Genomic DNA, 57,500 nt, shown 5'->3' on the forward strand with positions numbered 1-57,500 from the left:
CCACCCCCCGCCTCAAGAGTGTTTCTTTGGAGGAGGGGGTAGAGAGAGTTCCATATTTCCACTACCCTTTGTGTGACAAAGTGCTTCCTGACTTCACCCCTGGTTGGCTTAGCAACCACAATCTGTTACCCATTCGACATCAAGCTAGCCGTTACCTTGGGCTGCATTTTTCCGTCCTTCGTGCTCCGGGTTTCGCCCCCGGAGCGGCCTGAAACGGGGCGGCTGTTACACACATCGTAAATGGCGAGACCGAGTACTGTGCGTGATGAGCAAGTGTGACCTTAGCTCCTTTATTAAGGTTTTGCAGAGTGCAGGCACCTCGTGGGTGGCCTGCTCATATTCTGTGCTCCCAAAGGATGCTGGGATCCCTTGGGACTCCAACAGGTAGGCCCCCTGGTGGTCAGGTGTGATGAGGACGGTGACGTGCTGTAATGGTAAGTGCGGGGATTGGTTCTTTTACAGTTTTTTTTTAGCGACTTGTGTTGTGGCGTCGTGGGACAACGTTTGGAGAATGTTTTTGTGGGGTTTTTTTTTTCAAGGTTTTTACCCTGCCCCCCACCCCACTCCCACAGGCCTCTCTTGGAGTGCTCACAGCCCGACAGTTTGGTTCACGAGTTTCCCATTCTTGCGTCTCCCAAGGGCCCAGATGGCAAAAATTCCTTACAAAGGCGCAGAGTATTCCCGGCCGCTAACTTTCCCGCCCCGCCTCCGTTTTCGCCCCGCAGGCGGAAAATCCAGCCCCTTATCCCTGCACCCGGAGTTACCTCACCCCTCTCGTTAATCCAACCGTGACGGTGTATAACACACTCTGTCTACCCCGTCACCTAGGTTACACAATTGAGAAAGAAAACGGCAGCGCGACTTTGCGGATTGGAAACAGTTTTACTTTCACGGGTGTGAAATATCACTGTCAATACCAGCCCTGCCCTGAGAATATATAAATATATATATATTGGAAACCTGGAAACCAAAAATGCATTTATGTTGAAAATTGCTTCCTCTTAGCTTCTGGGCTTGTCAGATAAAATGGCCAATAAAATTAAAATGCAAATCAATGCGTGGCCTCCCCCTCCCCCTCTCCCAATCCCAGAAGGCGAGTCAAATATATCGCAAGTGTCACAGGAGCGGGGCTGTCCCCACAAAATGACAAGTGTCTTTTCACAGTTCTTCTCGGCTTTCTGATTTACCGCCGCCTTTGGAACCTTGCGGTACGTCCCACACAATAGGCCTGAGGGTTTCTTCTGGTCTTTTAATTTAGAAGATTTAAACGTGCGTGTGTCTGTCAGTGTACATGAGTGAGTGCGTGTGTGTGTGTGTATATGAGTGTGTCTGTGTGTGTGTATATATGTGTGTGTATGTATGCGTGTATGTGTATGGATATGTGTGTGTGTATATGAGTATGTGTATATGAGTATGTGTATGTGTATATGAGTGTGTGTGTGTGTCTGTGTATGTGTCTGTGTATGTGTGTGTATGTGTGTATATGTGTGTTTGTGTATGTGTGTGTGTGTCTGTGTATATGTATGTGTGTGTGTGTCTGTGTATTTGTGTGTATGTGTGTGTGTCTGTGCATGTGTGTATATTTGAGTGTGTGTGTGTGTATGAGTGTGTGTGTGTATTTGAGTGTGTGTGTCTGTGTATATGAGTGTGTGTGTCTGTGTATTTGTGTGTATATGAGTGTGAGTGTCTGTGTATATGTGTGTATATGAGTGTGTGTGTGTCTGTGTGTATGTGTGTGTGTCTGTGTATATGTGTATATGTGTGTATGTGTATGTGTGTGTGTATGTGTGTGTCTGTGTATATGTGTGTGTCTGTGTATATGTGTGTGTGTATGTATATGTGTGTCTGTGTGTGTGTATATGAGTGTGTGTGTATCTGTGTATATGTATGTATATGAGTGTGAGTGTGAGTGTGTTGGGGGGGCCGGGGGAGATGTAGGTGAGGGGTGGAGGGGGTGGGAGGAATCCCGAAATTGCAAAGAAAGTTGTACATGCACAAGGACAATGGGAAAGTAAGTAGAAATTGCAGTTATTTCTCAGCTGTGTATGAGGCTGCAGTTGTCTGATAGATGGGCCACGTTATTGAACGTTAACACTCTCCATTGATTTTTTAAAAACACAATTTCAGCCCTTTGTCTCTGGAATAGACCTGACTGCAGTATCATGCCTTTTATCTATTTCACACTGAAGGAAGTATTGATTGCGAATGGCTGCCAGTGAGCCAGAGTTTTTTTTCCCAAGTTTCATTTACTCTCAAGTAGCTAACAGTGCATTTCTGCACCATTCCATTAACCGTTTGGTGCCTGGAGTTGTTGGTTCTGGGTAGACCTCTGCCAATCACCCACCCCCGCCTCCCCACGCCCGTCTTGTCCTGCCGTAGCATCATCATCATCATAGGCGGTCCCTCGTATCGAGGGGGACTTGCTTCCACGCCAAAAAGGGATGAGTTCACAGGAGTTTCAATGAAGGAGCTAATATTCCAGAAGATGCCTGTGCGTGGATTTTTTTTAACGTGGGGTGGCCGTTGCACACCAGCCACCACACGGGCTCGACAGAGCTAGGTCTTGGTCCAGTGGCAAGGGTTAACCAGGACGACTGGAGACCAGCTCTGCTGCACGGGCCTGGTGTGCGCACATATCGCACAGTGTGGGCTGGGCCCGTGCTGCCCCCTGGGCCCTCGCCTCTTCTGCGCCCCGAACTCTCGCCTCTCCCGGGCCCCGGTCACATCCCTCAACAGTCTCTCGCCGCTCCTTCGCCCCGACCTCGCCGCTCCTGCTGTACCTGCCCCGCACTGCAGTCAGCCGTCGCCCTCCTGCAGCAGCACGCGCTGCTCCCTGCAGTGGTATGTCGCCGTACGCTGCTCCCTCTAACGGCCCCGGCCTGCTGATGGTCTCGCAGGCCGGGACCGCGCCGATTTCCGGGCGAATGTGGCGTTGTGCATTAGCATTGTCATGTCGCAGTTGCATTGCGTTGCTGGATGGGCAGAGCCTATTTCGTCCACAGTGCCACCCTTCCTCACCATGGACAGGTCTTGTCCTTGGATGGTAAGCTGTTGGCAGCAAAAAAAATAAAATGAATGGAAATTGAAGAGCTGGATCAAAGAATGGCTTTCATTTCTATCGCGCCTTTCTCAACCTCAGGACAATCCAAAGCGCTTTACAGCCAATGAAGCACTTTGGAAGTAAACGAGAGGTGATCCAAAACTCGGTTGCCCCGTGCCCTAACTCGCACCGAGTCCCGCTCACCCATCGCCCCCTGTGCTCGCTGACCTACATTGGCTCCCGGTTAAGCAACGCCTCGATTTCAAAATTCTCATCCTTGTTTTCAAATCCCTCTATGGCCTCGCCCCTCCCTCTCTCTGTAATCCACTCCAGCCCCACAAGCCCCCTGAGATATCTGCGCTCCTCTAATTCTTGACCATCCCTGATTATAATCGCTCAACCATCGGCGGCCGTGCCTTCAGTTGCCTGGGCCCCAAGCTCTGGAACTCCCTCCCTAAACCTCTCTGCCTCTCTTTCCTCCTTTTTAAAACCTACCTCTTTGGCCAAGCTTTTGGTCATCTGCCATAATTTATCCTTATGTGTTTCGGTGTCAAATTTTTTGTCTCATATTAGTCCTGTGAAACGCCTTGGGACATTTCACTACGTTAAAGGTGCTATATAAATTCTGAATCCCAGGGACAGTAGGAGTATATGTGTGTACTAGGCCCGTGCAGCGGAGCCTGGTCGCCAGTTGTCTTGGATCCCATCGCCATTGTACCAAGAACTTGCTCTGCCAAGCCCGTGTGATGGCTGGTGTGCAGCGGCCAACCCATTGTAAATGAATTCACGCACGGGCATCTTCCACCCTTCAGAATGAAGTTCAGAACCTGGAACATCGGGTCCCTCGTGGAAACACCTGAGAACTCATTTTTTGAGTGTGGAAGCAGGTCATCCTTGACCCTGAGGGACTGCCTAATGCTATATAAATACACGTTGTTGTTAGTAGTCACTGTAGGTACAATTACAGTGGAGAGATTGGGGCAGAGGAGCGGCGAGAGATCATGGCGGAGGTGCGGCAAATGGGAGTATGGAGCCCAGAAGAGGCGAGGGCCTAGGGGCAGCACGGGCCCAGCCCACACTGTGCGATATGTGCGCTCACTAGGTCCGTGCAGCAGAGCTGGTCTCCAGTCATCCTGGTTAATCCTTGCCACTGGACCAAGACCTAGCTCTGTCAAGCCCGTGTGGTGGCTGGTGTGCAACAGTCACCCCACGTTAAAAAAATCCACGCACAGGCATCTTCCACCCTTTTGATTGGAGTTCAGGACTGGAACATTGGGTCCTTCATTGAAACATCTGCAAACTCATCCTTTTTGGTGTGGAAGCAAGTCATCCTTGTTCGAGGGACCGCCTATGATGATGATGAATTACAGGGGAGTATTAAAGGATCAGAGAAGGGAGGAAAAAGTCAATGATTAGGATCACACCCACAGTGCCTTGGCTGGGCATTTCTAACGCTAGAAATGTCATTGGCCAAGTAGCTACTCCGGTATCTCTCAGATTGGCTTTGCGTGCAGATGCACAGAAAGGAAGGGAGGAGAATTAAGAGGAGCAACATTAACTGCCTCGGTGTCACGGTTGGTAAATTTGCCGGCAAAAAATAAAGACTTGCATGTATTATCGTGTCTTTCACAATCTCAGGACTTCCCAAAGCACGTTGCAATCGATGTCCCTAGACACTGATTGAAGAAGAGCAGGGGAGTTCTCCCGCTATCCTGGCCAATAGTTACCAACATCCCAACAGAACAGCTGATTGATGGTAAGTACTGCAGGGAATCGAATATGGCCAGGGTGATCGCTTGGACTAGTTTCCATCGCCTGGATGGGTCAGAGAGGAATTTTCTCAGATTTCTTTCCCCTAAATTGGCCTGGATTTTTATCTGGTTTTTACCTCTCCCAGGAGATCACATGGCTCCGGTTGGGGTGGAGTGTAGAATGTTTCAGTGTAAGGGGTGTCGCAGTTGTGTGGGGCGGACTGGTTGGGCTGGGTGCTCTTTACCTGTCCGCCATTGTTCATTGTTCATAGGTTTATATGTAACCTTCAGGGCTGCTGACCGAGGGCCATGCAGGATGTGGTCGGCCGGCGCGGACACGATGGACCAAAATAGCCTCCTTCTGCGCAGTAAATGGCTTTGTTTCTATCTAGTCATTATCACATTGCTGTTTGCGGGAGCTTGCTGTGCACAAATTGGTTGCCGCGTGTCCTCCATTACAAAAGTGACTACGCTCCAAAACTGTGATGGAGAAATCGCCCTACTTTTATCAAGAGAAGCTGCTGCAGTTTTAGTCATGAATTCTGTTGTCTTCTGGTTGGTGGGGACTTCAAAAAAAAAAATAGATCCTGTAGACTGTTTGCTGCAGTGAGCTGTTTAACTAGACTCTGTTTGCTGAGCAAATATACTTTGTTTGCTGCAAGGTATACTGTGTCCTGTGAGTCCTACCAAAAGTTCCACCCCGCCTCCAGCTCATTGGCTGATGCAGTGCAACTCATACATTTGTATTTTGTATAGAGCCTTCAACGTAGCAGTCGCCTCCAAAGCGTTTGACAAGAGGGAGAAGGGGGAGTGAATTTGGGCCCCAAAGAGAAATTAGGAAAAGAGAAAAAAAAGAAAAGAAAGACTTGCATTTATATAGCACCTTTCACAACCACCGGTCATTTCAAATTGGTTGACAGCCAATGAAGTACCTTTGGAATGTAGTCACTGTTGTAATGTGGGAAACGCGGCGGCCAATTTGCGCACAGTAAGCTCCCACACACAGCAATGTGATAATTACCAGATAATCTGTTTGTGATGTTGATTGAGGGATAAATATTGGCCAGGACACTGGGGATAACTCCCCTGCTCTTCCTTGAAATAGTGCCATGGGATCTTTTATGTCCACCTGAGAGAACAGACAGGGCCTCGGTTTAAAGTCTCATCTGAAAGATGGCACCTCCGACAGTGCAGTGCTCCCTCAGCACTGCACTGGGAGTGTCAGCCTAGATTTATGTGCTCAAGTTCCTGGAGTGGGACTTGAACCCACAACCTTCTCGACTCAGAGGCAAGGGTGCTGCCCACTGAGCCACGGCTGACACTGATTGAGATGATGAGTGAGGATGAGCTCACAGAGGTAAGTTGAGAAGGCTGTTGGGGTCAGGAGACGTGAGGTAGAGCAGTTTTTGGGAGAGTTACAGAGTGCGAGGCCTTGAAGGTTCTGCCACTGCTAATAGAGTGGAGGGGTGGGGCGCACACATGTCCAGACTTCGAAGAGCGGATGTAGGGTCAGTGGGGGGGTGCAGGGGTGGAGCGGAGGGATTTGTAAACGAGGTCAAAGAGAACAAGTCAGTCCCGAGTGTCAACTCCGCAATGCTCCCGCTGACTCTGAACCGACGAGGGGGTTGACTTATGAGGAAAGGTTGAGGAGGTCGGGCCTATACACATTGGAATTCAGAAGAATGAGAGGTGATCTTATCGAAACGTATAAGATTATGAGGGGGCTTGGCAAGGTGGATGCAGAGAGGATGTTTCCACTGATGGAGAAGACAAGAACTAGGGGGCATAATCTTAGAATAAGGGGCCGCTCATTTAAAACTGAGATGAGGAGGAATTTCTTCTCTCAGAGGGTTGTAAATCTGTGGAATTCACTACCTCAGAGAGCTGTGGAAGCTGGGACATTGAATAAATTTAAGACAGAGATAGACAGTTTCTTAACCGATAAGGGAATAAGGGGTTATGGGGAGCGGGCGGGGAAGTGGACCTGAGTCCATGATCAGATCAGCCATGATCGTATTAAATGGCGGAGCAGGCTCGAGGGGCCGTATGGCCTACTCCTGCTCCTATTTGTTGTGTTCATATGATTTCACTCTTTTTTCACTTGCAAGTCTATACATGAAGTAAAAGAACGCAATATAAAAATAAATTACATGTTTGACCGGGAATCACGGCAGGCAATCAGGACTATCTACAAACAACAGTTTGACAAAACTACTGGGTACAGCAGACAGGATGAGAGGAAGAATCACGATGCCCATTACTTGCTGCTTTAATCTCGGGGAAGATTGGTTTGGAAAGGGCAGTTTTGCAGACAGCTTAGATCAGTAGATGGACTATCTGAAAACTCTCCTCTCCTGTTACTGAAATAGCCCCCATTCCATTGTGTTGCACCCGTCAGTAATATTAAAAAAAAACACTTTTTGTTACCCAGATATTTTCGAACCGGGAACATATTTCTTGCTAGCTACAAAAACACGAGCGTTCTGCTGTCTGCTGCTTAACTACCCAAGCAAATTACTTGAGATTTTCTGAAAATCCTTTCAGCTGATTTGCATCCTTTGTCGAGGCTCGCGACACACCGCAGGGATCTAGATTTTGTGATCGATTGAGGCCAATGGATTCCAATCACTTACTGATCATTAATCTTTGCGATTCTCTGTGTTACCTCTCTCTTGTTTCCCCTGGCTCGAGAGCCTAGAACTAGGCCGCACAGTCTCAGGCTAAGGGGCCGGCCAATTTGGACTGAGATGAGGAGAAATTTCTTCACTCAGAGGGTTGTGAATCTTTGGAATTCTCTACCCCAGAAGGCTGTGGATGCTGAGTCTCTGAATATATTCAAGGCTGAGATCGATAGATTTTTTTTGGGGGGGGCCCGAAATTCAGCCCGGCCGGAAAACCATTTTTGACGTTTTTTTCACCCTTCTTTCGCGAGCTTCAGCTCTTTGTCTTTTTTTCAATCAGCCAGGAAGTGTGGGGGGGGGGGGGGGCGGAAGTGAGGCGGTAAGTGTCGGTGAAGGGTGGAGGTGGAGGCGGTAAGTGTCGGTGAGGGGCGGAGGTGGAGGCGGTAAGTGTCGGTGAGGGGCGGAGGTGGAGGCGGTAAGTGTCGGTGAGGGGCGGAGGTGGAGGCGGTAAGTGTCGGTGAGGGGCGGAGGTGGAGGCGGTAAGTGTCGGTGAGGGGCGGAGGTGGAGGCGGTAAGTGTCGGTGAGGGGCGGAGGTGGAGGCGGTAAGTGTCGGTGAAGGGTGGAGGTGGAGGCGGTAAGTGTTGGTGAGGGGTGGAGGTGGAGGCGGTAAGTGTTGGTGAGGGGCGGAGGTGGAGGCGGTAAGTGTTGGTGAGGGGCGGAGGTGGAGGCGGTAAGTGTCGGTGAGGGGCGGAGGTGGAGGCGGTAAGTGTCGGTGAGGGGTGGAGGCGGTAAGTGTTGGTGAGGGGTGGAGGTGGAGGCGGTAAGTGTTGGTGAGGGGCGGAGGTGGAGGCGGTAAGTGTTGGTGAGGGGCGGAGGTGGAGGCGGTAAGTGTCGGTGAGGGGCGGAGGTGGAGGCGGTAAGTGTCGGTGAGGGGCGGAGGTGGAGGCGGTAAGTGTCGGTGAGGGAGGCGGTAAGTGTCGGTGAGGGGTGGAGGTGGAGGCGGTAAGTGTCGGTGAGGGAGGCGGTAAGTGTCGGTGAGGGGTGGAGGTGGAGGCGGTAAGTGTCGGTGAGGGAGGCGGTAAGTGTCGGTGAGGGGTGGAGGTGGAGGCGGTAAGTGTCGGTGAGGGAGGCGGTAAGTGTCGGTGAGGGGTGGAGGTGGAGGCGGTAAGTGTCGGTGAGGGGCGGAGGTGGAGGCGGTAAGTGTCGGTGAGGGGCGGAGGTGGAGGCGGTAAGTGTCGGTGAGGGAGGCGGTAAGTGTCGGTGAGGGGTGGAGGTGGAGGCGGTAAGTGTCGGTGAGGGGCGGAGGTGGAGGCGGTAAGTGTCGGTGAGGGAGGCGGTAAGTGTCGGTGAGGGGTGGAGGTGGAGGCGGTAAGTGTCGGTGAGGGGCGGAGGTGGAGGCGGTAAGTGTCGGTGAGGGGCGGAGGTGGAGGCGGTAAGTGTCGGTGAGGGGCGGAGGTGGAGGCGGTAAGTGTCGGTGAGGGGCGGAGGTGGAGGCGGTAAGTGTCGGTGAGGGGCGGAGGTGGAGGCGGTAAGTGTCGGTGAGGGGCGGAGGTGGAGGCGGTAAGTGTCGGTGAGGGGCGGAGGTGGAGGCGGTAAGTGTCGGTGAGGGGCGGAGGTGGAGGCGGGATGGATTCTCCACCGCTGTCACTCAGTGGCAGGGCGGCGGTGATGTCGTTGCGCGTCTGCGTCGCCGCGTCTCGCGCCTCCGTTAAAGGGGAGAGATTCGGCCGTCGGCTGCGATCGCACACTGGGCCACCAGCGAGGGTTTCGGCCGGACCAGCGGCCCGGTACCCAAGAGCGGGGGGGGGGGGGGGGGTGGGGCGAGGGCTGTCTGTTGGCGGCCCGGCCGAACCCCGGGGGCACGACAGCCCGGCCGACCATGGAAGTCGGCCGGCAAAATAAATAATAAAATGGCGGCCGCGGCAGTGCGCGCCCTCGCCTTTAATGGCCGCCGCGCAGCCAGGGCAGAGAGAGAGAGAGCAGTCAAGGTGCACCGACAGAGACAATAATCAGCGGCGATAAGATTTCGCTCGCTAAATTCCGCGGGAGGTGGGGGGGGGGGCTCCTGGCAGTGCGCGCACTGATGGCGCACGCACGGACGCTCGGCAGCAGCAGGGCAGAAGTGGGGGCTGCCAGAAACCCCCCCCCCCCCCGCCCCCCGAGCTGAATTTAGCTCACGGCGGCCATTTGACCAGAAATCGGCGGCCGCTCGACTCTGCCGCATGGCCGCCACAAACAGGCGGTAACGGGCCTTGTTGGGGAGCTGAATCTCAGCCCCTTGGACTTTAGAGGAATTGAGGGATATGGAGATGGGGCGGGAAAGTGGAGTTCAGGTCGATGATCAGCCATGATCTTATTGAATGGCGGGGCAGGGCTCGAGGGGCCGTGTGGCTTACTCCTGCTCCTATCTCTTACGTTCTTTATACATTTTGCACTGGGCCAGGATGAGTTTAAAGAGCAATATCAAAGCGCTGGGTAACGCTTAACTTCATGAGAGCCAACTATTAAATACCCTTTGTACTTTTCAGCAAAGGCAGTGTAGGGTCATCAGACCGATATAGAATGCCAAGAAATACTCCCATTGATATAGTATCTTATCAGGCGCCTTTGAATTGCCTCAAGGCATCTACTGTTTTTTGGAGTGATTGTTATGGAGGTAGGAATTTTGCCCCAGCAACATCCCATAAACAGCAATGAAATGAATGACTTTATTTATTTGTGTGGTGTCCGTTGAGGGTGGAACGTTGCCGAAGACATCTCCCTTTCTCGTCCGGTAACTCCACCGGATCCTTTATGCCCGCCGAAACAATCGGCCTCGGTTCGATGCCTCACCTGAAAGACAACACCTCCCACAGTGCAGCACTCCTCCATTACTGCACCAAGGTTTCAGCCTATCCTATGCACTCAAGGCCTTGGGGGGCGCGGGGGTAATTCCTTTGGGTGGGATCGGCTCGGCCTCCCGTTATAGGCCTCCCTTGGGAGAGATGTATAACAGAAGGCTGATCCGATATTGCACAATAAACTTGCAAAAGAAAGACTTGCATTTATATAGCTCCTTTCACGACCACCGGACGTCGCAAAGCGCTTTACAGCCAATTAAGTACTTTTTGGAGTGTAGTCACTGTTGTAATGTGGGAAATGCGGCAGCCAATTTGCGCACAGCAAGATCCCACAAACAGCAATGTGATAACAACCAGATAATCCGTTTTTTATTAATGTTGATTGAGGGCTAAATATTGGCCCCAGGACACCGGGGAGAACTCTCCCTGCTCTTCTTCGAAATAGTGCCATTGGGATCTTTTATCTTTTGAGAAAATCTGTTTTCTTGGTGATGCTGATTGAGGGTTAAATATCAGCCACGACACCGGGGATCACTCCCTTGCCCTTCTCCGAAATAGTCTCGGAAACACAGCAGCCTATTTGCGCACAGCAAGCTCCCACAAACAGCTACGAGATAATGACTCAGATAATCTGTTTAATTGATGTTCATGGAAGGATAAGTATCGGGCAGGACACCAGGGATAACTCCCCTGCTCTTCTTCACAATAGTGCCACGGGATCTTTTACGTCCACCTGAGAGAGCAGACGGGGCCTCGGTTTAACGTCTCATCCGAAAGGCGGCACCTCTGACAGTGCAGCACTCCCTCAGCACTGCACTGGGAGTGTCAGCCTAGATTATGTGCTCAAGTCAAGTTAGGAGCGATTCCTTCACACACACACACACACACAGCGTGGTTGGCACCTTAATTCTTCGCCACAAACCACTGTTGATGTAGATTCTCTTCAACAGGGAAACAAAGGATATTGAAGGATACGGGGCCATGAGCAGGAGAGTGGAATCAGTCTTAAGTGGCACCGTTGCAAGCAACATCATCATTAAAGTCAGCAAATGCTGGGAAATACTGAGCAGGCCAGGCAGCGTCCGTGGAGAGAGAGAAACCAAGTTAATGCTTCTGGTCGATGAAGCAAAGTTAACTCTGTTTCTCTCGCTCCACACTTGCTGCTGAGCCGTCCAGCATGTTCTGCAGTAATATCAGATTCCCAGCCTCCACAGTCTTTACCTTGGTGATAAACGACAGTATGTTTCCGATGATTCAATGATTTTGAAATGTTAATTTTGTAAATAATTCTCTCGAGCGCTCACAAGTTTGAAACGAAGATCCCCCTCGACTTGTCGCTATTAACTTGCCAGTTAGTCCGAATTTTCTGAAGCACCTCCCCTACTGTGCTGTGCTGTGGCTCAGTGAGCAGCACCCTCGCCTCTAAGTCAGGCTCGAGCACAAAAATCTATACTGACGCTCCCAGTGCCGTGCTGAGGGAGTGCCGCACTGTTGGAGGTGCCGTCTGTCAGATGAGGCGTTAAACCGAGGCCCCGTCTGCCCTCTCAGGTGGCCGTAAAAGATCCCGTGGCACTGTTTTGGAGAAGAATTCAGGTGAATTTATAATGGGGAACAAAGAAATGGCAGAGCAATTGAACCAATACTTCGGTTCTGTCTTCACAAAGGAAGATACAAATAACCTTCCAAATGTACGAGGGGACAGTGGGTCTAGTGAGAATGAGGAACTGAAAGAGGCTGCAGGGTGACTTGGACAGATTAGGTGAGTAGGCAAATACATGGCAGATGCAGTATAATGTGGATAAATGTGAGGTTATCCATTTTGGGGGCAAAAACACGAAGGCAGAATATTATCTGAATGGCGGCAGATTAGGAAAAGGGGATGTGCAACGAGACCTGAGTGTCATGGTTCATCAGTCACTGAAAGTGGGCACGCAGGTACAGCAGGCAGTAAAGAAGGCAAATGGTATGTTGGCCTTCATAGCTGGGGGATTTGAGTATAGGAGCAGGGAGGTCTTACTGCAGTTGTACAGGCCTTAGTGAGGCCTCACCTGGAATATTGTGTTCAGTTTTCGTCTCCTAGTCTGAGGAAGGACGTTCTTGCTATTGAGGGAGTGCAGCGAAGGTTCACCAGACTGATTCCAGGAATGGCTGGGCTGTCATATGAGGAGAAACTGGATCAACATTGAAGTTTAGAAGGATGAGAGGGGATCTCATAGAAACGTGTAAGATTCTGACGGGACTTGACAGGTTAGATGTGGGAAGAATGTTCTCGATGTTGGGGCAGTCCAGAACCAGGGGACATAGTCTTAGGATATGGGATAGGCCATTTAGGACTGAGATGAGGAGAAACTTCTTCACTCAGAGAGTTGTTAACCTGTGGAATTCCCTGCCGCAGAGAGTTGTTGATGCCAGTTCATTGGATATATTCAAGAGGGAGTTAGGTTAAGGGGATCAAGGGGTATGGAGAGAAAGCAGGAAAGGGTACTGAAGGAATGATCAGCCATGATCTTATTGAATGGCGGTGCAGGCTCGAAGGGCTGAATGGCCTACCCCTGCACTTATTTTCTATGTTTCTATGTTTCTCAGAGCAGGTGGAGTTCTCCCCGGTGTCCCGGGGCCAATATTTATCCCTCAATCAACAGAACAAACAAACAGAATATCTGGGTCATTATCGCATTGCTGTTTGTGGGAGCTTGCTGTGCACAAATTGGCTGCCGCATTTCCAAGAGTGACTACACTCCATTGACGTCATTGGCTGTGAAGTGCTTTGAGACGCCCGGTGGTCGTGAAAGGCGCTATATAAATTCAAGTCCGTTTTTCACTTCCATTTTTCCCGCACTAAACAATCCTTCTCACTTTTTCTTTGGCCAGATGAGCGCGGCAATCTACATTAAATTACTGGGACCGTTTTCAGCTGCGCGCTCTCTGTCACTGGGTCTTGGCTGTGAACCCCCCCTCCACTCCCGAGATTCAGCATCCACTTTTAATCTACTGTCCTGACGCTGTGATTCTCTGAATCTAATCAAGAGGTTAGCTGATGGGCACACAGGCTGCTCCAGTTAATGGGCAATTCGGATTTAGAAAGTACTGAGTCAATCCCTGTGTATTCTAATGGAAAAACGGCTGTTTGACAGGAATAGATTAGAGTTATTGCCTCTTGGGCAAGGCTCCAAGTCATTGTAACCACATCCATTGCTGGATTAACTGATATGCATTTGGAAAAGCGTAGAAAGAGAAAAGGTTATCCAGCCCACTAAGGCTGCTTTTCCGACAGTGTACAATCTGGAAAGAACTTGCATTTATATAGCACCTTTCACGACCTCAAGATGTTCCAAGGTCCAATCACTGCCTTAATGTAGGAAAGGCAGCCGTCAATTTGCAAGGTGGCACCAATAGTAATGAGATACGTGTTTTGGTGACTTTGGTTGAGGGATGAATATTGGCCAGGATACCAGGGATTATTCCCCTGCTCTTCTTCGAATCATGTCACAGGATTTTTTTACATCCACCTGAGAGAGCAGGCGGGGCCTCGGTTTAACGTCTCGTCTGAAAGGCAGCACTTCTGACAGTGCGGCGCTCCCTCAGCACTGCACTGGGAGCGTCAGTCTGGATTATGTGCTCAAGGAATGTGATGGAATACTCTCCACTTGCCAGGACAAAGCAGCCGGCTTGATTGGCACCCCATCCACCACCTTCAACATTAATTCCCCCCACCACCGGCGCCCCCTGGCTGCAGTGTGCACCATCTACAAGATGCACTGCAGCAACTCGCCAAGGCTTCTTCGGCAGCACCTCCCAAACCCACGACCTCTACCCCCTGGAAGGACAAGGGCAGCAGGCGCATGGGAACACCACCACCTCCACGTTCCCCTCCCAGTCACACACCATCCTGACTTGGAAATATATCGGCCGTTCCTTCATCGTCGCTGGGTCACAATCCTGGAACTCCCTCTACTAACAGCACTGTGGGAGCAACTTCACCACACGGGACTGCAGCGGTTCAAGAAGGCGGCTCACCACCACCTTCTCAAGGGGCAATTAGGGATGGCCAATAAATGCTGGCCTTGCCAGCGACGCCCACATCCCAGGAACGAATAAAAAAAGTCTCTGCAGAGGGACCTGAACCCAGAACCTTCTGATGCAAAGGCGACACCTAATGATCTACCCGACTATTCGATTGTCAGCTGTGCCTCAGTGGGTAGCACACTCACCTCCGAATCCTGGCCAATATTTATCCCTCTGTGAATATCACCAAAACAGGTTCTCTGGTCATCATCCCATTGCTGCTTGTGGGAGCTTGCTGTGCGCAAATTTGGCTGCCGCGTTTCCCACATTTAGGGCCCAAGTTTCGGGCCGCGCCCACAACAGCACAGCCCCGACCTGGACGCCCGTTTTTCACGCCACAAAGTGCGCCTAAAAAATACTTACCAATTCTCCGGCTCCCTGCAGGTCCTCTGGAGCTGGGCGTGGCGCAGCACGAGCTGTGGGGGGTGGAGCCAGGTCCCTGCGCTGAAAACAGTGCCGGGACCTCTGCACATGCGCGGTACAGTGGGCGCGCATGTGCAGTAGCTCCAGGCGCCCAAACCTGTGTGGGAGGGGCCCGAAGCACGCAGCCCCTAGCCCTGGCCGAATGAGCTCACTGGGGCTGCGTGGATAAGGCTGCCTCTCACGCCCGGCTCCTGCTTCCTCCCGACCGGACCCGACTTCCCCACCGCGGACCCGATCCCCGCTTACCTCCCCCCCCCCCCACTGCCCCGGACCCGACCCGACTCGACTCCCGCTCCCCTCCCCGGACCCCGGACCCGACTTGACTCGCGCTTCCCCCCCCCCCCCCCCCCCGCCGGACCCCGGACCCGACCCGACCCCCGGCCACCTACCTGTAAATCCGGTGCTGGGGCGGACCCCGCCCGAAGTCTTGGGCCCGGCCGGGCCGGGCCCGTTCAGCCTCCCTTTTCTTTCTCCCCTCCCTCCTGCCCTCTCCCCCTCCCTCCCTCCCTCCCATCTCCCCCTCCCCTCTCTCTCCCGCTGCCCCCCCTCTCTCTCACCCACCTCCACCCCCCCTCCCGCTCCCTCCCCTCGCTGTCAGAAACACAGACACTGACAGACAGAGAGTGAGACACACGGGGGGGGGGGGGGGGAGGGGGACCGTCCCAGCTCGCTGTTGGAGGACTCCCGGTGCTGCAGTCAGTAAGTAGAAAATGTTTTATTTATTGATTTTTTTATTTTTTTAATTTTTTATTAATTTTTTTTGGTTGATCTATTGATGTATTTATCATTTATTATTGATGATGGCTCTTTATTTGTAAAACTGAAGTGTTTAATGTTTGTAAACTTTCCTTTAAACCCGCCCCCCCCCCCCAATTCCCAACGCCTGATTTGTAACCTACGCCTGATTTTCTAAGTGTAGGCAAGGTTTTTCTGAGCGTACAAAAATCTACACTTACTCCATTCTAAGTTAGTTTGGAGTATGTTTTCACAACCTAAACTTTCAAAACGGGCGTAAGTGGCCGGACACGCCCCCTTTTGAAAAATAAAATCTGTTCCAAAACTGAAACTGTTCTAACCAACTAGAACTGGAGCAAACTAAATGCCGAGAATTGCAATTTCTAAGGGCCCAAGTTTCGAGCCGCGCCTAGAACGGCGCAGTCCCGAGCTGGACGCCCGTTTTTCGCGCCACAAAGTGCGCCGAAAAAAAACCTCCAGATTCTCCACCTCCCTGCAGGTCCTCTGGCCCTCGGCGCGGCGCAGCAGGAGCTGTAGGGGGCGGAGCCAGGTCCCTGCGCTGAAAACAGTGCCGGGACCTCTGCACATGCACACTACAGTGGGCGCGCATGTGCAGTAGCTCCAGGCTCCGAACTGTGTGGGAGGGGCCGAAGCACGCAGCCCCTAGCCCTGGCCCAATGGCCTCACTGGGGCTGCGTGAATAAGGCTCCTCCCACGGCCAACTTCTGCTTCACCCGACCCGACTCGACTCCCGCTTCCCGCCTCCGGACCGGACCCGACACCGACCCGACTCCCGCTTCCCCACCCCCCCCCCCCCCCGCCCCTGGACCGGACCAGACACCGACCCGACTCCCGCTTCCCCACCCCCCCCCCCGCCCCCGGACCGGACCTGACACCGACCCAACTCCCGCTTCCTCACCCCCCCCCCCGCCCCCGGACCGGACCTGACACCGACCCGACTCCCGCTTCCCCACCCCCCCCCCCGCCCCCGGACCGGACCTGACACCGACCCGACTCCCGCTTCCCCACCCCCCCCCCCGCCCCCGGACCGGACCAGACACCGACCCGACTCCTGCTCCCCCCCCGCCCCCTCCCCGGACCGGACCAGACACCGACCCGACTCCTGCTCCCCCCCCGCCCCCTCCCCGGACCGGACCTGACACCGACCTGACTCCCGCTTCCCCCCCCTCCGGACTCGACCCGACTCCCGCTCCCCCCACCCCCGCCCCCGCCTCCGGACCGGACCCGACACCGACCCGACTCCTGCTCCCCCCCCGCCCCCACCCCCGGACTGGACCAGACACCGACCCGACTCCTGCTCCCCCCCCGCCCCCTCCCCGGACCGGACCTGACACCGACCTGACTCCCGCTTCCCCCCCCCTCCGGACTCGACCCGACTCCCGCTCCCCCCACCCCCGCCCCCGCCTCCGGACCGGACCCGACACCGACCCGACTCCCGCTCCCCCCCCCCCCCCCCCCCCCCGTCCCCGGACTGGATCCAATCTGACCTCCCTCCCCCCGACCCGACCTCCCTCTCCCTCCCTCCCCCCGACCCGAACCGACCCGAAGTCCTGGGCCCGGCCCATTCAGCCTTCCTCCCCCTTCTCCTTCCCCCCCCCAATCTCCTTCCCCCCCAAATCTCCTTCCCCCCCAATCTCCTCCCCCCATCTCCTTCCCCACATCTCCTTTCTCCCCCTTCTCTCCTTTATCTCCTTCTCCCCCCTCCCCCCTTCTCTCCCCCTCCCCCCTTCTCCCCCCCCTTCTCCCCCATTCTGATTGACAAAGGTAATAAATTAAATCTTGGGAATATTTACCTTATCTCTGCACCATTCAACCTTTCCTTGTGGTACAGAAGCATGGAGCTATCATACCCTGCGGAGTGCTTGATCATCTTGGTCCGTGCCTGTAACAAAACGTTCATCTCAACAGCACCCCTCATATAGTAGAACATCTCCAAACATTTTCCAATGGAGACAGGAGGACACTAAGCAGGGTATAAACCTAAAAGGTGGAATGATTAAGACATAACTAACACTGCCTATTTTCACCTCTGTAACATCGCCCATCTCTGTCCCTACCTCAACTCACCTGCTACTGAAACCCTCATCCAGGCCTTTGTTACCTCTACACTTGACCTGGCCAGCCTCCCATGTTCTACTCTATGTAAACTTGAGCTCATCCAAAACTCTGCTGCCCTTGTCCTAACTCGCACCAAGTCGCGCTCACCCATCACCCCCCTGTGCTCACCGACCTACATTGGCTCCCGGTTAAGCAAGGCCTCGATTTCAAAATTCTCATCCTTGTTTTCAAATCCCTCCAGGGCCTGGCCCCTCCCTATCTCTGTAATCGAGCTCAGCCGGGACAACATGAGACTCTTAATTTTAGTGTTGTGGGTTCGAGCCCCACGTTGGAAGAATGTATTTAGATCAGCCATGATCGCATTGAATGGTGGAACAAGCTCGAGGGGTTCAATGGCCTCCTCCTGTTCCTGTGTTCAACCACTTATATACATTCCCTATGTTACAACAGTGACTGCACTTGTGACTACACTACTAAAATGTCCTTCATTGGCTGTAAATCACATCTGGATGACCCAAGGTTGTGAAAGGTGCCATACAAAGTTCTTATTATTTGACTATCTGTCTATTTATCTCTACCTATCTGTCTGTCTGTTTTGAAATCCTGTATCTATCTCTCTATCTATCTCGCTCTTGCTTTCTCGCTCTCTCGCTCTCTCATTCTATCGATCGATCTATCTATCTATCTATCTATCTATCTATCGATCGCTCGCTCTATCGCTCTCTATCTATCGCTCCCTCACTCTCTATCTATCGCTCTCTCACTCTCTATCGCTCTCTCACTCTCTATCTATCTATCACTCTCTCGCTCTCTCTCTACCTATCGCTCTCTCGCTCTCTACCTATCTGTCGCTCTCTCACTCTCTATCGCTCTCTCACTCTCTATCTATCTATTGCTCTCTCGCTCTCTATCTATAAATCGCTCTCTCACTCTCTATCTATCTATTGCTCTCTCGCTCTCTATCTATAAATCGCTCTCTTGCTCTCTCTCTATCCGTCTATCCCTCTATCTGTCTATCTACCTTTTTCTACTTTCTTTCTGTCCTTTCTTTCTTTCTCTCTTTCTCTCAATCCTTCAATCTCATTAGTTAAGGAGATACACGTTTGCTTTCTCTGTTCACTCAGAAGAAGCAGCCTGGGTTCCCATTCCTTATCAACAAGAAAACAACAAATTGCATTGATATAGCACCTTTAACGTAGCAAAACATCCCGGGGTGCTTCACAGGAGCGTTATCAAACCAAATTTGGCACCGAGCCATGCAAGGATACATTGGGACAGGATGAACAAACGTGTGACCAGAGGTAGGTTTTAAGGAGCATTTTAAAGGAGATGGAGGCGCAGAGGTTTAGGGAGAGAATTCTCCAGCCCCACACCCCACCGAGATGTCTGCGCTCCTCTAATTCTGCCCTCTTGAGCATCCCTGATTATAATCGCTCAACCATTGGTGGCCGTGCCTTCTGTTGCCTGGGCCCCAAGCTCTGGAACTCCCTCCCTAAACCTCTCCACCTCTTTTTCCTCCTTCAAGATGCTCCTTAAAACCTCCCTCTTTGACCAAGCTTTTGGTCACCTGCGCTAATTTCTACTTATGCGGCTCGGTGTCAAATTTGTTTGTCTCCTGTGAGGCGCCTTGGGACATTTCACTACGTTAAAGGCGCTATATAAATACAAGATGTTGTTAATTGTCAGCTGTGGCTCAATGGGTGGTACACTCGCCTGCTGAGTCAGAAGGTTGTGGGTTCAAGTCCCACAAGTGAGACGTTAAACCGAGGCCCCATCTGCCCTCTCAGGTGGACATAAAAGATCCCAGACCACTATTTCGAAGAAGAGCAGGGGAGTTCTCCCTGGTGTCCTGGGCCAATATTTATCCCTCAATCAACATAACAAAAAAACAGATTATCTGGTCATTATCACATTGCTGTTTGTGGGAGCTTGCTGTGCGCAAATTAGCTGCCGCGTTTCCCACATTACAACAGTGACCCCACTCCAAAAGCACTTCATTGGCCGTAAGGCGCTTTGAACGTCCGCCGGTCGTGAAAGGCGCTATACAAATGCAAGTCTTGCCATTTTTAATTTATGCGATGTAATCCTACCGCAAGTCTCAAGCCTCTGGTAACAGCCCTTCCATTAACGAGAAGCGTTGATGATAATAGTTTCCAGGAACTGACTGCATGGTTAACGGGACGGATTGTAAGCCGATTCGATCGGAGGTGGTGGGGGCAGGGGGGAAGGAAATATATTTCCGCAAGGTCCATCAGTATTAAATCTCGTCCGGGAGGATGGGTTTCATCGGTTATGTATAAAAGGCTGGAAACGAGCTCTTTGCTCGGAGACTGGCTCGGCCCTTCAGTCCATTAAGGGCAGAAACCGAGCACGGAAATCAATAGTACATCGGGCACTCAGTGACTAGCCAGGAAGTTTGGAGGTATAAAAAATTAATGTCGGCAGTTGAGTGCTCATCTCCTGGGTAGAGATAAGGTTCTCAGTGTATAAAAAAAAACACACTGGCAGTTTACTGATAGAATAATATACAAGATCTATTTAGAGGTTCCAGGGGAATAGAATTGAATCAATGGTCGGAGACCAGAACTTGGTACAACATTCAGACCTTGTTATTGCAGACTTGCCATACCCTGAGGTAGTTTTAAATGTTTCACCACTCCCATTCAATTTTCTCTTTTGCTCCAATCCAACAACATATCGTGATTGTTTATTTCAGTAAGCTTTGCGTTGGGGAGTTGGGAAAAGAACCGAAGGGAATGTGGGGAGGGGGGGGTCACGCAGCGAGTTGGAAGGATCCGGAATGCGCTACCTGAAAGGGCAGACTCAGTCGTAGCTTTCGAAAGGGAATCGGATAAAGACTTGAAAGGGAAGCGTTTGCAGGGTTCTGGGGAAAGGGCAAGGGAGAGGAGTGCGACTAATTGGGGATAGCTCTTTCAGAGAGCTGGCACGGGCACGATGGTCCGAATGGCCTCCTTCGGCGCTGTATCATTCTATGAACTGGAACGGGCGGAGTTTTCAACACTGAGTCCAAACCACAGCAAGGGGGGGGGGGGGGGGGGGTGAGAATTGCCCGGCGCCCTGATTGGGGGAGGCTAGCCCAGCGCAGAAGCCCCCCCGCCCACGCCCACTGCTGAATTGGGCTCAGCACCCCTCAAAGGAAGTGGACCTCAATCTCTCGCGCTCCACTTCCTTTAGAGGCAGGTCCTGGGGTGCGGACTGCAGTGGGACGCGGATGCTCCGAGCGGCGCTGACGCGCTTCGACGCCCCCACCCCCCCCCTCCCCCCCCCTCCCCGTCGGCTTAAAGGGGAAGGCCACTGCGCATTCGGCAAGTAAGGCCTCTGTTGGACCCCCACTGGCCCACTAGGGCGACGCGCGACTGGGCAGCTCCCCCTCATTCCCCCCCCCCCTCCCACCCTCCCCACAAACGTCGGCCCGCAACCACGCCAGGAAGCGAGTCAGCGGACCCCGAGAGCCGGCAAAAGCTGGACGGAGCGGCGCGCTGGTGACCTCCCCTTTAAGTTCCGCCCCGGCGGGCCACGGGGGAAATTCCCCCTCCCCCCCCCCCCCCCCCGCTCTGCGGGGCGGTAAGGAGGTCGGTGTGCAGCGCTGGTATCGCCGGTTGCACGGTGGCCTGGGGCGCTATCCGTGTGGTGCGGCGCTGCCGTGATAGCGCCTCCGCTAACTCCCAGGCGCCAGTAGATCCCGCTCCCCTCCTGGTGAAAAGTCACTTCCGCCCCGTTAGCGCCCCCCCCGGAGGCGCTAATGAGACTCTTACCAAGGGGCAATTTCAGCCCCAGCACCTCCAACAATCAATACAGCACTCCATCAAGGGCAGATATTGACGACGAGATTCAACATTGCCTCCAGTGCACCAACGCAGCCTTCGACCACCTGAGGAAGAGAGTGTTCGAAGACCAGGCCCTCAAATCTACCACCAAGCTCATGGTCTACAGGGCTGTAGTAATACCTGCTCTCCTGTATGGCTCAGAGACATGGACCATGTACAGTAGACACCTCAAGTTGCTGGAGAAATACCACCAACTCCGCAACATCCTGCAAATCCCCTGGGAGGACAGACGCATCAACGTTAGCGTCCTCAACCAGGCCAACATCCCCAGCATTGAAGCACTGACCACACTCGATCAGCTCCGCTGGGCAGGCCAGACACGAGACTCCCAAAGCAAGCGCTCTACTCGGAATTCCTTCATGGCAAACGAGCCAAAGGTGGGCAGAGGAAACGTTTCAAGGACACCCTCAAAGCCTCCCCACCGACACCTGGGAATCCCTGGCCAAAGACCAGTCCGCCCTAGATGGAGGAAGTGCATCCGGGAGGGCGCTGAGCACCTCGAGTCTCATCGCCGAGAGCGTGCAGAAACCAAGCGCAGGCAGCGGAAAGAGCGTGCGGCAAACCAGTCCCACCCACCCTTTCCCTCAACGACTATCTGTGCCACCTGTAACAGGGACTGTGGTTCTCGTATTGGACTGTTCAGCCACCTAAGGACTCATTTTTAGAGTGGAAACCTAGAAACATAGAAACTAGGTGCAGGAGTAGGCCATTTGGCTCTTCGAGCCTGCACCACCATTCAATGAGTTCATGGCTGAACATGCAACTTCAGTACCCCATTCCTGCTTTCTCGCCATACCCCTTGATCCCCCTAGTAGTAAGGACTACATCTAACTCCTTCTTGAATATATTTAGTGAATTGGCCTCAACAACTTTCTGTGGTAGAGAATTCCACAGGTTCACCACTTTCTGGGTGAAGAAGTTTCTCCTCATCTCGGTCCTAAATGGCTTACCCCTTATCCTTAGGCTGTGACCCCTGGTTCTGGACTTCCCCAACATTGGGAACATTCTTCCTGCATCTACCCTGTCTAAACCCGTCAGAATTTTAAACGTTTCTATGAGATCCCCTCTCATTCGTCTGAACTCCAGTGAATACAAGCCCAGTTGATCCAGTCTTTCTTGATATGTCAGTCCCGCCATCCCGGGAATCAGTCTGGTGAACCTTCGCTGCACTCCCTCAATAGCAAGAATGTCCTTCCTCAAGTTAGGAGACCAAAACTGTACACAATACTCCAGGTGTGGCCTCACCAAGGCCCTGTACAACTGTAGCAACACCTCCCTGCCTCTGTACTCAAATCCCCTTGCTATCAAGACCATTTGCTTTCTTAACTGCCTGCTGTACCTGCATGCCAACCTTCAATGACTGATGTACCTTGACACCCAGGTCTCGTTGCACCTCCCCTTTTCCTAATCTGTCACCATTCAGATAATAGTCTGTCTCTCTGTTTTTACCACCAAAGTGGATAACCTCACCTTTATCCACATTATACTTCATCTGCCATGCATTTGCCCACTCACCTAACCTATTCAAGTCACTCTGCAGTCTCATAGCATCCTCCTCGCAGCTCACACTGCCACCCAACTTAGTGTCGTCCGCAAATTTGGAGATACTACATTTAATCCCCTCATCTAAATCATTAATGTACAGTGTAAACAGCTGGGGCCCCAGCACAGAACCTTGCGGTACCCCACTAGTCACTGCCTGCCATTCTGAAAAGTACCCATTTACTCCTACTCTTTGCTTCCTGTCTGACAACCAGTTCTCAATCCACAATAGCACACTACCCCCAAGTCTTTCGATTCCGAGGGGCTGTCTATGATGATGATGACTCCATCAATATGGCATTGCTCCATCAGCCTAGGCCACGAGCTTGGGAGTGCGGTTTGAACCGACCACCTTCTGACTCGGAGTTGAGCAAGTGACCAGAGGAGGCAAACCGACACTGCAAATTGCCAAATAACGTTAGATTACACACACTAACATTTCCCGCACGGCGGCTGCAGTGAGCGGAACTATTGAAATGCAAATTAGGTGCAGGAGGGACCTGAAGAGTTTGCACCTGAAATTATGCCCTTAATCCAATCTGCTTGAAAATAAAAATAATTTCAAAATGGAGCCATAAAATGACCTTTTCATTCACCGGCAAATGTGGAGCACTCGATTAATGTTTAAAGGTTAGAATTTTTAATTAAACATTGAATTCTTTTCCCTGCCGTATTGCACAATTAAAATCCTCATATTAAAAAGGTGCTGCTAATTGTTTCAAAAAATGTACCATACATGGTGAAGTATAAAAAGCCATAACTTCAAATGAGATTTGGGGGGTTTAGTGATGCAGGAAATATGACAATATTGCAATGGGAAATATCAAACGTATGAAGAACATTTCATTTTTCTGACAATGCTCCTACGCCTCAGAATTAAAATGTAATTATGAAGTTATTAATGTGGAATTATATGGTTAGTCATGGTGTTACACAATTGTCCTTCATTCTTGTCCTGTTGAAATCAAGACTCAGTGTCCTACTAGTAACACAGGGCCGCAAACCTCTGCAAATCTTCGCCTCAGTTTTCTGTTGTTCGGTCCTGGGGTGTGGGCAGTGCTGGCAAGGCCAGCATTTATTGCCCATCCCATTTGCCCCTTGAGAAGAAAGAAAGAAAGACTTGGATTTATATAGCGCCTTTCATGACCACCGGACGTCTCAAAGTGCTTTATGGTCAACGAAGTACTTTTGGAGGGGAGTCACTGTTGCAATGTGGGAAATGTGGCAGACAATTTGTGCACAGCAAGCTCCCACACACGGCAATGTGGTCATGGCCAGAGGGGTAAATATTGGCCAGGACACCAAGGATAATTCCCCTGCTCTTCTTCGAAATAGTGCCGTGGGATCTTTTACATCCACTTGAGAGGGCAGACGGGGCAGACTAGCTTTAACGTCTCATCTGAAAGACTGCACTTCTGACAGTGCAGCACTCCCTCAGCACTGCACTGGAGTGTCAGCCGAGATTTTTTTTGTGCTCAAGTCCCTGGAGCACAGATTCACTGGTGAGAGTGCTATCCACTGAGCCACAGCTAACACTGTGGTGGTGGTGGTGAGCCGTCTTCATGAACCGCTTCAGTCCCGTGTGATGAAGGTGCTCCCACAGTGCTGGTAGGGAGGGAGTTCCAGGATTTTGACCCAGCCACGATGAAGGATTGGCGATATACTTCCAAGTCAGGATGGTGTGTGTGACTTGGAGGGGAACGTGGAGGTGGTGGTGTTCCCAAGCGCCTGCTGCCCTTGTCCTTCTAGCGGGTAGAGGTCGCTGGTTTGGGAGATTCCTTTGTAATGTAAGAAATGCGGAAGCCTATTTTGCCCACAAACAGCAGTGTGATAATAGTCAGATAATCTGTTTTAGTTGGTTGAGGGATAAATATTGGCCAGGACACTGGGGGGATACGATCCCTTTAAAAGAATATAGTCGGCAATTGAAGCGATTAAACAACAACAACTTGCGTTTGTATAGCGCCTTTAATGTAGTAACGCATCCCAAGATGTTTCACAGGAGCATTTTCAGACAAAAGTTGACACTGAGCCACAGAAAGCGATATTAGGACAGGCTTGGTCAAAGAGTGATTTTAAGGAGTGTCTCAAAGGAAGAAAGAGCGTTATAGAGGTTATACAGGATATACGGCACAGAAACAGGCCATTCGGCCCAACAAGTCCATGCCGGTGTTTATGCTCCACTCAAGCCTCCTCCCGTCTTTCCTCATCTAAATCTATCAGCATAACCCTCTATTCCCTTCTCCCTCATATACTTGTCCAGCCTCCCCTTAAATGCATCGATACTATTCGCTTCAACCACTCCCTGTGGCAGCGAGTTCCACATTCTCACCGCTCTCTGGGTAAAGTAGTTTCTTCTGAATTCCCGATTGGATTTCTTGGTGACTATCTTATATTGATGGCCTCTAGCTTTGCTCTTCCCCAGATGTGGAAACACTCTTTCTGTATCCACTCTATCAAAACCTTTCGTAATTTTAAAGACCTCTCTCAGCCTTCTTTTTTCAAGTGAAGATGGACCCAGCCTGTTCATCCTTTCCTGATGTGTATATCCTCACATTTTTGGATCATCCTTGTAAATCTTCTCTGCAAATCTTCTCTGCACCCTCTCCTGGTAATGCTCATGTGTTTATCCAGCTTTGTCTTAAATGCATCTTTGAAAAAGAGCAGACGAGTTCTCCGCCCTGAGGAATAGAGTGTTTGAAGACCAGGTCCTTAAATCTACCACCAAACTCATGGTCTACAGATTTGTAGTAATACCCGCCCTCCTGTATGGATCTGAGGCGTGGACGATGTATAGAAGGCACCTGAAGTCGCTGGAGATATATCACCAAAGATGTCTCCGCAAGATCCTGCAAATCCCCTGGGAGGACAGACGCACCAACATTAGCGTCCTCGACCAGGCCAACATCCCCAGTGTTGAAGCACTGACCACACTCGATCAGCTTCAGCTGGGCAGGCCTCATGGTTCGCATGCCAGACACGAGACTCCCGAAAGAAATGCTTTATGCGGAGCTCCTTCATGATAAACGAGCCAAAGGTGGGCAGCGGAAGTGTTACAAGGACACCCTCAAAGCCTCCCTGGTAAAGTGCGACATCACCACTGGCACCTGGGAGACCCTGGCCGAAGACCACCCGAGGTGGAGAAAGTACATCCGGGAGGGCGGTGAGCTCTTCGAGTCTCAACGCCGAGAGCGTGAAGAGGTCGAGCGCAGGCAGCGGAAGGAGCGCGCGGCAAACCAGCCCCGCCCTCCCCCTTCCCCCGACGAATGTCTGTCCCACCTGTGACAGGGTCTGTGGCTCTCAGCCATCAGAGAACTCACTTTGGGAGTGGAAGCAAGTCTTCCTCGATTCCGAGGGACTGCCGATGATGATGATGATGTCCAACGTTTATCCCTTACCCAACACCTGCAAAAACAGATTACCTATTTATTCATCTTATTCACCACGGAATGCTGCTGTGCGCAAATTGTCTGTTTGCCTGTTACCTGAAAAACAAAATAAACACCAGACTCTTCTGAGCTTTTACAGCAGCGACAGAGAATGTCAGAAAACTTCAAATTTCAAAAAAATATCAAAAGCAATTTGAAACAAACAAAACAGAGGCTGAGAGTAACTAGTTTGGAGATGAACAAATTGCAGTCAGTAAGTTCAGCGATGTAACTCAATGTCAAAGCTCTGATAATGGCCATAAAACACTCCAGCTTTGCAAGTTATTTATAATGTCATTAGGTTCGCTCAATTAAATTACTACCAGCCTTCTACTATCAAGTGTATATATATAAATATACAGCTAAATATAAATACATACATATATATATATACACAGGTACAACGTCTCGAATCCAGTTGTCCGAAAAACGGACATTTTTGAGGTGGCCAAGATGGCGACATCGGGTGACGGGAGACAAGGAAACCGGTAAAAAAACACAGCACCGGGGGCCCGTGGATGGCGAGAATCGGCAGGCGGTAAGGATCGGTGGATTGGCGGGCGGCAAAGAGCACTGACAGCGAGGTCCGAAATCCAGCAAAAACCCACAAACCGGCACGGTCACTGTCCCCGAGGTTGCCGTATTTCGGACGCATTGGTTTTCTTGTCCGAAATCTGGAAAAATCCGAAAACCAGCATGGTCTCAGTCCCGAGGTTGGCGGATTTCGGACGTTGTACCTGTATGTATGTACATGTATATACACAGTGCTTGCTCACAACACCTTTGCTCCGCCCTCCACGCCGAGCTGCAAACGGGACTACAGATATCGGAGAATCGCAAGGCAAGTATTTGGTGCTGTTTCAATTCTTCAAATTAGGCGGGCCTCTCCAAGGTGCACCGTTCTACTGGGGGTCCGAAACTTCAGCCCAATATATCAGATGGCTAGGCTAAATTTAGGACAACAACTAGCATTTATGTAAACAAACAGGCCAAAGCACTTCACAGAAGTTTAATCGCACAGAAACTGACCCCCGAGCCAAAGGAGAGATATTAGGACGGCTGAACAAAAGCTTGGCCAAAGAGGTAGATTTGAAAGTGTGTTTTAAAGAAGAGGAGAGAGATAGAGAGGTGGGGATTCCAGAGTTTGGGGCCGACAGCTGATGCCACGGCTGCTAATGGTGTGGCCAAGGGAGTGAGCTTGCACAAGAGGCCAGAGTTAGAAGAACGCAGAGTTCTTGGAGGGCTGAAGGAGATTGCAGAGATAGGGAGGGGTGAGGGATTTGAACACAAAGATGACAATTTTAAATTCGATGGGTTGGTGCACCGTGGAGCCAACTTGGATCAGCGAGCACATGGGCGATTGGTGAGCAAGACTTGGTATGGATTAGGAGTTGGGGAGCAGAGTTTTGGAGGAGAGCATTGGTATAGCCGAGTTCTAACCTGAGGTGACCCAAAACTCGGCTGCCCCGTGTCCTAACTCGCACCGAGTCCCGCTCACCCATCACCCCTGTGCTCGCTGACCCACATTGGCTCCCGCTTAAGCAACGCCTCGATTTCAAAATTCTCATCCTTATTTACATATCCCTCGCCCCTCCCTATCTCTGTAATCTTCTCCAGCCCCACAACCCTTCGAGATGTCTGCGCTCCTCTAACTCTGCCCTCTTGAGAATCCCTGATTATAATCGCTCAACCATTGTTGGCCATGTCTTCTGTTGCCTGGGCCCTAAGCTCTGAAACTCCCTGCCTAAACCTCTCTTTCCTCCTTCAAGAGACTCCTTAAAACCTACCTCTTTGACCAAGCTTTTGGTCACCTGCGCTAATTTCTCATGGGGCTTGGTGTCACATTTTTTGTCTGATGTGAAGCGCCTTGGGGGACGTTTTACTATGTTAAAGGTGCTATATAAATACAGGTTGTTGTTGTTGTTGAGTTTGGAGGTCTCAAAGGCATGGGTGAAGGTTTCAGCAGTTGAAGAGCTGAGGCAAGGGTGGAGATGGGCGACGTTGCAGAATTGGAAGTGGCGGAGTTTTGCGACGGAATGATTATAAGGAACGGGTGAGAGGGGTGGAAGGAAGCGAACTGCTGGAAGGAGGACAAAATGCCGGGGGAGTGAGGGAGCGAGCAAGGTGTGTTTCGGCAGTACCGGGAGGCTACGTTGGTGAGCTGCACAAAGCCCGGCTGCTGTGCCTGGGTAACCCGATTGCATCAGGAAGCCTCTGTGGCACATCTGTCAGTGGGCAATTGTTTGGCTCCGAAATCAGGGAGATAATGGAATTTGCTGCGTGTGTGCAGAGAGCGAGAGAGTGATGAGGTTCCAGATGGTGCACCCACCCAATCCAGCAATCTAATCTAATTACGGGGGGGAAGAGGAAGCTAATTTCAGCGCAGACCTCCATCGATCATACAAACCGGCATTCAGGCATGCAAAGACTCTTGAGAAGACAAGGTTCCTTTCAAACCAGGAATAACATGAGCCGGTCCACACACAGGCTGAGCTAATAACTTGGCGCAGAACTTTCTACCGCGCTTTTAACCTAGTTAAATGTCCCAGGGCGCTTCACTGGAGAGTTATCAGACAAAATGTGACACCGAGCTACATGACATATTAGGACAGCTGCGCAAAAGCTTGGTCAAAGAGGTCAACTTTAAGGAGCGTCTGTAAGGTAGCGAGGCGGATGTGATAAACAGTAGTTCATAGAAACATAGAAAAATAGGTGCAGGAGTCGGCCATTCGGCCCTTCGAGCCTGCACCGCCATTCAATGAGTTCATGGCTGAACATGCAACTTCAGTACCCCATTCCTGCTTTCTCGCCATACCCCTTGATTCCCCCTAGTAGTAAGGACTACATCTAACTCTTTTTTGAATATATTTAGTGAATTGGCCTCAACAACTTTCTGTGGTAGAGAATTCCACAGGTTCACCACTCTCTGGGTGAAGAAGTTTCTCCTCATCTCGGTCCTAAATGGCTTACCCCTTATCCTTAGACTGTGACCCCTGGTTCTGGACTTCCCCAACATTGGGAACATTCTTCCTGCATCTAACCTGTCCAATCCTGTCAGAATTTTAAACGTTTCTATGAGATCCCCTCTCATTCTTCTGAATTCCCTGGTAGGTGGGTGTACTGTATTTGCTTCATGGGTTCTTTGCTTAAGAATTCGGAGCAACACATTGCCATTAAGAACTAGTTGGTTTTAATTGCAAAAGGTTTAACAATCACGCTACACATTACCAGTTCATCCACTAGGCTCACAACTGCATACCTCATCGTGGATCCCCCGAACCCAACTGGCTGGGGTTTTATTGAGTCTTGTGAACATCACGTGACTGGCTAAGCCACTCCCAACTCAACAACTCTACAAATCTTAAACCTGTGAGCATCCTCACAGGTGCATACATTGCAATGACCAAAAGCTTGGTCAAAGAGGTAGGTTTTAAGGAGCATCTTAAAGGAGGAAAGAGAGGTAGAGAGGAGAAGAGGTTTAGGGAAGGTCTTCCAGAGCTTAGGGGCCCAGGCAGCTGAAGGCATGGTCACTGTAATGTATGTACATAAGGTCTTCTCATCAACAGGGGGCACTACCGTCGGAGGTCCTAGGGTTATAGGTACACCGATGGTTGAGCGATTATATTCAGGGATGCTCAAGAGGGCAGAATTAGAGGAGCGCAGACATCTCGGGGCGGGGGGGGGGAGTTGTGAGTCTGAAGGAGATTACAGAGATAGGGAGGGGCGAGGCCATGGAGGGATTTATAAACAAGGATGAGAATTTTGAAATCCAGGCGTTGCTTAACCGGGAACCAATGTAGGTCAGCGAGCACAGTGGGTGATGGGTGAGCGGGACTTGGTGCGAGTTAGGACACGGGCAGTCGAGTTTTGGATCACCTCTAGTTTACGTGGGGTAGAGCGTGGGAGGCCGGCCAGGAGTGCGTTAGAATAGTCAAGTCTAGAGGTAACAAAGGTATGGATGAGGGTTTCAGCAGCGACTGAGCGGAGGCAAGGGGCGGAGATGGGCAATGTGGAAATGGACGGTTTTAGTTAGGCTGTGGATATGTGGCCGGAAGCTCATTTCAGGGTCAAATGTGACACCTAGCTTGCGAACAGTCTGGTTCAGCCTCAGACAGAAGCCAGGGAGAGGGATGGAATTGGTGACCAGGGAACAACTTCGGTCCAGCGTCACAAGTGAACTCTGTATTTCCCAAACTAGCGATCGGAGAGCTTGTTTGCTTTCATCAGAATGGAATCTCATTAAAACATGTGAGATTCTGAGAAGGCTTGACAGGGTAAATGTTGAGAGGCTGTTTCCACCCCCCCCCCCCCCACCCCTCCCCCCGGCTAGAGAGTCTAGAACCAGGGGTCGGCCATTTTGGACCGAGATGAGGAAACATGTTTTCACTCAGAGGGTGGTGAATCTTTGGAATTCTCTGCCCCAGAGGGCTGTGGATGCTGAATCTCTGAATATATTCAAGACAGAGACCTGAGACAGATTTTTGGACCCTAAGGGACTAGGGGGATCTGGCGGGAAAGTGGCGTTGAGGTCGAAGGTCAACCACGATCTTATTTGAATGTCGGAGAGGGGCCGTATGGCCTACTCCCGCTCCTAATTCTTGGGAAAGAGAAAAAGAATCAGTGGCAAGTTCAAAATTGGCTGCGAATTAAAAATAGAATGACTCGTTTTTGTATTCTTTCTCCCTCCCGTATTTTGGATCTTGCCCACTGCGGCAAATGGTCTAATGCTTCGTGGATCAGAGACTTACTGTGTGCAATTGAACGATTTTTTTTCATCTGTGCGTCAAGCATACCGCTGGGTTTCTAAAAGCTGCCTGAAGTCGCGATCTGCACACCGCCCTATTCCTCTTGCGATATGTGTAATGCGCGCGCTAGGTCCGTGCAGCAGAGCTGGTCTCCAGTCAATCTTGGTCAACCCTTGCCACTGGACCAAGACCTAGCTCTGTCAAGCCCGTGTGGTGGCTGGTGTGCAACGGCCACCCCACGTTAAAAAAATCCACGCACAGGCATCTTCCACCCTTCAGGATGTAGTTCGGGATCTGGAATATTAGGTCCTTCATTGAAACATCTGTGAACTCGTCCCTTTTTGGCGTGGAAGCAAGTCATCCTCGACTCGAGGGACTGCCTACGATGATGCTACTCTTTCTCTCGGGGTCTTGCCCCGTCTAATCCTGCCTTCCGCCATTTTCCTCCGGCCTTTTTTCCTAACCCCCCCCCCTCACCGCCCTTCCCATCCTCAATTTAGCTTTCTTATCCCATGTGTGGGGTGGGTACGTGGCAGCTGAAATGCTTTTGTGCGGCAAAAAAAGGGGAGAGACAGGCAGGGAGTGATTAGCGACTGAATGTCGGGAGCTAAGCCTCTGTGGGCCGCACAATATAGGAGCCAGGGAAAGCAGATTTTCTTCCATCTGCCTCCTAAAACAAACACTTTTGTGTGCGGGAATAAGCCCAGTGTGTCCGTCGCTAAGCCTGAAAGGCTGATTTAGATGTATCACTGCTCTCTCGCTCTCCCCCCTGCTCCCTCTAATGTGCTTAGTGCTGATTACGGCTCAGGAAGAGGCAAGCTAACAGCAGCCTTCTGCCAGCAGGGAGGAGACTGGGGCGAGTGAACGAGAGGGGGAGGGGTGGTCAGGTGGCTAAGAGTTTATTGGGAGTGTCAAGGCGTCAAGGACAGAAGGGCACGACAGCCCATCTCCTTGAACAACATGTGTCGCTTTGATTGCATTCACAAGCCGGGCTCGGAATAATTGCTGCTTGCAAAGTCGGTAATTTGCTTTAATTCCAATTCTTCCGAGGATGTTTTGAGCTGGGAAGGGGTCTTCTGCTCTGCAGTTTGTAAAATACATCTGCGCAGCAGCCAGGTTCCCCGAGAACATTTGTACCAGCTCCGTTTGGAAGAACGCTCTACAATCGGAACTCTGCATAAGAATTAAGAACAGGAGCAGGCCATTCGGCCCCTCAAACCTGCTCCATTCTACCTCAACTCCACTTTCCTGCACTATCCCCATATCCCTTGATTCCCTTAATATCCAAACATCTATCGATCTCTTGACTATACTCAATGACTGAGCCTCCACAGCCCTCTGGGGTAGAGAATTCCAAAGATTCACCACCCTCTGAGTGAAGAAATTTCTCCTTATCTCAGTCCTAAGTGGCCGACCCCTTATTCTGAGACTGTGTGACCCCTTGGTTCTAGACTCCCCAGCCCGGGGGGGGGAAACATCCTCCCTGCATCTACCCTGTCAATCTCTGTAAGAAATTTCAAAGTTCAAAGAGAGAACCTGCATTTATAGAGCGCCTTTCACAGCCTCGGGATCTCCAAAGCGCCTTACAGCGGTTTGTCCAGGAGATACTCCCACCGCCTTTGTCATGAACAAAAAGTTGTCAATAGAATGAATGTTGGACTTCTACCTCTCAATCATTGGTCTTGGAGTCAGAGGCCACTATTATGTGCCATTTTGAGATGTCTGCGCTCCTCTAATTCTGCCCTCCTGAGCATCCCTGATTATAATCGCGCAACCATTGGTGGCCGTGCCTTCTGTTGCCTGGGCCCCAAGCTCTGGAACTCCCTCCCTAAACCTCTCTGCCTCTCTTTCCTCCTTTTAAGACGCTCCTTAAAACCTACCTCTTTGACCAAGCTTTTGGTCACTTGCCCTATCCCCTTGTGTGGTTTGGTGATAAATTATTTTGCCTTATAGCAGTCCTGTGAAGCGCCTTGGGATGTTTTACTACGTTAAAGACACTATATAAATACAAGTTGTTGTTGTTGTGGTGAGCTCCTAACTGCCCTTTCCTCAATTCCCCCCTGGTAATGTATTTGCTTCTTGGGTTCTTTGCTTAAGAATTCATAGCAACACATTGCCATTAAGAACTAGTTGGTTTATTAGCAAAAGGTTTAAACATCACACTACACATTACCAGTTCATCCACCAGGCTCACAACCACCTGCCTCATCGTGGATCCCCCGAACCCAACTGGCCGGGGTTTTATTGAGTCTTGTCAACATCACGTGATTGGCTAAGCCACTCCCAACTCAACAGCTATTTTGTTTGAATCAAAAAATCAAGTGCCCCCTTATTAAAACCAACAAATTAAACAAATTAACTTTTTACAATAACGGTTCAAATTAAAATTTGGTTGCCAGGGGTGATGATGCGCTCCAGTCCCTCCGATGCCCAACTCTCGCGGAAGGCCGCGAGCGTACCGGTGGACACCGCGTGCTCCGTCTCTTAGGGGACACCCTGGCTCGGATGTAACCACGGAAGAGAGGCAGGCAGTCGGGCTGAATGACCCCTTCGACCGCCCGCTGCCTGGACCGGTTGATGGCCACCTTGGCCATGCCCAGGAGCAGGCCCACGAGGAAGCCTTCCGACCTGCCCGCTCCCCTCCGCACAGGGTGCCCAAAGATCAGGAGTGTGGGACATCAACAACTCTACAAACCTGTGAGCATCCTCACAGATGCATACATTACACCCCGTTTTGGAGAAGAGGGTTGCTAAGTGCTCACATTTCGGTGACCCTCATCTCAGAATTAATACGAAGCTCACAATATTGATCACCATTAGAAGCCAAGCCAGTCCTTCGCAGTATCTGAATAATTCACGTTCTGTTTTTATTCTACATGAGGCTGACCTGTATTGAGGATGGAATTTTGGTTTCGCCATCCATTTTAGTCATGGCCTTGATGATGAGACTCAATTTTCATTAATGTGTGCGTCAGTTTTTGATTGCATGTGCCTACCCTTCTCTGCTTAAATTGAGACCGCAGCTGATCTCACTGATGTTAAAAGGAACAGCTGAGCCAGAGTGCTTCATCCTCGGCTGTGTGTGAAAATTGAGGCCCCTGCTTCCGGGCCTTAGTCAAAGCTAACCTTGATTGATTCGCCCGAAGGCCCGCGAACGTGACGCGGGAAGGATTCCATGCCCACAGATTTTCCTTCCCAGTGCTTCCATTCTGTTGGCGCAAAAAAACAAAAGAGAATCGATTGGCTTTTGGTCTGAGGTGTCCGCTCAAATCTCCTGCGATAATATCATAAATTGAGCACGTTTCGTAGAAACATAGAAACATAGAAAATAGGTGCAGGAGCAGGCCATTCGGCCCTTCGAGCCTGCACCACCATTCAATATGATCATGGCTGATCATCCAACTTCAGTACCCCTTTCCTGCTTTCTCTCCATACCCCTTGATCCCTTTAGCTGTAAGGACCACATCTAACTCCCTTTTGAATATATCTAACGAACTGGCCTCAACAACTTTCTGTGGTAGAGAATTCCACAGGTTCACAATTCTCTGAGTGAAGAAGTTTCTCCTCATCTCGGTCCTAAATGGCTTACCCCTTATCTTTAGACTGTGACCTCTGGTTCTGGACTTCCCCAACATCGGGAACATTCACCCTGCATCTAGCCTGTCCAATCCCGTCAGAATTTTATATGTTTCTATGAGAGCCCCTCTCATTCTTCTAAATTCCATTGAATATAAGCCTAGTCGATCCAGTCTTTCTTCATATGTCAGTCCTGCCATCCCGGGAATCAGTCTGGTGAACCTTCGCTGCACTTTCCTCTCAGGCATTGCAACGGCCTTTCACGTGGAGCCACATGGTAAGCCCTATCTGTCACAGATTCTTCATCCAAGGTCATAGAGCACACCCCAAAATAAGATGGAAACCCAATATGCAAAAAGAAAAAAAAGAAATACTTGCATTTATATAGCGCCTTTCACGACCACCAGACATCTCAAAGCGCTTTACAGCCAATGAAGTCCCTTTTGGAGTGTCGTCACTGTTGTAACATGGGAAACGCAGAAGCCAATTTGCGCACAGCAAGCTCCCGCAACCAGCAATGTGATAATGACCCAGATAATCTGTTTTTTTGATTGAGGGATAAATATTGTCTCAGGCACCAGGGATAACTCCTCTGCTCTTCTTCAAAATAGTGCCATAGGTTCCTTTACACCACCTGAAAGGTTAGAGGGGGCCTCGGTTTTAACGTCTCATCCGAAAGACGGCACCTCCGACAGTGCAGCACTCCCTCAGCACTGCCCTGGGAGTGTCAGCCTAGATTTATGTGCTCAAGTCCCTGGAGTGGGACTTGAACCCACAACCTTCTGACCCCAAGGCGAGAGTGCTGCCCACTGAGCCACGGCTGACACTGTATCTGACAATTTCACTTTATTCACATTTTCCAGAATGGGCTAGTTTTCGGCCTCACCTGTTCAAATGATGTTTATTTCCAGGCTGTTTCTAATGCTGACCCAATCAGCCCTTCAAGCGAGAGATGGGCCTGTTTCTGGCTGGGGTGGTGATCACCTTGTCCAGGCGTGAGGTACTATATAATATTAATCAAGGCCCGCCTGATCTCTCGGGCGAGTTTCTATCGCCTCAGGGGGTCGGAGATGAATTTTCCAGATTTTTGTCCCCAAAGCGGCCTGGGTTTTCTATCTGGCTTTTCGCCTCTCCCAGGAGATCAGATGGCCTCCAGGTGGGGTGTGGCGTGCAGCTATTGCAATGCGCGAGACATCACAACTGTGTGGGCACAGGCTGGCTGGACCAGTCGGTCTTTTTCTAGCCGTTATTTTTCATACGTTCATACATTCTCTCCATTAACTGTCAGCCGTGGCTCAGTGGGCAGCGCCCTCGCCTCTGAGTCAGAAGGTCGTGGGTTCAAGTGCCACACCAGGGACTCGAGCACATAAATCTAAGCTGACACTCCCAGTGCAGTGCTGAGGGAGCGCCGCACTGTCGGAGGTGCCAACTTTCGGACGGTACCTTAAAGTAAGGCCCTCTCGGGAGGACATAAAAGACCCCCACGGCCACTATTCGAAGAAGAGGAGAGCAATTATCCCCCGTGTCCTGGGCCAATACTTACCAGCCAACAGATTACCTGGTCATTACCTCGTTGCTGTTTCGTGGGAGCTTGCTGTGCGCCAATCAGCAGCCGTGTTTCCCACATCACATAGAAACATAGAAAATAGGTGCAGGAGTAGGCCATTCGGCCCTTTGAGCCTGCACCGCCATTCAATGAGTTCATGGCTGAACATGCAACTTCAGTACCCCATTCCTGCTTTCTCGCCATACCCCTTGATCCCCTTAGTAGTAAGGACTACATCTAACTCCTTTTTGAATATATTTAGTCAATTGGCCTCAACTACTTTCTGTGGTAGAGAATTCCACAGGTTCACCACTCTCTGGGTGAAGAAGTTCCTCCGCATCTCGGTCCTAAATGGCTTACCCCTTATCCTTAGACTGTGACCTCTGGTTCTGGACTTCCCCAACATTGGGAACATTCTTCCTGCATCTAACCTGTCTAACCCCGTCAGAATTTTAAATGTTTCTATGAGGTCCCCTCTCATTCTTCTGAACTCCAGTGAATACAAGCCCAGTTGATCCAGCAGGGACTACAGCGAAAAGGAGCGTGCAGCAAACCAGTCCCACCCACCCTTACCCTCAACGACTCTCTGCCCCACCTGTGACGGGGACTGTGGCTCTCGTATCGGACTGTTCAGCCACCCAAGGACTCATTCTAAGAGTGGAAGCAAGTCTTCCTCGATTGCCTGTGACGATGACACTTCAGAAAAGTGCGTCATTGGCTGTAAAGCCTTTTGGGACGTCGAGTGGTGTTGAAAGATACTGCAGCATTGCAAGCTCTTTCGTGTTCGCCAAGCTGCGGTGCGGTGGGGGGGGGGGGGCAATTACGAGGAGGTCATCTCTTTAAATATTTGTAGCTACTTCCTGCACTGCAGACAAAAGATGCACAGGAAGTGAGTGGCAAGGTCAAGGCTGCAGTGTGCTCAGATTTCTGTGTTTGACCTCTCTGACCTTTCACTGCTGTGTTCGTCTCAGCCCAGCTTCCTCACATCCATCTTGGCAGCGCAGGGCTCAGTGGAAGGGATTATTTATTGATTTTCATCAGATTTTATTATTTTGAGTGCAGTCTGAGTGCAGCCTGTGATATCGAAATGGTCTGATTAATGGCTCTCCTAAGATTCGCCGTATGATTCATCCAGCCAGCCAGCGAGCGGGGACAAATAACACCAGTTAAATCTCGGTGTTTATAGTCAATCAATCTCCAGTGACAGCCGCAGAATTGCAGCACAGTCAATTCTTCTTAACCTGTTTGTCATGAAGTTTAATACACTCAGGAACAGACACATACAGAAGGGTAACAATGTTAGACTTTATACAGCATCGGCTCTTGAACTTAACTTTTTTGAGGGCTCGTTCTGTCCGATGTCTGCCCTTTCTATTCCTGCTGATCCTTCTTCACTCCCCCCCCTCCCCGCCTTCCGCCTGTGCTCAAGGCATCGGCTCGTTGCCGTGGTGCACTCCCACAGGCCTCGTTTGGGCGTCGGCCCTTCTTAATGCGCGAGCCCGGTCAATTGAGTTGTCGGCAGCCTATTCGCCTGTGACAGGCCTCCCGGTCGCACCCAATAAAGTCCTTACTTGCTGATCACGCTGGAGGGTAAGTAAGTCCAGTACCACAAATGATCATGCAATCCAGCTGGCCAGCCCCGAGAACGAACACGAACACTTCTCAATGGCCGCACCCTATCAAATATCTGCCCAATTCGTCTGTGCATTTTTCCACACCGGGCAGCCCATTGCCACGTCTGTGCTAAATCTACCTACTTAGACCAAGCTTTTGGGCAACTGCGCTAATTTCTACTATACAGCTCAGTGTCAAATGTTTTGTCTCATAACACTCCTGTGAAGCACCTTGGGACGTTTCACTATGTTAAAGGCGCTATATAAATACAAGTTGTTGTTGTTGTAGGCACAGCTGCCAATGGTGGAGCGATGGCCTACATTTATAAAAAAAAGATAAAGACTTGCATTTATATAGCGCCTTTCACGACCACCGGATGTCTCAAAGCGCTTTACAGCCAATGAACTACATTTGGAGTGTAGTCACTGTTTTAATGCGGGAAACGCGGCAGCCAATTTACGCACAGCAAGCTCCCACACACAGCAATGTGATAATGACCAGATAATCTTTGTTTTTTTTGTTATGATGATTGAGAGATAAATATTGGCCAGGACACCGGGGATAACTTCCCCTGCCCCTCTTTGAAATAGTGCCATGGGATCTTTGACATCCATCTGAGAAAGCAGACAGGGCCTCGATTTAACGTCTCATCCAAAAGACGGCACCTCCGACAGTGCGGCACTCCCTCAGCACTGCACTGGGAGCATCAGGCTACAATTTTGTGCTCAAGTCTCTGGAGTGCGACTTGAACCCACAGCCCTCATGACTCAAGCAAGAGTGCTACCACTGAGCCACTGACACCATAAGGTTGCTTATAGATACAATTTTTTCTTGCCTTCATCAGATGCTTCGGGTTAGTTTGCTTGGGGCAACCAATGATGGTAAGCAGCAGTGGTGGCAAGATGGTGGCTAGGATGCCCATTGCTGTTTCGTTGCCAATGCTGGGGAAAGCGCCCTCTTCAGGTGGGCTGCAACACCTCTGTCATGGGGGGGGGCATTAGCCACACCTCCATTTACTTGCCGTCGAAGATTTAAAAAAAAATTTGATCATGGGATGTGGGCGTCGCTGGCAAGGCCGGCATTTATTGCCCGTCCCTAATTGCCCCTCGAGAAGGTGGTGGTGAGCCGCCTTCTTGAACCGCTGCAGTCCGTGTGGTGAAGGTGCTCCCACAGTGCTGTTAGGGAGGAAGTTCCAGGATTTTGACCCAGCGACGATGACGGAATGGCCGATATATTTCCAAGTCAGGATGGTGTCTTACTTGGAGGGGGAACTTGGTGGTGGTGGTGTTCCCTGCTGCCCTTGTCCTTCTAGGTCATGGGAGGTGGGGCCAGTACAAACTGGACGGTCTGCAGCTGGGCAGGGCCGGAACCAATGTCCTCGGGGGAGTGTTTGCTAGTGCTGTTTGGGAGGAGTTAAACTAACATGGCAGGGGGATGGGAACCTATGCAGGGAGACAGAGGGGAATAAAATGGAGACAGAAGCAAAAGATAGAAAGGAGAATAGTAAAAGTGGAGGGCAGAGAAACTCAAGGCAAAAAACAAAAAGGGCCACTTTACAGCAGAATTCTAAAGGGTCAAAGTGTGTTAAAAAGACAAGCCTGAAGGCTCTGTGCCTCAATGCGAGGAGAATTCGGAATAAGGTGGACGAATTAACGACACAGATAGCAGTTAACAGGTATGATGTGATTGGCATCACGGAAACATGGCTCCAGGGTGACCAAGGCTGGGAACTCAACATCCAGGGGTATTCAACATTTAGGAAGGATAGACAGAAAGGAAAAGGAGGAGGGGTGGCGTTGCTGGATAAAGAGGAAATTAATGCAATAGAAAGGAAGAACATTGGCTTGGATGATATGGAATCGGTATGGGTGGAGCTACCGAATACCAAAGGGCAGAAAACGTTAGTGGGAGTTGTGTACAGGCCACCAAATAGTAGTCGTGAGGTTGGGGACAGCATCAAACAAGAAATAAGGGATGTGTGCAATAAAGGTACAGCAGTAATCATGAGCGACTTTAATCTACATATTGATTGTGCTAACCTAACTGATAGCAATGCGGTGGAGGAGGATTTCCTGGAGTGTATTAGGGATGGTTTTCTAGACCAATATGTCGAGGAACCAACCAGAGAGCTGGCCATCCTAGACTGGGTGATGTGTAATGAGAAGGCACTAATTAGCAATCTTGTTGTGCGAGGCCCCTTGGGGAAGAGTGACCATAATATGGTAGAATTTTTTGTTAAGATGGAGAGTGACAAAGTTAATTCAGAAACTAGGATCCTGAACGTAAGGAAAGGTAACTTTGATGGTATGAGGCGCGAATTGGCTAGATTAGACTGGCAAATTATATTTAGAGGGTTGACGGTGGATAGGCAATGGCAAACCTTTAAAGATCATATGAACGAACTTCAACAATTGTACATTCCTGTCTGGAGTAAAAATAAAATGGGGAAAGTGGCTCAACCGTGGCTAACAAGGGAAATTAAGGATAGTGTTAAATCCAAGGAAGAGGCATACAAATTAGCCAGAAAAAGTAGCAAGCCGGAAGACTGGGAGAAATTTAGAATTCAGCAGAGGAGGACAAAGGGATTAATTAAGAGGGGGAAAATAGAGTATGAGAGGAAGCTTGCCGGAAACATAAAAACTGACTGCAAAAGCTTCTATAGATATGTGAAGAGAAAAAGATTAGTGAAGACAAACGTAGGTCCCTTGCAGTTGGATTCGGGTGAATTTATAATGGGGAACAAAGAAATGGCAGACCAATTGAACAAGTACATTGGTTTTGTATTCACAAAGGAAGACACAAATAACCTTCTGGATGTACTAGGGGTCCAAAGATTTAGTGAGAAGGAGGCACTGAAGGATACCCTTATTAGGCGGGAAATTGTGTTAGGAAAATTGATGGGATTGAAGGCCTATAAATCCCCAGGGCCTGATAGTCTACATCCCAGAGTACTTAAGGAAGTGGCCCTAGAAATAGTGGATGCATTGGTGATAATTTTCCAACAGTCGATCGACTCTGGATCAGTTCCCATGGACTGGAGAGTAGCTAATGTAACGCCACTTTTTAAAAAAGGAGGGAGAGAGAAAACGGGGAATTATAGACCAGTTAGCCTGACATCAGTAGTGGGGAAATTGTTGGAATCAATCATTAAGGATGAAATAGCAGCACATTTGGAAAGCAGTGATAGGATTGGTCCAAGTCAGCATGGATTTATGAAGGGGAAATCATGCTTGACAAATCTTCTGGAATTTTTTGAGGATGTAACTAGTAGAGTGGACAGGGGAGAACCAGTGGGTGTGGTGTATTTGGACTTTCAAAAGGCTTTTGACAAAGTCCCACACAAGAGATTAGTGTGCAAAATCAAAGCACATGGTATTGGGGGTAATGTACTGACGTGGATTGAGAACTGGTTGGCAGACAGGAAGCAGAGAGTCGGGATTAACGGGTTCTTTTCAGAATGGCAGGCAGTGACTAGTGGGGTGCCGCAGGGCTCAGTGCTTGGACCCCAGCTCTTTACAATATATATTAATGATTTGGATGATGGAATTGAGTGTAATATCTCCAAGTTTGCAGATGACACTAGACTGTGTGGCGGTATGAGCTGTGAGGTGGACGCTAAGAGGCTGCAGGATGATTTGGACAGGTTAGGCGAGTGGGCAAATACATGGCAGATGCAGTATAATGTGGATAAATGTGAGGTTATCCACTTTGGGGGCAAAAACACGAAGGCAGAATATTATCTGAATGGCGGCAGATTAGGAAAAGGAGAGGTGCAGCGAGACCTGGGTGTCATGGTACATCAGTCATTGAAGGTTGGCATGCAGGTACAGCAGGTGGTGAAGAAGGCAAAAGGCATGTTGGCCTTCATAGCAAGGGGATTTGAGTATAGGAGCAGGGAAGTCTTATTGCAGTTGTACAGGGCCTTGGTGAGGCCCCACCTGGAATATTGTGTTCAGTTTTAGTCTCCTAATCTGAGGAAGGATGTTCTTGCTATTGAGGGAGTGCAGCGAAGGTTCACCAGACTGATTTCCGGGATGGCAGGACTGACATATGAGGAGAGACTGAATCGATTGGGCCTGTATTCACTGGAGTTTAGAAGGATGAGAGGGGATCTCATAGAAACAGCTAAGATTCTGACGGGACTGGACAGGTTAGATGCAGAAAGAATGTTCTCAATGTTGGGGAAGTCCAGAACCAGGGGACATAGTCTTAGGATAAGGGGTAAGCCATTTAGGACTGAGATGAGGAGGAACTTCTTCACTCAGAGAGTTGTTAACCTGTGGAATTCCCTGCCGCAGAGAGTTGTTGATGCCAGTTCGTTGGATATATTCAAGAGGGAGTTAGATGTGGCCCTTGCGGCTAAAGGGATCAAGGGGTATGGAGAGAAAGCAGGAAAGGAGTACTGAGGGAATGATCAGCCATGATCTTATTGAATAGTGGTGCAGGCTCGAAGGGCCGGATGGCCTACTCCTGCACCTATTTTCTATGTTTATATGTTCGGGAGGTGCTGCCGAAGAAGCCTTGGCGAGTTGCTGCAGTGCATCTTGTAGATGGTGCACACTGCAGCCAGGGGGCGCCGGTGATGGAGGGAGTGAATGTTGAAGGCGGTGGATGACGTGCCGATCAAGCGGGCTGCTTTGCCCTGGATGGTGTCGAGCTTCCTGAGTATTGTTGGAGCTGCACTCATCCAGGCAAAGTGGAGAGTATTCTATCACACTCCTTGAGCACATAATCCAGGCCGATGCTTGTTACAACTGAATGGCTCGTTGTGCCAACTTAGAGGACAGTTAAGAGTCGACCGCATTTCTGTGGGTCCTGACACACGTATGGGTAGATCACTGATGGCAGATTTCCTTCCCGACAGGCCATTAGTGAACCAGATGGGTTTTTACAGCAATCCGGTAGTTTCATGGTCTTCATTACTCACACTAGCATTTTTATTCCATATCTATTTAATTGAATTTAAATTCCCCAGCTGCCGTGGTGAAATCTGAACTCACGTCTCCGGATAATTAGTCCTGGCCTCTGGATTAGATAGACTAGATTACTAGACCAGTAAATAACCACAGCGCTACCATACCCCAACATCCTTCTCCCTTGTTCTTTCCCCATAGCCCTGTCAATGTTTATTTTCTTGTTTCCGTTTGTGTAAAAAGTAAAGCACGGGGATAGGCAATTGATATTATTAACACATGAGCAGACTTGAAAGAAAAATAGTCCGACTTTTGAAATCTTGGGATTTTACGACAATCCGTTAGTTTCATGGTCACCATTACTGATGCTAATTTTTTTTTAATTCCAACTTAATTTCATTAACTGAATTTATATTCCCCAGCTGCCCTGGTGGAATTTGAACTCATGTCTCCAAATCATTAGTCAGATATCTATATTATTGTTAGTCCACTGACATAGCCACTATAACAGCTCAGCGTTGACCAGGGGGTGCGTGACATTAAGATCATTGGCCGGAATTACCAGCTGGCTGATTGGCTCCGCTTGCAAGATGAGGTGACAAAGAAGCAGAAAGATAGGTATTCAGCCGCACTGTAACATGTTGGCTCAGTGGGCAGCACTCTCGCCTCCGCTGTCTGGTAGGTCGTGGGTTCGAGTCCCACTCCAGGGACTTGAGCACAAAAATCTAGGCTGACGCTCACAGTGCAGTGCTGAGGGAGTGCTGCAATGTTGGAGGTGCCGTTTTTCGGATGAGACGTTAAACCGAGGCCCCGTCTGCCCTCTCAAGTGGATGCAAAAGATCCTACGGCACTATTTCGAAGAAGGGTAGGGGGAGTTACAGAAACATAGAATAATAGGTGCAGGAGTAGGCCATTCGGCCCTTCGAGCCTGCACTGCCATTCAATGAGTTCATGGCTGACCATGCAACTTCAGTACCCCATTCCTGCTTTCCCACCATACCCCTTGATCCCCCTAGTAGTAAAGACTACATCTAACTCCTTTTTGAATATATTTAGTGAATTGGCCTCAATCCCCGGTGTCCTGGGGCTAATATTTATCCCATAACAAATAAAACAGATTATCTTGCCATTATCACATTTGTAAATGTCAACTGTTGTAATGCGGGAAACACGGCAGCCAATTTGCGCACAGCAAGCTCCCACATTGCTGTTTGTGGGAGCTTGCTGTGCGTAAATTGGCTGCCGCGTTTCCCGCATCACAACAGTGACTACACGCCAAAAAGTACTTAATTGGCTGCAAAGCGCTTTGAGAGGTCCAGTGATCGTGAAAGGCGCTATATAAATTCAAGTCTTCCTTCCTTCCTCTGGTCGGAGCAAGCCTGTTGCTCAGCGCAGTGCAATCGCTGAAAGTTAAGCCAGTCATATTCCAGCTGCTCCTGCCCTGGCAGTTGTCACGTGCGGTTAGATTGCACTGTCCATTAACGGAGAGAGAGGCAGAGAGCTGTGACTGCGTTTTGATCCAGCGGTGTGACAAGAAAATAAGTGTGGGGGAAAATTTTGTGCAAAAATAAACGACAATAATTGACGCAGAGAAGTGACACGCTGCAATGCAAAAGTGAATTGGGAGCCAATTGAAGGGAATTGTGACTTAAGAGACAAGAAACAGCTCTCTGTTAATGCAGCAGTGACAATCAGAGTAAACAGTGTGCTCCTACTTGTCGACACCACAATGCTGAGAGAAACACCCTCAGCAGAGACATTGGGAAATAGGAATCGACCCGCTTAAGGTGGCACGGTGTGCCTGAGTGTCAATACTGCTCGAAATCGCTGGAGATTTGAGCCCAGATTATTGGCGGATTTGTTGGATGAAGTCTTTGGCTATCCACTGACCATCACTTACAACACCAACTTCAACTTGCGTTTATATAGCGTCGTTAACGTAGTTAAAACGTCCCAAGGCGCCTCACATGAGTGTAAAGTTTGACACCGAGCCGGACAAGGAGATATCGAGCCATAAGTTGCGGCCTCATCGGGAGCATACGACGTGCGCTCGCGTCCGAAGAGGCCTCGCAAATGCCGGTTCTCGGTGCCCGGTGCGCATGGGCCACGAACCGATCCTTGCGAACTGTCGAAATGTCTTTTGACAGATCGCACGCACCCCCATGGAGATTTGGGCTATCCGGCCCTGTGAATATCCTTCAAACTCTTATGCCTGGTAAAAGCAGTGTAAGAATGAATAAAACAGAAAAATAAATTTTTATCAATAATTTTTATCTTAAAAACCTTGTCCATTGAGGTAAGTTTATTTTTACCCTTATTATAACATAATTTTAAAAAATGAAGAAAATAAATGTTGTCTAAAACATTTAATTAAATTCAATTTTAAATATGGGAAGGGTTGTTCATAATTAGTTAAAATGTTTATTTGTTTATCGGGGTATCCCCTTTCTCAGAAACGGTGATCTGTGTTCAAACGGAATTCACCATTACTGTGAATGGGGATACTCCATTTTAATTGGTTGGTCCGGCCCACGTGATCGCAGGCTGCACACACGCTCCTGGAATACGTGAGCCCCTACGCTGGACTGTGATTGGAGGCCTCGGGACTGCAAGTCTACCTTCCTCCGGGACCACCAGATATTTTTGTGAAAAGAATCTTGGTCGGAGGCATTTGCTTGCTGGAACCGCAATTTCTGGGCCATTTGGGGCAGACGACCAAAAGCCTGGTCACAGAGGGCGGTTTTAAGGAGCGTCTTAAAGGAGGAAAGAGAGGTAGAGAGGCGGAGAGTTTTAGGCAGGGAGTTCCAGAGCTTGGGGCCCAGGCAGCCGAAGGCACGGCCACCGATGGTGGAGCGATTATAATCGGGGATGGTCAAGAGGGCAGAATTAGAGGAGCGCAGACATCTCGGGGTGGGGGGGGGGGTTGTGGGGCTGAAGGAGATTACAGAGATAGGGAGGGGCGAGGCCATGGAGGGATTTGAAAACAAGGATGAGAATTTTAATATCCAAGACACGCTTCAAGCAGAACCAAAAACTGAAATCAACTCATGGTTTCTGGACGTTTGGTGAAGGGATCAATTTGAGAAGCCTCAGACACATAAGAACATCAGGATTAGGGGCCGGAGTAGGTCATGCGGCCCCTCGAGCCTGCTCCGCCATTCAATAAGATCATGGCTGATCATCGATCTGAACTCCGCCTTCCCGCCTGATCTCCATATCCCTTGGTTCCCTTCGCATCCAAAAATCTATTTAACTTCGTCTTGAATATACTCAACGACTGAGCAGGGTGGTGGAAACAGATTCAGTAGTAACTTTCAGGGCTATGGGTAAAGAGCAGGAGTGGGACTAAGTTTATAGTTCTTACAATGAGCTGGCAAAGGCACGGTGGGCCTAGCTCTTACCTGTCCGATAGCCACCATGATCGCAAGTTATATAAATGGAGAAAGATTGCAAAGTGCTGCAGTACAGCGGGACCTGGGGGTCCTGGTTATTGAAACACAAAAGGATAGTATGCACTTACAGCAAGTGATCAGGAAGGCCAATGGAATCTTGGCCTTTATTGCAAAGGGGATGGAGTATAAAAGCGGGGAAGACTTGCTACAGTTATACAGGATATTGGTGAGACCACACCTGGAATACTGCGTAGAGTTTTGGTTTCCATATTTACGAAAGGATATACTTGTGTTGGAGCCAGTTCAGAGAAGGTTCACTAGGTTGATTCTGGAAATGAGGGGGGTTGACTTATGATGAAAGGTTGAGGAGGTTGGGCCTCTATTCATTGGAATTCAGAAGAATGAGAGGTGATCTTATCGAAACGTATAAGATTACGGGGAGGCTTGACAAGGTGGCTGCAGAGAGGATGTTTCCACTGATAGGGGAGACTAGAACTAGAGGGCATACTCTTAGAATAAAGGTCCGCCCATTTAAAACTGCGATGAGGAGGAATTTCTTCTCTCAGACGGTTGTAATTCTGTCGAATTCGCTGCCTCAGAGAGCTGTGGAAGCCGGGACATTGAATAAATTTAAGACAGAAATAGGCAGTTTCTTAACCGATAAGGGAATAAGGGGTTATGGGGAGCGGGCAGGGAAGTGGACCTGAGTCCATGATTGTATCAGCCATGATTGTATTAAATGGCGGAGCAGGTTCGAGGGGTCATATGGCCTACTCCTGCTCCTATTTCTTATGTTCTTATGTTCTTATAACATGCACCCGGAGCCAACAGGGTCCTTCTTTACATGTTCTTGTTGCGGCCCGATGAAATGACTCAAGAGTCTGGTTACTGTAAACTCACTCAGGTGCAACCTGATCCATCTTTATTCCAGCCCAAGAGTGCCTGGGTGAGAAAGACACACAGCTTATATACAGGTGACCAAGCACACCATGCCACATGCGTACAGCCCGATGACCTCCGACCGCGGCGCCCTCTGGTGTCTGGTGACCCCCAAGCATTAATACATAACACCCGAAGACATCATTGAGGCCCGACTGTAATTTTAACTTGGGCCTGAGCGGGGAGTCCACTTGGAGTTAAAATCAATGGGAAGGGTGGAACTTAACTCCAGCACTACAACTTAGAATCTGCCCGGTCGATATCTTGTACGAATCCTAATTGAGGACGCAATCATTGATGTGGACAACATGTATATTAAATTAAAAATAAGTTACTTATATTCCCCCCTTCGCTTGAAGGCAGTCCCCCATATTTCTGGCCGAAGCCTTCAGTTATCTTTCCCAAGTGTGTGAGATTAGACAATAACTTGCATTTATGTAAAGCGCCTTTAACGTTGTAAAATGTGCCAAGGCATTTCACAGGAGCGTTAATCAGACAAAAATTGACACTGCCCAAAAGAAGGAGACACTGGGACAGGCGACCAAAAGCTTGGTCAAAGAGGTAGGGCTTAAGGAGCGTCTTAAAGGAGGAGAGAGTGGTGCAAAGGCGGAGAGGTTTAGGGAGGGAGTTCCAAGATTTAGGGACTTGGCAGCTGATGTCACAGCCACCCGACACGATTGGCCGAATGGCCTCCTTCTGTGTCGTAATTTTCCGTGATTCTGTGATTGAATGATGGGGCGAAGGAAGTGGAGTTTGCACAAGAGGCCAAAGGCGAAGGAGCACAGAGTTCTGGCAGGGTTTTAGGGAGGGATATTCCAGAGATGAGGGCCTTGGCAGCTGAAGGCACGGCCACCACTGGTGGAGCGATTATAATCAGGGATGCTCAAGAGGACACTCCCAGTGCAGTGCTGAGGGAGTGCTGCACTGTCGGAGGAGCCGTCTTTTGGATGAGACGTTAAACCGAGGCCCCGTCTGTTCTCTCAGCTGGGCGTAAAAGATCCCGCGGCATTATTTCGAAGAAGAGTTATCCCCGGTGTCCTGGCAAGTATTTATCCCTCAATCAACATCACTAAAAACAGACTATTGGTCGTTATCACATTGGGTGCTGAGTTTCCCACTTTACAACAGTGACTACACTTCAAAAGTTCTTCATTGGCTGTGAAGCGCTTGGGGACATCCGGTTGTCATGAACGGCGCTATCGAAATGCAAGTCTTTCTTCAGTTCCTGCCTATAGGTGTACAAGGATGAAACGACCGGGAGCTTTAACAGGAGAGCGTTCTGATCCGAGAGACGTGTCCCCTCTCTGACTCGGGCAGATTGAAATAGTGTCGGAATTTAAGCATGAAACCAGTCAGTCGGTTTACGTTTCCTGCAAAGTGCTCAGGATCTGTGAAGGTGAATCATAATGAGTGGGTGTCAAGGCAGGCACTGTTGGGAAACGAATTACTCATCAAAGGCCTGTCTTTACATCACAGGCTCAACTCTGCTTGAAGGACAAACGCGATATCGAGAGAACATTAGGGATTTTTTTTTTTTTATAAACTCTTTTCTTTACAACTGCGATCAGTTCAGCATCAGCACTGAGCTAAATAAAACAGTGTGAGCACGTCCATCGCAGCTGGTTTTGGGAGCAGTTCTTGTGTGTACATCTCACACACACACACACCTCATACTGAGTGGGAGGTCACAGTTGCTGACCATCACCTACCGTTGAGTATGTGTCTATCGGTCGCACTGTCAGCTTCTGCCTTTTTTGTTTTATTCGTTGCCGAGATGTGGCCGTCGCTGGCAAGGCCGGCATTTATTGCCCATCCCTAATTGCCCTTGAGAAGGTGGTGGTGAGCCGCCTTCTTGAACCGCTACAGTCCCGTGTGGTGAAGGTGCTCCCACAGCGCTGTTAGAATATAAGAAATAGGAGCAGGAGTCGGCCATTTGGCCCCTCGAGCCTGCTCCGCCATTCAATGAGATCATGGCTGATCTTCGACCTCAACTCCACTTTCCTGCACTGTCCCCATATCCCTTGATTCCCTTAATATCCAAAAATCTATCAATCTCAGCCTTGAATATACTCAACGACTGAGCCTCCACAGCCCTCTGGGTTGGAGAATTCCAAAGATTCACCACCCTCTGAGTGAAGAAATTTCTTCTCATCTCAGTCCTAAATGGCCGACCCCTTATCCTGAGGCTGTGACCCCTGGTTCTAGACTCCCCAGCCAGGAGGAAACATCCTCCCTGCATCTACCCTATCAAGCCTTGTAAATATTTTGTATGTTTCAATGAGGTCATCTTTCATTCTTCTAAACTCTAGAGAATATAGGCCTAGTCTGCCCAATCTCTCCTCCTAGGACAATTCCCCCATCCCAGGAATCAGTCTGGTGAACCTTCGTTGTACTCCCTCAATAACAATTATATCCTTCCTTAAGTAAGGAGACCAAAACTGTCCACAATACTCCAGGTGTGGTCTCACCACTGTATATAATTGCAGTAAGACGTCTTTACTCTTATACTCAAATCCTCTTGTAATAAAGGCCAACATACCATTTGCTTTCTTAATTGCTTGCTGTACCTACATGTTAACTTTCAGTGATTTGTGCCCAAGGACACCCAGGTCCCCCTGAACAACAACATTTCCCAATCTCTCACCATTTAACACGTCACAGTTCTTCCAAGCATTTCGCGATGGGTCATCAAGGCTGAGGGGAGATTGCTGAAGGGCTTCGACGACGGTCCAAAATGGCCACTCCATTTTCCCGCCATTGCTCCCTTGATACCCTTACCCAACAACAACTTTTTGAAAGCTCCAATTGTCCTCCAGCATTCCTCACCTTTTCCTGGAGAGAGTTCCAGATTTCTACTGACCTTTGTGTGAAGGAGTACTTCCTGATTACATATGAACATAAGAAATAGGAGCAGGAGCAGGCCATTCGGCCCCTCGAGCCTGCTCCGCCATTCAATTAGATCATGGCTGATCTGATCATGGACTCAGCTCCACTTCCCCACCTGCTCCCCATAACCCCTTAACCCCTTATCGATTAAGAAACCGTCTATTTCTGTCTTAAATTTATTCAATGTCCCAGCTTCCACAGCTCTCTGAGGCAGCGAATTCCACAGATTTACAACCCTCTGAGAGAAGAAATTTTGCCTCATCTCTGTTTTAAATGGGAGGCCCCTTATTCTAAGATTGTGCCCTCTAGACTCCCCTATCAGTGGAAACATCCTCTCTGCATCCACCTTGTCAAGCCCCCTCATAATCTTATATGTTTCGATAAAATCACCTCTCATTCTTTTGAATTCCAATGAGTAGAGGCCCAACCTACTCAACCTTTCCTCATAAGTTAACCCCCTCATCCCCGGAATCAACCTAGCGAACCTTCTCTGAACTGCCTCCAAAGCAAGTATGTCCTTTCGTAAATATGGAAACCAAAACTGCACATTCCTGAATGGCCTGGCTCGAATGTTTAAGATTGTGCTCCCTTGTTCTGGACTGCCCCCACCAGAGGAAATAATATCATCATCATAGGCAGTGCCTCGGAATCGAGGAAGACTTGCTTCTACTCTAAAATTGAGTCCTTAGGTGGCTGAACAGTCCAATACGAGAGCCACAGTCCCTGTCACAGGTGGGACAGATAGTCGTTGAGGGAAAGGGAGGGTGGGACTGGTTTGTCGCACGCTCTTTCCGCTGTCTGCGCTTGACTTCTGCATTCTCTCGGCGATGAGACGTGAAGTGCTCAGCGCCCTATAATAGCTGCCCTATTGAATCCCCGAAGACCTCGATCAGATCACCCCTCAAGTTTATGCAACCTCACAATCTGAGCCTTTGAGCCCTGGTACCATTCTGCCGAATCTACACTGTACACTCCCCTCCGAGACCCCCAGTCTGTTCTACTTAACACTACATTGTCAACTTGCACAGCAACTACAGTCCAGAAACAGGCCATTCAGCCCAACCAGTCCGTGCCGGTGTTAATGCTCCACTCGAGCCTCCTCCCGTCTTTCCTCATCTAAATCTATCAGCATAACCCTCTATTCCCTTCTCCCTCATATATTTATCCAGCCTCCCCTTAAATGCATCGATTCTATTCGCTTCAACCACTCCCTGTGGCAGCGAGTTCCACATTCTCACCACTCTCTGGGTAAAGACGTTTCTTCTGAATTCCCAGTTGGATTTGTTGGTGACTATCTTATATTGATGGCCTCTAGTTATGCTCTTCCCCACAAGTGAAAACATTCTCTCTGTATCCATTCCATCAAAACCTTTCATCATTTTAAAGACCTCTATTAGGTCACCCCTCAGCCTTCTTTTTTCAAGAGAAAAGAGACCCAGCCTGTTCATCTTTTCCTGATATGTATACCCTCGCATTTCTGGTATCATCCTTGTAAATCTTCTCTGCGCCCTCTCCAGTGCCTCTACATCCTTTTTTATAATATGGCGACCAGAACTGTACGCAGTACTCTTTAAATGTGAAATATTCTAAGTGTGGTCTAACGATGCAGGTTTAACATAACTTCCCTACTTTTCAATTCTGTAGGACACCGGGGAGATAGTCGGCGATACCACAAGATTTATGATTTATGAATTCCATATGATAAAACTGGATTTAACCTTTTTTTTCTAACTTGGTGACCAGGAAGGTATGCAGTGCTCCAAGTGTGGTCTCACCAACTTACACAGAGACAGGGAGGTCGGTCCAATCATGTGCGCCTGGGAGAAACATTTTGTTTCCCCGTGCTGTGGACGACAGCAATGTCTCCTCCCCTGCCCACCGCAGTGGAATAGCCTGTTGACACGTGGTGAATGTTGCCTGCTTGGGGAGGGGGTGGGGGGGGGGCTTGCTGAAGCTCTGGTGCCTCCTCTTCTTACGCAGCCCCCCCACACTATAACGAGTCCTCAGGCGACTGATAAGTCCAATGCGGGATCTCATCACAGGCGGTCCCTCGAAACGAGGAAGACTCGCTTCCACGCCGAAAACGGATAAGTTTTTTACAGGTGTTTCCATGATACTCCAGGTCACAAGCTACATGTTGAAGGGTGGAAGATGCCTGTGGGTGGATTTTTTTAACGTGGGGTGGCCGTTGCCCACCAGCCACCACACGGGCTCGACAGAGCTCGGTCTTGGTCCAGTGGCAAGGATTAACCAAGACGACTGGAGACCTGCTCTGCTGCGTGGACCCAGTGCGCACACATATCGCACAGTGTGGGCTGGGCCCGTGCTGCCCCCTGGGCCCTCGCCTCTTCTGGACCCCGAACTCACCCCTCTCCCGGGCCCCGATCACATCCCTCTACAGTCTCTCCCGGCTCCTTTGCCCCGACCTCGCCACTCCTGCTGTGCCTGCCCGCACTGCAGTCAGCCGTCGCCCTCCTGCAGCAGCACGCTGCTCCCTCTAATGGCACTGGCCTGCTGATGGTACCTATCGGGACCTACAGTCTCAGTCACAGGTGGGGCAGACACTGGGTGGGGGCCTTTCCTGGGCCTCTCCTCATTGGAGTTCAGAAATATGAGAGGTGATCTTATCAAAACGTATCAGATTATGAGGGGGCTTGACAAGGTGGATGCAGAGAGGATGTTTCCACTGATGGGGGAGACTAGAACTAAGGGGCATAATCTTAGAATAAGGGACTGTCCATTTAAAACTGAGATGAGGAGGAATTTCTTCTCTCAGAGGGTTGTAAATCTGTGGAATTTGCTGCTTCAGAGAGCTGTGGAAGCTGGGACATTGAATAAATTTAAGACAGAGATAGGCAGTTTCTTAACCGATAAGGGAATAAGGGGTTATGGGGAGCGGGCGGGGAAATGGACCCGAGTCCATGATCAGATCAGCCACGATCTTATTGAATGGCGGAGCAGGCTCAAGGGGCCGTATGGCCTACTCCTGCTCCTATTTCTTATGTTCTTACGTTCTTGTTCCCGGATGCTTCTCCTCCACTTTGAGCGGTCTTGGGCCGGGGATTCCCAGGTGTCGGTGGGGACATTGCACTTCTTCAAGGAGGCTTTGAGGGTGTCCTCGAAATGCCCTCGCCACCTACTGATGCCCGAGAGAGGCGCTGCCCCAGCAGGAATGGCGAGCTTCGGGAAAAGAAGGGAGAACATTGGGAGGGAGAGAAATCCGGGGGAAGAAAAACACCAAGTTACAACTGGCTGTCACATCTCCCACAGAGTGATTCATTCAGCTATTCAGTGTTCAGGGAAAACACTGAATAAAAATATACATTTCGCACATAATTGATTAGACTTTTAAACCGTGCTGTTGTCGTTAATTAGAATTCAGTGGCTTTGCTACATTTTTTGTACAGTAAGCATTAAAAGTGGATAATTGAGGATCAATGCTCACTTGGAAGGCACTACCTCATTTAATTGTTAAGCTGAAGTTAGGATTCTGAAACACTGAAAGGGAAATTACTTGTGTATCTGTCTGTGCTAATCTGGGGCTGAATATACTGCTTAACTTAACTTAATTCTGTCTCCTTCTTCTGCTGCAGCCATACAAAGCCCCGGTTAGACCACACCTGGAGCACTGTGAGCCATTCTGGGCACCACACCAGAGGAAGGGTATATTGGCCTTGGAGGGAGTGGTTTACCAGACTGATACCCGCACTCCAAGGGTTAAATAACGAGGAGAGATTACGCAAATTAGTGTTGTATTCCCTGAATTTAGAAGGTTAAGGGGGCGACTTGATCGAAGTTTTCAAGATATTAAGGGGAACAGATAGGGTGGATAGAGTCTAGGGCTAGGGAGCACAGTCTAAAAATTGGAACTAGGCCTTTCAGGAGTGTAATTAGGAAACACTTCTACACACAAAGGGTGGTGGAAGTTTGGAACCCTCTTCTGCAAATGGCAACTGGTGCTCGATCAATTATTGATTTTAAATCTGTGAGTGATAGATTTAAGGCGGGTGGGACAAAGACGGGTATATGGAGTTAGGTCGCAGCTTAGCCATGATCTCACTGAATGGCGGAACAGTCTCGAGGGCTTTAAATGGACTCCCCCTGTTCTGATGTCCGTATGTTCTGTACAAGGAGCGGCGAGAGTTTGCAGAGCGACGTGATCGGGGCCCAGGAGAGGCGTGAGTTCGGGGCCCAGAGGGGCAGCACGGGCCAGCCCACACTGCGATAATTCTCCGTGCAGCAGAGCTGCTCTCCAGTCGTCCTGGTTAACCCTTGCCACTGGACCAAGACCTAGCTCTGTCGAGCCCGTGTGGTGGCTGGTGTGCAACGGCCACCCCACGTTAAAAAAATCCACGCACAGGCATCTTCCACCCTTCAAGATGTAGTTCGGGATCTGGAATATTAGGTCCTTCATTGAAACACCTGTGAACTCATCCCTTTTTGGTGTGGAAGCAAGTCATCCTCGATACGAGGGACTGCCTAAGATGAAGAGACATTATGGTAGAGGTCCTTGGCGGGGTGCTGGAGGAAGGTGGAACTCTGATCAGGTTTCTACATCTGTGACAGACCCGTCACAATTTAATATGTTTCTATGAGATCCCCTCTCATCCTTCTAAACTCCAGTGAATACAGGCCCAGTCGATCCAGTCTCTCCTCATATGTCAGTCCTGCCATCCTGGGAATCAGTCTGGGGAACCTTCGCTGCACTCCCTCAATAGCAAGAGCATCCTTCCTCAGATTAGGAGACCTGATCTGTCTACACATGCTCCTGCCCTCCTTTGAAGCACCAAATGCCAACAAATCTACACCCCACTGCCACTGATACCATCTCTTTCACGTTGCCATTGCAAGTCCAACCACATTTGAGTCGATTCCAGCTTACAATACTAAATGCCCAGACACAATGGCGCAAAACAAAACTTCTGGCGAGATTTGCATTCCTTTGTGATTTACATCATCAGCAGTCCCTTGGAATCGAGGAAGACTTGCTTCCACTCTTAAACATGAGTCCTTGGGTGGCTGAACAGTCCAATTACGGGAACCACAGTCCCTGTCACAAGTGGGACCGATAGTCATTGAAGGAAAGGGAGGGTGGGACTGGTTTGCCGCACGCTCTTTCCGCTGCCTGCGCTTGTTTTCTGCATGCTCTCGGCGATGAGACTCGAGGTGCTCAGGGACCTCCTGGAAGCACTTCCTCCACTTAGGGCGGTCTTTGGCCAGGGACTCCCAGGTGTCGGTGGGGATGTTGCACTTTATCAGGGAGGCTTTGAGGATGTTCCTGAAACGTTTCCTCTGCCCACCTTTGGCTCGTTTGCTGTGAAGGAGTTCCGAGTAGAGCGCTTGCTTTGAGAGTCTCATGCCTGGCATGCGAACTATGTGGCCCGCCCAGCGGAGCTGATCAAGTGTGGTCAGTGCTTCAATGCTGGGGATGTTGGCCTGGTCGAGGACGCTAATGTTGGTGCGTCTGTCCTCCCAGGGGATTTGTAGGATCTTGCGGAGGCAACGCTGGTGGTATTTCTCCAGCGACTTGAGGTGTCTACTGTACATGGTCCATGTCTCTGAGCCATACAGGAGGGCGGGTATTACTGCAGTCCTGTAGACCATGAGCTTGGTTGGCAGTTTTGAGGGCCTGGTCTTCAAACACTCTTTTCCTTAGGCGGCACTTAGTTCTGGAATAGATACCAAATTGAAAGTTCTAACATATTTGAGGCAAAATAATTCAATGTAAACAGAGGATATGCTGCAGGCAATTATTTGGACGCCTTAGCAACCCTATTGAGGTGTTCATTTCTGTTTTAGTGATGTGGATACCACACAGGAGAAGTGTGTTCTGTCAAACATTTGGAGGAACTGCCCTGTGTGTTGATAAGATTGGAGCATTTTCTTTGAAGAAAACCTGAATTTTAAGTTAGGCTTCATTACCCAATCGAGGCCACACTGCGAAATAATCATCAAAGCACATGCTACTAAGGAGGAACAACAGGGAATCCTTCCTGTAGGGTATGTTACGATATCCTCTGTGAAAATAGACGTGTTTTTCGAAACCTGGTATTAAGTGGGAGAAATAATTTCTGCAGTGTTGCTCCAGCAGGTACATATTGCACACTAATAATCTACAGCTTCCTTGGTGTCATGCACCTTAAACACGAGAAAGGCTCCTTTTTCTCTCTCCGTCTAACCATGCTGTGCTGCCAGCTGTCCGGGAAGCACAGCGGATAATAGAGTAAGTAAATTATCTTGGTTTCCTTGCTGCTAGGACAAGATGACTTTGTTCTTCCGGACAAAAGATAGCAGCACCTCTGACAAAACCTACACCACATACGCACTCGCGCGCGCACAAAGACACAGACACACACACACACACACAGACAAACACACACACGCAGAGAAAAACACACACAGACACACAGACACACACACAGAGAAAAACACACACAAACACACACACACACAAACACACACACAGACAAACGCACACACACAGAGAAAAACACACACAAACACACACACACACAAACACACACACACAGAGAAAAACACACACAAACACACGCACACACAAAGACACACACAGACACACACACAGAAAAACACACACAAACACACACACACACAAACACACACACAGACAAACACACACACACAGAGAAAAACACACACAAACACACGCACACACAAAGACACACACAGACACAAACACACACACACACACAGACACACAAACACACACACACAGACAAACACACACACAGAGATAACACACACAAACACACAAACACAAACACACACAGACACAAACACACACACACAAACACACACACACAAACACACACACACAGACAAACACACACACACAGAGAAAAACACACGCACACACAAAGACACACACAGACACAAACACACACACACACACACACACAGACACACAAACACACACACACAGACAAACACACACACAGAGATAACACACACAAACACACAAACACAAACACACACAGACACAAACACACACACACAAACACACACACACAAACACACAGACACACACACATACACACACACAAACACACAGATGCACACACAGACACACAGAGACACACACACTTGCGCGCGCACACACACACAGCCACACACACACATATGCACACACACACACACACACATGCACACACACAGACACAAACACACACACACGCATATATAAACACACACACACACAAACACACACACAGACACAAACACACATATGCACACACACACACAGACACACGCACACAGACACACGCGCACACACAGTCGCGCACAGACACACAGACACACAAATACGCGCGCACACACAAATACGCGCGCACACACTCAGACACACACACACACAGACACAGACACACACACACACATACATACACACACACACACTCACACAGACAGGCACACAGACACACACACGCAGGCACACACAGACACACACACAGACAGATACACACACACACACAGGCGCACAGACACACACACACAG

The 57,500-nt window shown here is 49.7% G+C and overlaps 1 long non-coding RNA gene across 2 annotated transcripts; it reads right to left on the bottom strand.

The window, feature by feature from the left end:
• Positions 1–2,997: 2,997 nt before the first annotated feature.
• On the bottom strand, positions 2,998–37,816 carry LOC139237817 (uncharacterized). 2 transcript variants are annotated; one of them, XR_011588524.1, is made up of 3 exons: positions 37,575–37,816; positions 34,245–34,327; positions 2,998–3,048 (listed from the first exon to the last, which is right to left on the bottom strand). It is a non-coding gene; the product is annotated as an uncharacterized lncRNA (long non-coding RNA). The 2 variants fall into 2 exon arrangements; XR_011588523.1 differs by lacking the exon at positions 2,998–3,048 and adding an exon at positions 23,802–24,042.
• Positions 37,817–57,500: the final 19,684 nt, after the last annotated feature.

The sequence above is a fragment of the Pristiophorus japonicus genome, chromosome 24 (assembly GCF_044704955.1).
Source record: "Pristiophorus japonicus isolate sPriJap1 chromosome 24, sPriJap1.hap1, whole genome shotgun sequence".
Lineage (NCBI taxonomy): Eukaryota > Metazoa > Chordata > Chondrichthyes > Pristiophoridae > Pristiophorus > Pristiophorus japonicus.